Consider the following 72,089-nt stretch of genomic DNA (forward strand, 5'->3'; position numbering starts at 1 on the left):
GAGGGCTAGATTGGGAAAGGAAGAGGTAGAATGGTGGTTTTATGTCCTAGAAGACATATTCAAACAATTCTAAAAGTTTTAGGAGGCTTTGACCACTTGTTGTCTGCTTGAATCTCTTCTTAGGAGGGGTTTTGGTCCTTTCAAGTCTTGTAGACTTCCTAGATGCAAGCACTTCCTCAATCTTTACTGGATTCCTTGGTGGTTCCTACTGTGCAATTGTTGGATATGGTATAGTAGGTTCTTGTTCACTTATCTAGACAACTGGGCCCTCTTTAGTAGGTCCTACCACTATAATTGGTGTAGGGGTCAATAGCTCAGATTGACCACTAGACTTCATTTCCATGGCTATCCCTTTCACCTCATCAAATTTATTTCTTGTCATTCCTGTTTCTTTCAAAATAGAATCAATCACCTTTTCCACCTTCTTCTTGGAGTCCTTTAATATCTAACTTATTTTGACTTCTCTCATTTTCTTAGAATATGTCCCCCATCTAGGACATTCAGAATCAACTTCTGAGTGAAAGATTATCTATGCATACCCTTCAATCAATTCCTCACTCATTTCATAGCCCATAGGTTCAATAATCTTGACTCAAGGAACTATAGATTCCATACAAGTGAAATTCATTTCAACCATAAAGCACAATTCATCATTGTATTTTTCTACTAGAACCAGAGATATCCTATACCTTTTCTTCATTTTTTCTTGGAAAGACTTCATTACTCTTTCAATATCACTGTCTCTGATTGCTTTAGGTCTTGTTCTACATGTGTGAGTGATTGTCTGCATTGTGCACTCACTTTTATCCCAATTCATAATTCCAAGGAACTTCTTAGATGTGTAGAAGAATGTGTGTGTCAATAGGGACTCAAACCTAAATACTGCACTCCTAGACTTCTTGATTCTTGATATATTATCCAACAACTATGTTTGGATAATGTCACATAAATTAACATCTTCTACTTTTACTACTAGGTAGGCTACATTAAGAAATCCTATAGGGATTGAATCTATCCTAGATCCATGATTGAATTTGTATCCCAAAATTTTGTAAATCAATCTTACTCCATCATCTTGTTGTTGACCTTCATGTTTTTTCCATCAAAACATTTGTTGAGATTTGTCTCAAATATCTTGCGCACATTCTTAATGTTCACCGGACTACTTCCTTCATTCCTCAAACCTATGACCTTGTGAATTAGGTCATTATCAATACATATGATAGAATATCCTAGCCATAAAAGACCATCATGTACTCTTCTTAGAATTATTTGTGTCCATTCATGATTGTCAAAGTCCATGTAGAACATATGCTTAACTAGGTTAAGTTGCTCTAGATATCCATATTCAAATTTCAGTAACAAATCATTTTTACACATTTTCTCCACTTCCTTATAAATATTTTTATCACCTATGCTTTTAATTTTGTAATGGATATAACCTCTTATATCCTCCACATGAAGAACATTTTTTGAAACTTGCAAAAATGCTCTAATAGGTTCATTAAGCAAAGAAAGATATGGGTGTTTCTTGAAATTCTATCTAGGTCTATTGCTCACATTAAAAACTTCTTGTCTTGGAATTTATGAAAAATTACACTTAAATTTTTTTAGAAAATACCTTAACTTCATGTATTAGGGTTTCGGGTGACTTCACATGTTTGTAGACTTCTTTAAGTCTTCAAATCTTGCTTCGATCTTGCACTTAGATTTTGCACAAACAAATGATGTATGCAAATTAATTTGTGTACTTTAAATCTTTCACAATATATACTTTGCATTAAATGCATATATGCCACTAGTTCAATATATCATCTCTTTATAATACAAAGTTTATTCTCATTATATATCATTATCCTAATCATATTAAGCAATGCCCACTTAGCTATAGACTCCTTTCAATGTCTAGATCATACTATTAATTGTGCAACCTATGATATTCTCTCTAACATCAGTTATCAATGACTGATGCTCTATTCCACTTAGAATGCTTAATTTTGGTAGGATGAGTCATAGACAATAAGTGACTTTACTATCTTGTTAGGTACATTAGGATGAGCTTCTTCCTGAATTATGTGAGAACTTTCTAGTTCTTTTGCCTTTACAAATGATTCCTTTAATTCTTCTATCATTTCTTCCTTTAGACTATCATTATTCCTTCTATTGTTCCTTTTGTAATTTAGATTCTTGTTTAGGTTTCTTCTATCCATTCTATAGAAATTTTTTGTGTGTCTAAAGTTATTACACAATTGGCATACTAGTGTATTCCTTCTTTGGTCATTCTACTGGTCATTAAGTGATCTGCAATTCCTTGCAATGTGTCCAAGATTGTTGCATTTGTAACAAACAATTTTTCTTCTTTCTCCACTTTCAATGTTGTGAGATCTTCTTTTATTTCCTTCATGGCTAGTGTTTCTAAACATTCTACTATTTGTATTATTATTACTATCAAATTTAGGTTTCTTACATTCTACTATATAATGTCCATATCCATGACAATTATGACAATACAAATTTGAAATAGGTTTGAAAGACTTACCTTTGCAATTGTCTTTAGTGTGTTCAAGTTCATCACACAAGGCATGAGATTCCTTTCTTTTATTGACATCATCTTGATTAGATTCTTTAGCTTTCTTAAAGTAAGTAATATTCTCTTTGTCTTTAGATGTATCATCTATCTTGCTTAGATCCTTATTGACTTCAGGAGTATCAGGTTCTTTTCTCTCAATAGATTTCTTGGTGGATTGTCCAAGAAAGAATCCAAGTCTATTCTTGTCATAACTGGATCTTTGTGCACATATTTGTTCTTCAATATTTTCACTATTGGTATATAATTTCTCAAGTTGTTGTTTGGTTTGTACCAACTCACCTTTCACAATAGTTTTGTATCTCTCTAATTCTACATTCTCTAAGTTGATAGATTCCAATTCAGATATTACCATGCTTAACTGGGATCTTAATCTGCATTTTCAACTTTAATTTCAGATTCATTCTTTCCTTTATTTTTCTCAAGACTTAGCTTAAGTTCAACTATCTTTAACTCATATTTTAGGATCTCATTTTCTTTCTTCAAATCTTCAATATCATTATCACTAGTTTTCTTACTAGGTCCTTTTTGCTTCAGGTCATCTATCTTATCCTTTAATTCACCAATGTAAGCTTTTGCATCTGTGTATCTATCTTTAAGGCCATCTCTTTCATCAGTAAGGAGATCAATTTGTTCAAGAGCTTCTTCAAGATTCTTCTTCAAGTGTTCCATATCATAGGGATCTTATTCAATCTATTAAGCCTCTTCTAAATAACTAGGCTCTGATACCAATTGTTAGAAATAGATAATACTGAGAGGGGGAGGGCGGAGGGGTGAATCAATATTTTCAACCTTTTTGCACACAACTAACTTTTATTAATTACTTTTTCACATTCATAAAAGTGAGAACCAATAGTGCATAAAAAAATAAACAACCATACAAGAGGAGATCTCATAACACCATATTTTGTTAACTATGGAAACCCTAGCCAAGGAAAAACCCTAGTGGGGATGAAACCCACAAGATGATTCACTATATAAAGTATCCAATTAAGGATATTGACTGTGTTAGGAGTCTATGAAACATGTATAGTGTCTTGAGTCCCTGTTAGGAGACTAGGTCTTGTTAGAAGCCTCAACCCTATTAGGAGTTTCTTGAACTTTGTTAGGAGTTGGTAGATCATATACAAATGTGTGAAAGAATAGCCCACTGCCCTAACATGCAACTATAAAATAAGTTCTTCAAGAAATGATTATACATACAATACTAAAATGCTTGTTGTACTTCACAAATCTTCTAATTGTCAATTCTTCATGCAAAGAATGACTACACACATATTAATTCGCATCATATCTTGCATAGTATTTCTTTTCATCACAACTCATAATATCACATTCACTTGTTACTCACATTTCACAAGATCATATCAACTTTGCAATTACAGGTTACACATCATCATTAGATTACTACTCACTAACTTTGAAAATAAAATTATTTACTTATACAAAACATATTGGTAAAATCTTCCTTTATTTGGCTCACATAACATCCTTAGACTCAACTCACCAAGAAATAATAATTAAATTAATTATTCAGGTCATTTAACACATTCTGCTGATATGCTATGTTCTACGGTGTAAAATCACTGCATCACTATTTCCTTCATGACTTGAACTTGATTGATCATATGGACATGCACATTGGTATGCATCATTAGTATGAAATCATGCAGCTCTGGTTAATTGTGCAAGAGAATATTTCAATAGAATATTCCACTTTCAATAAATCTGTCATGCTACTATAATGTTGTCTAACACTTAGATAAAAATTTCACAAATAAACATGACTAAACTGCAAAACAAATATGTTACCATAAATGGCAACCATATAACTTACCTTATCTAATTGATTGGTCATATGGCCAACATTAATTACTACAAAAATTGGGCCCACACCTTATAGCCCTTTCTTGGTGGTAATAAAAGTTAGATTTGAAAATTGAGCCCCCACACTTCACAAACATTTCTTGACAGTAACTAAATTGAAAATTGAAAATTGACATCTGACAGCTAAAAACAGTTGTTGGATAGATTTGAAAATTGAACTTGTGCTACCAATTTGAAAATAAATATAGAGAAGAAGGATTATATGAGACTCAATCTGTGGAATGTGCATTTTCTCTCATGTTTTAAACTAGTTGCTTTCTATTTCTCTTTATCAAATTAAAGAACATCCTTTTGTACTTTCCCATGTTGAATGTGGTGATTATAGTCATGAGGAATCTAGAGAGCTCATTATGAACCAATACCTATGACAAATCCCTTTCTTAAGACCAAATATTAGCATTAAATTCAAATACACCAAAAAAAAGATATAAGGTCATTTTTCAAAGTCATTTAGGATTGAAACTCACAACTATTAGTGGTGATAAATGTATATGCTTATTTAAATAATGTAACTATTTGAATTAACTATGGGCCAAGTCCAAGAGCACCCAAAATAGACAAAATGAAAGGTCATTCATTATAGTCATTGAAATAATACTAATTTAGGACTAAAGGGCTTTATTGGTCTTTAGATGTCATCCAAACATATCACTTCAAGAGCCTTTGCCTTGCTACCCAATCCAACATATTCTTTCAAGAGGGACCCTCCCAAAATCATATCCTTGAAGAGTATTTTGCTCTATCCATTAACATGAATTATCAAAATTATAAATGTGTAAAAATATTAACATGAATTTATAGGTTTATCAAAAGACATACCTTGTAAATAACCTTGGGTTTGTTTATTTAGTGGGGTTATTGTTACTAGATGATAGAGCTTTAATGCCCACACAAACTGGTGGATCAAGGTTAATTGAGACCATTATAAAACTAAAAGGACTCTCATAATTACTATAGTGTAATGCAAGATAATGACAATGATAGATAGTATGGGGAGAGAACACAAAACTATACCATTAAAATTATTCTATTATATTCCTTTTTATAGATATAACCAATAATTGTTCATTCAATCTTACATGGATGATTAATTTAATTGTTTGGTAAAGTATTGTTGCAATAAATTTAAGAAATAACATGGATATTTAAAAGTAGTGGTTCATCCAAAGAATAATATTTTCTATTTTTTCCTAAATAGAAATTTTGAACCTAAGTAAAGGAATGAATGTCAATGTTGAACTTGAATTATGGAATGGAATGCAATACAAGGAAATACTCGGTGTCTCATGTGTGATCATGTGTATGTAAAAATGAAGTAATTGACTAAGTAATGTAAATCTAGGCGTCAAAGGTAGACAATCAGCCCAATTAAGATATAGAATTGTGTGAAAATTATGTATTGAAAAAAAAAATATGACTCACCTTGAATGTAGAGGAAAGTGTAATTTTTATTTGAAAAGTGTGGATTTGGACCACTGACTAAAAAACTAAATCTAGATCTCTAAACAAAAAACCCTAAATAACCATGAAATTATTTTCCTGGCTGAGGATTAGAGAATAGATCAAATTGGTTTAAATCCTTCTAGATTATTTTCCATGAAGTCACCATCTTCTATGGCACTCTAACTAGGTTGACCTATATTTTCCAGAAAGCTCTCAACTTGTTATTTCCAGATTTGCAACCACAAATTCGTTATCATGTTCCTACACATAGTAAAATTGGATTTTATTTTTGAGTGGGGGAGGTCTTTCCTTGGCAAGCCCTAGAATGATGAATCAACCTTGAAATTTAAATGCAAATTTTTAAAAAGGAAACAAGATAAATGTAAGTATTCACCTTTTGTAAAAACCCTTGTCAATAAGGATTTTTTCATGTGACATGTTGCAAATTTTGAATTTGATATGTAAAACATAGGGTATCTCCATAATTGTAATTGATCCACCAAGACCACATCATGGAACCATGGATGTAAATATTCATCAATGAAGAGTAATATGAATGAGTCAACATAGATCTCCTCCCTTGATGGCTAACAAAATGCTAGATCTTGGAGAGGAAAGTAAGCAAAAAAATCTCATCATATCAAGAAAGTAAGAAAAAAAAAAGATGAAAAGAAAAAGGTGATCTCATCATGACTAAGGAGATGAAGAAACCATCAAGCCCCTAAGAGACTTTAGTCTTCATGACATCCAAAATTAAGATAAGAGAAATGGCATTGATGAGAAAGGGAGAGAGAGAAAGGGGGAATGATCAAATAACCCAATAAAGTTTATGTTCCTTAGTATGGACTACAAATAAGGGATAGGATTGAATAGTCTAGAAATTTTGTATGTTTGATAGTCACTACCATGACAAAGGGGGGTAGGATTAAATGGTCTAAATATATTTTTCCACCTGATAGTCAATCCCACAAAATTTTCACCTTGCAGAAGATTTGCATCCTGATGATATAGTACTCCTATATCATAAGAATGCTTTGTGAATGTGCTAGGATAGGTCAAATGGTCTAGAAAGTGTGTATGGAATTATAGTGAACCAATCAAAGACATGTAAAAAAGAGAGAGCAGCTATCCTAGTTGAATAGGGTAAAAATGGATCTTTAACAATGCTTATAGCATTCACCACTATTAATTTATTATTTTGAAGTTAATATGAAATAAGTAATAGAAATGCTTGAAATTAGACAAGATAAGATGCATACATCAAAATAGCACCAATCTGGAAATACCTATTTTCTAATGCTTATGCATAGTTTATGGAAATGTTGCAACCTATTCTAGACTAGAAATGTCGAGATAGAGAAAACACAAAAAACCTTTATCCTTCTAAGGGTAGGTCGACCTTGACCCAAATAGCAGGGCACAATCTTACCCTAGGGCACATTTGTAACGCAAAAATTTGACCTTGACTTGCACTGCTCTGATGAAAATTTTGTTTGTGGATCTGAAAAGTTTTCTGAAATGGGCATCCAAATTTGTACTCTAATCTTCTAAATAACACGTGCATATATCTAAAGATGGGGTTTTGGAGTGGCTATATAGGGTTTTTCCTTAGTCAAACCCCCATTTTTTGTGATTTCCACCTCCACAAATACCCAAATATAATAGAATGTGTGTGTATTGAATGTGTAATGCCAAGATCTAATCCACTAGATTGAGACCCTAGCATGAATATGTATGAGAAAGAAATGCATGGATTTGAATAAGATAGGAAAACATACCAAGCTCCCAAGGCTAAAGTACTCCTATCAAACTCATAATCCATAATTGCTACCCCATGATTGTATCTTTGAATGCTTGAATATTTATAATGGTGGATCAAGGAAGATAGTCTCTCTCTTGTTCCAAATAGATGTTCACAATGGTGTGTTCATAAAAATGCTTAATATCAACAATGAATTGATCTTCTATATCATTCTCTTGCAATATTGTATCTTCATTTAACCATCACTTGTGTGCTTCTTATGGCCTCTTGTTATTTCTTGATTCTAGTTTTAAATAGATGAAAATGAGAGTATTTATATAGAGGCTTCAAGGTGAGGCTCCTAGAATAATGTGAGGACCCATAATTCAAATTTCACTACAAATTATGTTCCAAACACAACAACCAAGGAGGGAAAAGAAATACATTAATCTCAAATTAAAACCCTTTCACATTTAGACCTGAAAGCCCGATATTGATTTTGGAGTCCTCCAAGACCAAAATTTGAAAAGGGGGATCAAATCCTACAGAAGGTCAAGGAAGACCTTTGTTAGAGTAATTATTTGTTTGCACTTATTAATTAAATCACTTTGATTTAATTAATTAAGTTGCCTATTACTCTAGTTTGCTTAAGTTATCTTGTAGGTGCATATAATTAATATTTTATTAATTATATTGTGCAACCTAGCTTTTTAAGGCTTTAGGTTACCCTTTTTGGGTTTTGATCTCCTTTTATAAGGATTGATCTCTTTGTATTTTTTTATTATGAAGATCCATTGAAAAATATTTTCTTCGTCTGAGTTTTTTAGATCAAATGCTTGACTCTTCTTGTCTTTTTCTCGTCCATGACAAGTTTTTTGCATTCAATTTTTCTTGGGCTTCATGGATTTGTTGTGTGCTTTTGCTCAAATCCTACATGGTAACAGAGCCAAATCTACTGTAGCTTGTTCAGTGTTTCAAGAAAAAGGGAGAACAAGGGTTTGGCAGATCAAATCTGGTGTTTTTTTTTTAGTTTTTCTGAGAAAATAGGAGGGTCACTAATTTTTGAAGTAGTTTGAGGCCAAACAGACATCATGGATCGATTCAGAAGGTGTTAAAACCCCCATTTTGATATAAAAATTTTCCAATTTGGACAATGTTGATCTGGGAGGCAAAAAAAAATTGCTCGCTGGGCCATACGGCCCCCTACACGTGTTACGAGGCAAAAATTTCATAAAATTTGTAAATAAAAATAAAAAGTGGCCTTGTTTTGCTGTAGCGGTTTAAGAAAACCACTAGATGTCACTGAGACTGCTAGCGATTGGCAGTAATCACCTGCGGTAAATCGTTAGCAATCCCACTGACTGCAACGGCTCCCGGTGACCCTCCGTGGTGCTTCCCAATCGTCGTCCACCATGGCTGCACCATTGTGGTCGTGCCACCTGTGAGTTTTGCCCACCCACTGCCCACCCTTCGCCCATCCGCTACTCTGCCAATGGTGCAGGGGTGGCACAACTTTTTTGTTTTTTTTTGTTTTTTTAATTTTTTTAAAAAAAATTCATGCATTTTCAGAGGCCTTGTTAGTTTTTCTCTCATAACTTGAGCATATAGACATATTTTTTTGATCTAGAAAATGTGTCAAAAAGCTAGTTCTGAGATGGAGATGATGGTATAGATTTTTTTTGGTTTTGATGTAGTTTGGTTGCCTATTTTGGTAGTCAAAACTGGATGTTCTGTTTTGCACTCCAAGAGGTGTATCTTGAGCATCCAATCTCCATTTTTGGACTTCTTTATATCACTAGAAAGCTCTTTCTATGCTATTTCTAGTGATGCTAGTGGTTTTTCTAGATTCTATTCCAAGCAATCTTTTGCATTTTAGCATTCTGGTGGATATCATGTTTGTTTCAGGTCTGGGGATCAATTTTGTTGCTTCAAATACTTCTTTTTGGGCTCTTCCTTCTATTGTATCAGCCTTATGCTTTTTCTGATCATTTTTTATATTCATTGTAAGCATATTTATGCAATGCACTGAGATAAAGTGTCACTCTTGCATTTCAAGATCCTTTTCATCATTGTGATTCATTGTACTCACACTATTTTATAAAGTGCCATGGGGGGGGGGGTTAGTTGTTTGCCACTTATAGGCCCTCTTTCTCTTTTGCCTCATGCAGTGTCGATGACACATGCCTTTATTGGTGTCTGTACCTCACTCTTGATGTGTTTGGTTCTTGTGTTGTAGGAGATTCTTTGGCCCACCTTTTCAATTGCCTATCCTCTCACTTGCATTGCGGGGGGGGGGGGTTTATATTGTTGTTCTATGCTTCTTTGGTTGATGGTTTGTTGGTGTGAGCTATGTATTTAGTACTTGATCCTACATACTAGGTAATTGTAGTGGATGGCTACCTATGCATTTTAGTGAGATGGATCATCTACCATATAGACACACTTGATTTGTGCCTTCTATTTCCATGGAGGTTCTACAGATCAGCATTTTGACAGAGTTTTGTAGTTCTTCATGCTTCAGTGATTCTCTTCTGATCTCTTTGTTCCTTCCTCTGGAACATTCTTTGCTATCTCTTTTTAGAGTAGGGTTTTCCCCATGTGGTTTTCTCTATTTCTCCTCTTTATAGAGATTTTTTTTGTGATTGGGTACCTGATCAGACCTTGTTGCTGGGACCCAATTTTCCTGCTTTCATAGTTGTGCTAGGTTAGCTTACCTCCTGAGCTTCACTTAAGGGAGGGAGTTAGAGTAATTATTTGTTTTCACTTATTAATTAAGTCACTTTGATTTAATTAATTAAGTTTTCTATTACTCTAGGTTTCTTAAGCTATCTTGTAGGTGCATATTATTAATATTTTATTAATTATATTGTGCAACCTAGCTTTTTTAGGCTTTAGGTTACCCTTTTCAGGTTTCGATCTCCTTTTATAAGGATTGATCTCTTTGTATTGTTTTTATTATGAAGATCCATTGAATAATATTTTCTTCATCTGAGTTTTTCAAATCAAACCCTTCCCTCTTCTTGTCTTTTTCTTCACCGTGAGAAGTTTTTTGCATGCAGGTTTTCTTGGGCTTCATGGATTTTTTGTGTGCTTTTTCTCAAATCCTACAACCTTGACTCTGACCTAGGTCTCAAAATTCTATAATGAATATGATGAAGGCTAGGAGGACCTATTCCTAAGTCCTACCTAGAAAATAAATCCATAAAGAAGGGAAATTAAGGAGAATCTTCAATATCCTAACTCTAATTTCACTTGGAACAAAGGAATCAATTACAGAATGTATCCTAAATGAAAATCTATCATGATAAATGTACTAAAAGAGGGTGCTAAACCTATCAAGATGGAAGTGTTTCCATTTTAAGATAATACACAAGGTAACAAGTTGTTTAATGTTGGTGTACTCTATATCTCGTGTTTGAAAAATATAAACATATGAAAAATAAGGGTACCATGGATGCCCCCCTTAAGATGGAAAAATAATTACCTATTTATCATCTTATGGAAGTGATGAGGAAGGATAAATTAATTTTAGCATCAAGATAGTATCCACAAACAACACCCAATCCAAACCAAAGAGATCACAACTCCTATGAGGCCATGGAAGGGTAGAATGTTGAAAGACACCGTACAAGAAGTGAAACATTGAATCGTTAAAAAAGAGAATACACTATTAAATGGATCCAAGGTTAGAAATATATGTACATTGAAAACCCAATTGTAAATGATATAAAATTGGACGTCACATGATAAACAAATAACACATAACCAAAATAAGCACTGGATCCATGAGAGAATGAGAAAGATGGATAAGTTTCCCTTGCCCCCTAGTTGTAGGAATAAGTAAACAAAGGGCCTATTACAATACTTAAAAGGAAACCCTGTATGTTAATGAACCCTCAAGAGTAAATCTAATAATGTTACATGGAGTGGAGAAACATAATAGGGACTTAGATGTTATTTTAATATGTGACGATTAAAATAGAGCTCATCATAAGGAGATATATGAATAACTCCATTAGTAATGAGTTGTTATATCTTGTAATGTAAATCTTGACATCATTATTGAGTGATCATGATAATGGTGATACATGCAAAATGGAAGATTCATATGTTTTTAACTATGTTTCTTTCTACTTTTAGGCCTAGCAATCACCTTAGTACGAAGAAGTTTAGGCAAAAAAATCTTCATGAACAAGAGAGGATATGTTAGGGAGTACATGAACAATGAAATTTAACTCATTCTTTTGCACATACTCGATTATGATCAACAATGGTATGGAAAGAGTACTCATGCCCCCCATTTCCTAAGGGCATATGATTTTTATTGATAGGTTTATGATGAGTGGAAGTGAGAACAAAGTTATTATAGGTTGTCTTAGATTTCATTAATTAAATATCATTAGCCTTATATTCTCCAATAAAGGTTGGATTAAAATCTAATGTACCCCAATCATCTTTCTGAAAGGACACTTATAGAAGGGAGATCATCATTAGATTTTTTATTTTGTTTGTCCTCAACATTTAGACAACTATTTGTGTTAGTATCCACATGATGAGTGTACATCATATTATTGCTTGACTCTTTGATGAAGAGATGAAGGGATACAATGCATAAAATGTAACCATGATCTACCCAAAATAAGGTTGTAGTTAAGAGGTTTAAGCATGACATGAATGTGATTATTTAAAATAACTAGATCTACTTTAATAGGTAAAGGAATGGTGCCTAAATTTTTCTTAAAAATATTATCAAATCCACATATAGGAACATTGTTAGATTCGATGTTTGAAAGATTGGTTTTAATTTCTTTGAGAATAATCCTTGTACTATAGTTATGCAAGTGTTTGGTCCTTGGAAACAAAGTTTTGCTAAGTTTCAACAATGCCCTAGGCAAGCCAAGTGAGCATGGTTAGGGATCATAGAGTTTGCAATAGTAAATGAGAGGATTGAATGCAATGATGGCTTCAGTCCAAGTGGATAGGGAGAAGGAAATGAGAGTGGAGAAGCCCTATGCCAAAGGATACCTCTTGGTGACATGTTATAATGGGGATTTGAACAAATCCTAGGAATTAATGTTAGCAAATTAGCAAGCCATTATTTTTAAGCTTAAAATCAACATTTCAATATACAGACATGATGGGGAATTGAGACCAAGTGAATATTAAAGGTCTCCCAAAATGGTATCTAGAAATTAAGTTATTTTTCCACCTCTAAAAGACTTTTTCTAAGTTAAGTGGGAAAAAATGAGTTTGGAGGCCAAATTCCTTGAAGCCTTTTTAGGCCTAAATTGGAGCAGTTTCTTGAAATCGATATAGATTTCAATGGAATTTTTATGGGTGAGTGTTATAATAGCCTCAAAAACCTAGGTAAAATCCTTCCCCTTCATGTTAAGTATATTGTGGCCATATGTGGGTATTTGGTATAGATGTGCCACTAGAGCATCTAAGGAGCAGTGCTAGAATGAAGTTAGGTCCTACATTGGTGTGGAAAAGTTGAAAGGGGAAAGGAATGGAATTGGGATCCTTCCATGTTAGGGTTAGTACAAGAACTCAACTAGGCTAGAGAAGAGGCCTAGAGAGAACCCTAGGAGAAGTTAGGGTTAAGGAGCAAGACTTGTTCTTACATCACTAGGGCTAAGCATTATCTTTTGGTGTCCAAAGTTTTCAAACATACACCCATCCTTCCAAATTTATTTTTCCTTGGTCAGATTGTTTTTGACATACCTTTCATTTGTAAGAATTACAAAAAAAACCTTTTCAAACATTCAAACTTATAAAAATTGAAATATTAAGTGTCCTAAAGTAGAAAACTAGTCCAAAAATATCATGTAGAATCACTTCTAGGTGTTTCAAAGTTTCTCATGGTCAACTTATTCCTGAGATTTAAGTTTCATATCCTATTACTCTTTTGAGATTTTTTTTATCCATTTGGAAATTGGATCCAAAGTTGAAAAATCAAATCAAGTATACCATATTTCAAAGTGGTTTAACCTTGTCAAGTTGTGTGGAGCCTTGGCTCTCTCCTAAACTCTTATCCAAATTTGAAAGTCAAATAAAGGGTATTATGGTTCAAAGTTGTCCAATCCTATGAAGTTTTGTAAGGTGAGACACCAAGTGTGTCATATATCAAAGTGGTCTAACCTTGTCAAGTGGTGTAAATTCTTGGCTTCCACTTAAACATTTTTCCAAAGTTTAAGTTCTTATCAAGTCAAACATCAAATGTAGCCTAACTCAATTTGTATAAACTTATCAGGTTGTGTAAGTATTTTCTATCAATCCAATATTTGGTTCTCAACTCATAAGTATGATGACCAATCCTTTTGACATTAAAGCTTGTCAGATCTTGTGTCACATATACATACTTTGTGTCATAACTACCAGTCCTTAAGAAAAACACTTTTGGACACTAATCAAACCCTAGGTAAAACTTTGAGGATGTTAAAAAATAGATCTAATCACTTTTAAAACAAAAATCCTTAATGGAACTTACAAGATCCAAAAGGAACAACTTCAAGATAAACAATCCTTTTGAAAAAGAAGGACCAAGACTTATATCATTTAAACAATGTGAAACTTCACAAAGACATTCCCTATTTGGATCAAGAATTCCTATCTACAAAGTATACCAAGTACAACCCAAAACATGGAAATAATGAGACCTATAACTACTTCCAACATGTCTCAACTCAAGCATGGCTTAGATAACTATCAAGATATTCATAAAAAGAATGATTAAGCTATCTTCAACCTTATCAAACAATATCAAGCTTTGCTATCCAAAATTCAAGAAATAAAGAAAGAAAAGGATACCCCGTCTGATAATAATTCCTTAATATCAATACATCCTTTCCTATTAGGGCATGATTCAAAAATTTCTATATCCCCTTCAAATATGGAATTACTAAGTCATGATGATCCAATCTTTTATGAGGAGGGTATTCCACAACATTATAATGAACCTATCTTTGATCAAGAAAATAAATAAATGAATATGTTGTATTCACATGAAAATTTCCATATCTACAAGAATATGAAGAATAACATAATCGACCCTTAGAGAGAGTCTTTACTCCTTTGGAACAAACTTATGAATTTTTTTTCAGAAAACTTCTTGAAAACAATCTTATTAGATTATCTCAAACCACCTTATATAAAATTTCATACTTGAGCAACTATTGTGAGTATCATCAACATAAGGAACATAAAACTTCATATTTCATGGAATTTAAACATAAGATCCAAGATATTATAGATTATAAATAAATTGAAATTGAAAATCCTAATGATTCACCTATTGAAGATACTATTGTCAAGAAAGGTCAACTTAATGGACCTATGTCTTGTAGTGGTTCTCTTAAAGCTTTTAATTCCCCCAAAATTCATACATATCCTAAAGATTTAAAGCTATCTAAAATTACAACATTGAGAAAAGAACCTAATGCTTTTCACATTTACTATGTGTACCCTCAAGGGCTATCTCTAAAAGAAATCCAAGCTAATCTCCATTTGACTCCAAATCTTTTTAACTATCCTAAAATCAAAGATCCCAATGCTTCATGGGATACTATTCTTATCATGCAAGCACAAGATAATCCCCTGTCCTTAGAAGTGACTCTATGTCAAGAGGAATATTCAAAATATGAAGAAAAAATTATGAATAATGATCAAGTTCAAGATCCTTCCATCCCCTTTCTTGTCTTTCAAGATGTTTCCCTTTTTTCTCAATAACAACATATACCTTCATATCCTATATCTTGTCCATATACTAAGAAAGATCACAATAAAATTTCAAGCTGGATTATTTAAAATAAGAGAAAGGTATTGTTCATATACTATCCAAAGATCCTTATCAAGATCAAAGTACTCATCCATTCCATTTTGATACTCCTCCATATACCTCTTAAATTCTTGCATTCTTCGTAATCCGTAGAATCAGAATAAATGCCTCCAAGATCAATTTAATCCTATAAAATATATCCATGAGCCTATTGATGTAAAGATGTATCCTAAAGACGATAACCTTAGTCATGTTTCTCAATTAAATATGTTGATATCCCCATGCATTATCCATTTGCATCTCCCAAATCCATCCTTGGTCCTTATAACTCAAAGCTTAAACCTTTAAACCTTCCATGCATATTGGGACCTATATTCCTTCATTTCCTATACCTCAAGATTAACTAAGATATTCATCCTTGATAATTTTTCAACGACTGATCCATTTAAACCCACCATATCCACCATATCCACCTTAATCATCTACAAATCCCAAGTTCTTTAGAAGGAATTTGGATGTACAACATTAAAATAAGAAATACAAGAATCAATTTACAAATGAAGATCACCATGTCTTATCTAATCAACATCTGAATACGAGGAGAAAAGAAATATTTAAAACACCACAGAGGTCCATAAAGAAAATAATAAAATCAAAGAAAATATGAATTACTAAATATATAATTAAATAAATGATTCCTAAAGCATCCAAAAGAAAAGAAAAATCAAAAGATATATGGATTCTCAAGTCTCTCCTAAAGGACTTAAATGTTAAAGAAAAATCAATATTGGTATCCAAGATTCCAAAGGATTTCACTCCATTTTCTTCCAAACATATTCCATCATCTCATACACTAAAACCTCAATCTATTCCATTTACATTTCCTCCATAATTTCACCACCCGTCAAGGTATGTGTCAATGTTGATCTTGCCTACTTTTCCATCTAGACTTGAGATTCCTTTCGATGTTCTATCTACAATCCTATGATGATCAATTATCCTTCTACTCTCCATCCTTTCATTTTATTGATCACATCCAATGCTTAAAACCCTATGCTCTTTATTCCTTTATTTTCTTTATCATCTCCTTTTTATAAACCTATAAACTTATTTGAGCATACCTTTCAATGTTCTTGGCTCATCATAAAATGTGATTTCAAGAGGATATTTATAAAAAGAGAAAAAAGGCTTTAAGTCCTTCAAAAGATCAGATTATTTTTTTAAAGAAATAAAAAAGAAAACAAAAGAGAAAAAGTGCCTTGGTGAAACCTTGGTGAACAAACACCTTGATAGGAAAAGTAAAGAGAAATGAATTCTTCCTATCATGAAAATCACTTCTTGTGGCACCTTGGACAAGTATCTTAATGAAAATTTGGAAAATAGGTGTCATGCATATTTATTCCATCATCCATCTATCTTCTCTTTCACCTTTAATTTTGAGAAAGTTGAGCTATTTGTGATCATTGGCTATCTTATCTATCATCTACCTTATCATGATCTTTCTTATCATAATTCATTAACTCATTCCCTCCATAGTTAGCCTCATCATGATCATTCTATAACTATCCTATTTTATTGACCCCTTGGTCTTGATCACAATGAACAAGAGAAGAAGAAGCAAAATTTGGTTCTCAAAAACCTCCTGACATGTCCACTCCTTTTGAACCATGTGATTTCATGACATCAGGTCATTATCTTATATGATAGCTAACTTGTTGAGCTCCACTAATTATCTAAAACATGCTCTATCTAGCTATATTATCTTTTCCTATCTTGGAAAATAATGAATAGATGGTCCTTGAGGACTCTATTTTACCTTCTTCATGAACCATTACCTATCCATCTGGGATATCAACTTGCTAATCCATCATGTCCTATGCCTTTATATACATTGGGGACACAATAACGCAATCCTTCTTGAGAAATAATTATCTTTAAAAATCTAAAACTTGGAAAATGTTGTGAAGAAACATTTAAAAATCTTTACAAAAAATTAAAAACATCCAACTGTCTTAAAAATTCAAAAACATCCAAATATCTTAAAAATTTCAAAAACATCTAAACATCTTAATAATCCAAAAATATTAAAAACTTCTAAAAATCCAACCAAATCAGAAAATCTAAAATCTCAAAAAATACAAATCTCTAGCCTAGCCCTGAATCTATCAACTATGTGAGATCTTGTATCAACTTGTATCTCATCCTTTGGACAATAATTTCTTGCTATCAACAAGTTTTTATTCATCCCAAAGAGGTTGACTCTGATCGAAACCAATCATTACTATGTGGTGACTCAATCAAGTCTCACATGTTAGCCTAGCTCTTTATATTTTGCCAACCTAGCTATCGACATCATTGAGACACCATTGAGATTCTTTATCTTTTTCCAACCCAGCTACCAAAAAAATTGAGACACTACTAAATCTCAATCCTAGGATGATCCATCTCATTGTAGATCTCTCTCCTAGTCAATTTGGTCATCAATACTAGTTTGTCACTTGGGTCTAATCCACCAAATTTGGTCATGCCTAGGTTGTGGTCTAGGGGAGTTTTCAACTAACAATAGGAAAAACATTTCTTAACACTAAAAAATTAACAAAACTATTACAAACACTACCAAGAAAAAACACACAAAGGTGTTTCTCAACACCACAATCTTATAATAGACATTAAAACTAGTGTTTCTCAACATGTTAACCTATAATATTTCTTAACACTTCAATCAAATCACATAAAAATAAAATAATTCTTAAAAAAAGATGAAAATGATTAGCAAAAACTTAAAGAGTGATTTCTTTACATCTATGTACTTGTCTCTATGATGTCTCGATGAGTAGAGAAATATTTTTGAATTTTAATTTTTTTGCATCATTGATGATTTCTTACTTATCATAAACCCTAAGTGACTCAAGGATGTCTAAAATGCTAGAGTTGCAAGGACGAGGGGCATGATGTTTCCTTTGTTTTCTTGTAGTGGTGATTGCTCTAATGGTCCATAGGATCTATATAATATGTGTTTCCAGTATAAGTTCCTCCATTACAGTTGGACACCTTCATGTACCTTGACCCATTTTATATAGAAACTTCAGTGAGGTTGGATAATTAAATGTGTACATGAGTCATGTACCCAAGGATATGAACAAAAATAAGGGTCATTATGGGTTATAAATCATATTTTGCACATGAATAGAGGAATATTATAAAATCAAAAGGAAGTAACTAACAAGGTATCCCAACATACATGTCTTGATTCTTAGGTTCACTTTTGACATTACATTTGATTAAGGTAGTATTCATATCGTCATGGTTGCTAAAACTACTAGTTAAGGGTGTACTAACCTACGGTGTCCATTATAACACAATTCCAAGTGATGAAAAATTTCCCACTTTGAATAATTAGTGACAAATCTAGTTGCATTCATTTTAATCTAGGTGCATTCAATGATTAATGTAGGTTGCATGGACTATTTAAGGTTTAGATCATTTTTATCACATATAAATGGTTAAAATAATATGATATCACAAATAAAAATCAAACTTTGAATATATTCTCAAATCATAATCAAATGATTCTATCACATCTATGTTGGACATTATCGGGATTAAAATCAAAATCAAAGGGTCCATATTATCCAAAGAACTTGGTCAAACAATGTTTTATCAACACTTTATCAACTCAAATGATATTCTAAAAGATTCAAACCATCAATAAAGGATTAAAAACATATTCTAATGATTCAAAAAAACTTCTAGGTGATTCTTATCATCTCTCAATCTATCGTAATAACATTTCTACCAATCACATGTCATCACACAATGCTAGAAATCAATATTTCATTGAGATTCATTTCAATTTTGTTCTTAATGGGGAATGATCATACCTAAATAAATCTATCAGTCAATAAAGTAAAGTCTTCCAAGTCTAGGGGTCTGATACCTCTCTTTGATCAACTTAATACTATTGAGTAATTCACTTCATCACATCATATCAATTTTATTATTTATGGCCAAATCAAATCAATCTTATAGTTGATAAGTTTCATCACATCATACGAAACAAGTTGGTCTCTTAATCAAACATTAATTCTTCTAATATCTTTTGACTTGGATCAATTCTAACACTAACTTGAATTGGTTATTTGTCAAAAAATCATGATCTCATATATTCATTTTTAATGATGTGACATAAACAGGAAATTCTTCTTAAGCTCTTATTGGTCTTTGTTCCATTAAGTTTAGAGTTAATATGGTAAGTTCTCCTTCTATCGGGTTTAGAATCAATGGCTTTAAATCTTTTCATCAAGTGAATTTCATTTAAGTAGATTTGGAATTTTAAATCTATGAATTAGGAATAGTTTCATCGCTTCATATCAAAAAGTTATCCGATTCAACATCATCATATTTTTGAATCATCGTGTTTCTCATACATCGATTCAAAGAGGGGAAATCCAATAACCCTAAAATGATCCTATAGACCAAATAATCTATTTTCTTCTAATAAAGGATACACTCCTAATTATACTGACCTATTACAAGTATAATTCATCAAAAATCAAATTCAATTATGTCAACTAAAATACTAAGATAGTTCATCAAATCTTCAAATCAAATGATCAACTTCAATCAATTAATTCCTAAATCAAGAATTAAATAACCTAGTCTATTTAATAAGATCAAAATATTGAATACATGTGATAAATTAATAAAAAAGGAATTAATAAATCTCACTAAAAAACATGTCATATTAAAGGGGACAAATGAACAAGAAGTGGTTACATGAACCAATGAGAGAACATCACATGGATCACTCCACCTTGAACCCTAAGCCTCCCTCAAGTTTAAATTTGAACCCTCCATTCAAGCCTTAATTCCTTTAAATAAGATGGATTTGAAGCTCAAATTTCCCTCCTCTCATTTTCATTCTCATTTTGCCAATATGGCCATCTCTCATCTAGATGCATTGCTATAATGATGAATTCATAGGCCCTCATTATTAGTTGCATTATCATTATAGTGAATTGCTAGCTTATTTTCATTGTATTTATTTCAATTTCTAGGAGTAGGAGCTAATGATGGGGGGGGGGGGGGGGGTTTGGTTGGGGGGTGGGGGTGAGTTGGGTGGGTGGGCGGGGTGAGTCAGTATTCCACAAAATTTTGCCCAACTATGGATATCATTCATACAATAATTAATTAAGTTGAATAGTAAACAGAACCATAAATAAAAGTAACACATAAAAACATATTTTGTTAACTAGAGAAATTCTACCCAAGGGAAATTCCCAGTGGGGATGGTACCCACAAAATGATCCACTAGTCAAAAGTATCTTGTGAAAGATATTGACCTTGTTAGGAGTCCATCACTCCTATATAGTGTCTCAGTCCTTGTTAGAGGAATAGGCCTTATTAGAAGCCTCAACCCTATTACAAGTTGTTATTACAATTACAAATGCATGCAAGAAGATCTCACTACCCAAACATGCAATATACAGTGATAATCAATATACAAAAGTATAGATACAATAATCTCTTTCTCAATGTTGATATCTTCAATATCTAATATGATATTTGTAGTTTATTGTATCAACTTCACATACTTTTCCTTTATACTACTTTTATCATCAATTTCACTTCACAATAAAAATAGTATAGATATCATAATAACCACACTTAACTTCACATTTCAAATCTCTCCTTTATACCATAATATTCTATATTTTTGGCCTTCATGCTTTCACAAGTCCTAAAATATAAAAATAAACTTTTACTACTTAGGGTTAACATCTAGGATGCTATCCCTAATCAATCAAGTAATTATTTTGGTAAACAAAATAATACCTTAACATAAAATATCTGATTCCTTAACTTTTTCTTGTTATGTATGTTCATAACTATAACTGGAAAATTTTTCATAACCTTGTCCATACTAATCATACTAACTTGCACACTTAGGTACAATATCCTTACATACTATACTATCACTAGGTAACTATGCATGTCCCAATAATGTCTCTATGAAGCTCTCTAATCAAAATTGTACAATTTTCTAAGTCCTTCAACAAAAATTGTATATTCATGATCTAGTCACTTCATACTGAGTATAGGTTTCCACAAATGATAACCTCATACTATCTACCCTAGCAAAATTTCCAACAATCCCCCCTTTTCCGTTGATGACAACTTATGGGAAAATTGGCCAAGTGCTAAAAATACAAAATCTCAAAACTCGTGAATCTTTTCATGGCCATTACAATATTCCAAAATGTTGATTGTTCTCTATTTAAATCATATTATATTATATTTTTCATTTCTCTCCCTTTTGACTATAATTTAATTTATATCTCCCTTTATATATTACATACTATATTCCCCCTTACATATACATACAAATTTCCTTACTTTGCCACCCCCTTTGACATCAATGACAAAGGTGAGTCAAAAACTATATACAAATAAAAAATTTACCTTCTTTTCTTCATGCTAACTAGTTCAATATGCATGAGATGCAATCAACAAGGCTTTTTTTCAAATTCTTGAATTATTTGTCCCATGTGTCTTGGACTACTTCTAATGTATTGATAAGAGTGCATAGTCCATAAGATGCAACTTCAACAATATTCAACTCTGAATGTACTAAATTAGATGTCAAAGATTCTGACCGTTTCCTCTACCTTCTTTTCTAGATCTAATTATGTGACCTTTAATTGAATGATACTCCTACAAATTACTTGTCACTTTGTCAAGAAATAATTGTATCCTCTTTATTATTTGTCTTTTCCATTATTCTATTGGTTGCTAGCATTGTGACCTGACTAAAAATATCAATCTCTGGATCACAAGTGGGGGTTAAAGATGACCTTCATGTCACATTTTCCATCTCTAACTCTATTGGGGTCTTTGGAGTGCTGGTGCTTTGAATTATAGAGATGGATGTCCTTACTTATGCCACCACTTACATGCTCTAAGTGTCTTCTCTTTATTTTTCAATCTCCTTTTTCACTAATTTTGTAGATTCCTTTTTTGTTTATTTTTCCTCTACCTCTAGATGTGTAGGAGATTCTTCTCTTTCAATTTCAACACCTCTTTATTGTAGCTTGAAGTTGAAAGTTTCCTGTGTAACTGCCTTCCATTATTTTTGCAACCTCTCATCAATTTTCTTAACTTCATCTACTAAAGTAGCCAAATCATCATTCTTCTTCTTTTCTTCTTCCACTTCATCATTTTTCTTTTCTTTTCCTTAATCCTTCATTTCCTCTTCATTTTCAAAATTGGTATACATTACCAAATTGTCAACATTAAAGTCATGATCCTTAAAAGAATCTTCTACTATATCTATAGTTATACTAGTGCTATCAACATCCATGGTGTTTGTACCAATTGCCATATGAGGGGTTTTTGATGTTGGTGCTTCTATTGCTCTATTATCCTCTACCTTTTTTACCTTTGTATATATTTTTACAAGTGTAGGAACTGTTGGCACTGCTACTATGGGAATATGGATGACTCCCCCCATTACTTATCTTTCTAACTCTTTTCTAGGAATGGTTGAAGACATTAATTTGTCTTCTAAAGTCTTCTGCACTTTAGTGGGCCTAAACTCTATCATTACCTTAACTATATCTTGCTTAGTTTCTTTGTTTACTTCTTCATAATTTCCTCCCATTATCAATATTTCTCTTGTCTTGTTCCATAATCATGGATTAATTCTGTTCATTATCATCTCAAGTTATTAATAATATTTCTACTTCAAATAATTTGTTTCTTAACCTCTCTCTTATAGCCTTGTCTTCTTCAACTACTCTTTTCTATCTATTCACTAACTTGTCATACAAATCATTGGGTATCTATCTTTCAATATCTACAAACTTATTTTTAGACAAGATCAAGTGTCTAATAACTGCATTCTCCTAAAAAAATTCAATTTTATTATGAAAATCATAATATTTATTCAATTGTTCAAATTTTTCATCATTAATGATCACACAATTCAACTTCTCAATTTTTAGCATCCACTACTTCCTACCTTTTCTTGTAGCCTTATATATATATATATATATATATATATATATATATATATATATATATATATATATATATATATATATAGGGGCTACTTTTCCTCTCATTTTATTCTTTCCGTCATAGGGCACTATCACTTTCTACCTTTTACTAGGTCCTACTACTATCTCCTTCACTCTCTTTTGTTTGGGTTCTCTTGCAAGATCTTCGTTAGCTTCTGCTAAACTCACAGACTTCCTCTTTACTTCAAATTTACCTCTTCTTCTTCTTCTTTGTTTCTATGCTAAGCTGGTGGAGGTGGAAAAATTGTAGTTGCACTAATGCAACTATTACATATGGGGTGGATGATGTCGTAGCTGCAGGTTCTGCCACTATAACTCCCATAACCAATGGTGTTGATTATGATGGTGTTGCTACCAATAGTGGTACATACAATATTTTATCTTGTCCTATTTTCTTCATTCCAAAAATGGTTTTCTTGATAGCTACAAATTCCTATGGTATCATTTGTGATGATTCCATAGCATTTTTCATTGTGTTATTATCTCTCTTAACAAACTTCTTAAGCTTGACTTGATAGTGTAGGACTAGAAAATGGGTTAGAATCTAGCATACTTTGAGAAAACATAAAACTCAATCAAAATACACTAAACCCTTCTAATCTACCATGAAAACCAATTGAAGCATAAAGGAAATAAAACAAATGAAACTCCCTCTTCAATTGTAGCTCCCATGTCCTTCTTTCTTCTCCATTTGATGTAGCTTCAATTGCATTTAGTGCCTATACAATTGAAAGCAAATGACTAGGATATGATAATGCTATTGAGAGTACTAGAAGTGTGGTTTGGGTGTGATGTGAGAATAGAGACTTTAAGGATTCTAAGGATAAAAAATTAGAGCAAGATGGCTCAATTTATAGCCAAAGTGCAAGAAGAGAGAATTGAATGAAATGATGGACACTTGTCACTTCAAATTTGCAACTTGGCATGATCTTCCTTAGAATATCTATGACAACATGACACAATATGCCAAATGTAAGATTCTATGATGCATGAAATTCAATATGGCTAAAAGTGGAGGAGAACCTATGGCATTCATATAACACCTCAAAGCCACTTGTAGCCAAGAATGTATGATGATGGAGGCTTATTACGAACATTTGTAAGGAATAAAATATATCAAATATGATATATTTTAGCCAAGTGTAGAGAGAATATCTATGGCGTGTCATGTCCATGTGTCAAGAATAGGTGTAATATTTGAATTAAAAATGCATATATCCACACACATAGAAATTAATAAAATGGATATTAGAAGTGGAAAATTAGACTTAGGAAATTTGAGAATTCCCATAGTTTGTGAAGATGAATCAATTAATTAATAAATACCAATTAATTGAGAATGTTGGTTAGTAGGGAGAATTAGTAAATGTGAGATGAAAATAATTGAAATGACATAGGATTAGATTATGGGTTATCTAATCTTATAGGATAAATTACTAAATGATTGGGCAATTTGATGAAAGAAATGTGATAATATCCTTTGATGAAATGTGACGATTATGAAAATCAAAAAGGATGATGATGGGTAGATCTAAGCCATGATCAAATTGATTGACTAATTAGGATTGGTAACATTCCAAAGACACATGACATGGATTAAGAACATGTGACATTTAACAGACATTGTAAATGCCACATGATTGAATTTGTTTGAGGAGGTTGATCCTAATAGCATTGAAAAACATTGTTAATGTTATTAAATTGATTAGATAATGTCACAATCTGACACTAAGGGACTTGAAAATGTTAATGATAAAATGATAAGAATGATAATTTGACCTAGGGCTAAGGGACATGACAGTACTAAAGTCAGATTTGATAGGTTTCCAAGGCACTGAGGGACATGATAATGCCTAGGGTTTGGAAGATGATCATTGATTTGGGATATTTGACACATTTTGGGTTGATTAGGGCTGATTTGGGATGATTTTAGGTTGATGATTCTAGGTTGATTTGGGATATTTTGCATTGATTTGAAAGGGTTCCAATGATGTTGAAATGGTTTTTGATTGATTCTGGAAAGTTTGGATAAAATGGGAATTGATTATGAAATGATCTCCAATTGATTTGGAAGGGGATACGAGTGAAATGAGAAAATGGGATGAGTTAGTATGAAAAATTGATTAAACTATAGACGTGAACCATTTTTGAGCATTTACATTTTTCCCCTTTTTGATACAATGTGATTTAGAGTGTTGTGTTAAAGAATAATGATGAAAAGGCCATAAAAGCATGCCCCTTAGGGGTGGTATATATGGGTGCCCCCTTGAGAAATTGATCAAAAAAGGAAAATGATAGGTCAACTTTTTGACAAAAAGAAGACCAAGCCATAGCAACTAATAGATCAAAAATCAGAGCTCAAATATGAAAGTTATGAGGTCCGAGGTGCAAAAAGCATCACAACCAACATAGAACATGCTTCTTGCATGTCCATCTAGAAAGAAATAGGGATATAAAAGGGCTTGGAGAGGGTTTGGAGGTCATTCTCACAGTCTTAGTTTGAAGAAAGAACTCTAGAGCAAGAAGAATGGATCGATTACCCAAGGAACAACATCACAGAGAATGAGTGTGTACCTACTAATAATGGGTAGATACAGGACCACTAGTGAGTACATCGAGGCCTCCTTTGTGTATTTTATGATTTTGATGTATTTTGGTATTAGTTAGGGGTCAAATGGGGCCCAGTCAGGGTCCTAGGGACCGACTAAGGCATCAAAATGCCCAAAGTGCACTAAAAATGCACCCAAGTGTACACTAAGCATAGTTGGGGGCCCCAACTACGCTCTAGGATGCTCCCAACCCCAAAAATGGTCAAGATGGCCTTGAAATGGCCTAAAACTTAGAACACAAGCCCAAAACCCTAGGACAAGGTTAGAACATAGGTGAACTTGGTAAAACATTGTCAAAAATGGTTCAAGTTAGTCAAAATCAAGTCAAATTTAGGACAATCTAGTAGAATGTTGATAGGCAACGATGCAAAGGGTCAGAAAGAGTGCAAGTGAACTCAAAATGACCCAAAACTTGGTCTACATGCTCAAAACCCTATAAAGAGTTTAAAACATAGGTCAACCTAGTCAAACATGTTTATAAAATGTCAAACTTAGTCAAACCTATGTCAAATTTGGGTCAAAGTTGATAGAAAGGTAGGTAGAGAATCAAAACCAATGTAGATGAACTCAAAATGACCTGAAACTTTGTAGACATGTTCAAAACCATAAAAAGAGTTCAAAATTTAGGTCACCCTAGTAAAAAATGTTCAAAAAAATCAAACTTAGTCAGACTTAGGTCACACTAGGTCAAACTAAGTCAAACTTGTGTAAAACTTACATTAGACTTGGTAGAAAGCCAAAGAAGGTTGATAGACAACATATGGATATGTAGGAGGACCTACCCCTATTTTAGATGAGGGGCAATAGACCATAGAGCTTGGATTTACATCATTATATGACCATCAACAAGCCAGAGATCTTGGCAAGGCTTAGGTTGTACCATATTACATTCATGCCTAAGGTGAGAGGGAATAGTGGTTTGTTGATGATGCTGACAAAGAGATGAAACTAAAAAACTAGTTCATTCCATGTACCCATGCGAGAGGCTATTGTGACCCTAGAAGATATATGGTGCATCTTTTAGATTTTGATCCATGGGGAGTTGGTAGTATATTATCCTACTACAGGATGAGAAGAACTGCACAAGATGTTTGGTTGCAGAGATGTAGAGTTAGGGATTTAGGATTATGAGATTGGAAGGGAGCTACTGGTGGCATTAGATGAACATATTATTCTTGTGAATTTTTGGGTTGTGGGTGGGCTACTAATACTGGATAGGTGAGGGCATGGATTCCCAATTGGATGGGATTGAGTGTTGGAGAGGATGGTTATGGATGGGACCATGTTTGCATGGGGGCCCTATATGCTCAGGATGCTACACTACTATCTGCACTAGAATGCATATAGAGGTAGGTTGACGTTTAGCATTGGAAGTACATTACTACAAATTTGGGCTTACGAGTATATTTTTTTATTTAGGCTACTTCTAGAGAGGGAGTTGGTTGAGGACATTCCCTACACATACATCTATAGAGGGATACTAGGATGAGGACCACTAGGATACACCTAGTTCTTTAGGCATTATTTGGACATGATGACATAGTTCATATGGAGACCTTATAGAGATTTCCTAGGGTGGGATGATGATGAGGTCCATCTTTCATACTATAGAAATGAGTGTTATCTAATATGGCACATAGTGATTGGACACTTAGTGATTGAGATGTAGCTACCACAACGAGTACACCAATAGTTTGGTGAGAGGTAGGATGTGCCTATAGGTCTTGCATTGTTCGCTCAATCAAGGGTAGAGATCAAAGAGTGGGGAGCACTGATAAAGACATAGGTAGCTATGCATAGTTGGAGGAGTTGTAGTGAAGCTTATGGGGAGTGGAAAAAGATGTGATAGATGTGGGTATGATGACAATGTATAATAGGTGGTTTGTTTAGCATCGACAAAGGCCATTAACAAATCCAATAGTGGTAGTACAACAAGAAAGACAATAGGAAAAGTAGGGTGGAGGAGGATGACAAGGAGAATGTGGATAGTGAGGATGAGGAGGATAGAGATGAGGAGATGAGGGATGATGATGATGGGGAGAATGTTGAGGAGGATGGTGAGGATGTTGAGGAAGGAGAGGATGATGTGAGGGATGGGGATGATTATGAGAGGGATGGGAATGATGATGAGAGGGATGGGGATGATGATTATGGGGATGGGGATGATGATGAGGAGGAGGAGGATGATGAGGGAAATGATGAGGAGGGAAGGGGCAATGCGAGTGATGATGATGATCAGGGAGAGAATGATGATGGGGGAGTTGATGCGGAGGATAGAGGTGTCGTTGCTACAATGATGAACATAAAGGAGGATCCAATGGGTGTCACTAGTGGTATTCTAGTACCACTACAAATAGGGCCTAGCCAGTTAGAGTTAGAGTTGATGAAGGTGATTAGAGGTCTTCAAGGTTAGTTAGACTGGGCTATAGCAAAGAAGGATGGAGTGATAGTGGCATGGTACCAGGCTATGATAGAGAGGGACACAATGGTGTAGAGGGAAAAGAGGGAAATCAAAGAGTCATAGGAATTTTCTAGTAGTGTTAGGGATCCATCATTTTGAGATTTGGCCATGATGATGGTGGCATGCATATAGAGACACACTATTGGAGGGATCACTATGAGATGGTAGTGCTACTAGGGCAGAGGGTAGAGATTTATCATTCAACAAGGTCTCACTCTTGATGGACACACAAGACATAGAGTAGTAGAGTGATGGGGCTACCACAAATAGGGGAGGGAGTACCCTCGAGGCTGGACAAGGGCCGTGAGGCTAGGGACAGTACTAGTTGACTTAGACATGCTCATGCATAGAGGGACTTCCTTTTTTTTCTTATGCTCTTTCCAAGTTCATGCCTATGAGAAATTAGTATTGATGTAAACCATGATCATGTACTCTAATACTTTTTGAGACATTTATGAGATGTACCTATGTTATGATGACTATATGAGATAGATTATGCACATGTTTTATATGCATTATATGAATGTCGTTATGTTTTTCTATGTGGACTTTATATGATGACACCACGCGTTGGTTTATCACATTTTATGCTTAGGAAATGGTATCTTTATTTTTGACACATGTTTTTCTCATGAAATGAATGCCAATGAAATGTAAAATGATATGAATGTCTTGTTTATATATATATATATATATATATATATATCTTTGGGTTGTTTAAACTTTTGACATATGCAAGAATGCAAGATGACAATACTTTTGGTGGATCAGAGTATGAGACCATGGAGGTGGAGGAAATAGCTATTAGAAGATAGAGGAGATGAGATGAGGACCAATTAGAATGAGGCAAGGACTTTTGCTTTCATAAAGTGCACTATATGTCAAAAGAACTTTATTTGATGTACCAAATGGAATGCAATGCATCATGGAATAAAGGGCTAGAGTGCAAATGTAAACCTTTTGTATAAACAAGCATGATGTAGATAGAAAATGACCTTGTCCTTCTTGAGGCATATTTACATGCCCTAGACTCTCAAAGGTACATTTAGCAAATAGAAAACAAAAGATGACCATGAACCATCTTGACCACTCTCATAGATCAGTTGATATCATCAAGTGGCATAGGAATATGATTGAAGAAATACAAAGAAAAAATAAATCACTCACTAAACAATGTGAGTCCACAACTATTATCATCCATTATTACTTTCTTTTTACTATTTTTGGTTTTATGTCAGATTTGTGATGTGATAGGTTTGATTGTTGGTTTAGTTTATAGTGACAAGTTGGATTGATTGTTGGTTCATATTGCTCAAATAGTGTGATTGTCATTGAAGTGCAATGCTTGGAGTTTTAGTCTAAAAAAGTCATAAGTTTAAGAAAAAGGGGTGATTATACATGGTGACTATTTACAAGGTTTATTGCAAGGTTTGTGGTGGGTTTTGTGATTTTTTAGGGTTTTTGAGGATATTTGATGTTTTTGTGTTACTCATTCCTTCAAGATATTTTATGATTTTTAGGGTTTATTTCAAGACATTTTATGATGTTTAGTGGTTTTCTTTTCCAAAAAATTTTATGGTTTCTATCAATTTGTTCAAGATATTTTATAAATTTTTTTAGGATCATTGATAAAGTTTTAGGGTTTTTTTAGGATCATAAAGGATTAAAAATTGTTAACTCCAATCCAATATGCAATAAGTCCAATGAATAATGTGTGCTTAGGGACATGCTCCCAGTTCATGAGCTATGATCAAGGACTAGGTATGTCTTGCAATATGAAAGATGTGATTAGGGAATGAAAAAAGAGGGAAAAACTAGATGGAATCTTGATAGATGGAGGAGCTACAACTAATTACACATGGCGCCTATTTGCCAAGTTTTCACTTTTGGATAGAATTTTTCTCTTGATTGAAATTTTTGTGCCAAGATGCCTATTTTCTAGGTTTTCATCAAAGCATCCATTTATTAATGTCTTTTTCTAATTTACTTTATTTTAATTTTTTTCAAGATTTTTTTTTTAAATATTTTTTCAGGACTTTTACATGGAATCAAGTATAGTACTTATGGAGATGCATGTTGTTGATGGAGATGGGTAGTGGTTTGCCCTCTAAAGTTGCAAGCTAGCATACTTTGGACCCAAATGTTGTAGTAACTACATAGGGTCCTTCCCAATTTAGTTCAAATTTTCTTGGTTTTCTCTATATTGCTAATTCGTGTAGTTCATCTTTAGGACCAGATCACCGACCTCAAAATGATGACCTTAGAATTTCTTGTTATAGCTCCTTTTGATTTGGTTTTGATAAGCTTCCAAATGTGTCAAGGTAGATCATCTTTGCTCATTGATCATTTCAAGTTCATGGAGTCTACAAATCTAGATACTCTATAGTTTTCATCATCAACAACATCTTGTAGGGATACTCTCAATGATGAAATTTGAATTTCAATAGGAAGTATGACCTTAGTGCCATAAACAAGAGAGTATGGTGTTGTGCCAGTGGGAGCACACCCACTTGTTTTTATAGGCCCAAAGAGCTAGATTTAGTTGTAAGTTCTAGTCTCAACTAGAATCATTGATAGACTTTTAGAGAATCTTGACAATGGTCTTATTAGATGCTTCTCCTTGGCCATTGCCTTGTGGATGATAAATACTAGAATATCCACGGTAGATGTTGTACTTCTCATAGAGCTTATGAACATCTTTATTTTTGAAATGAACTACCATGATCCAAAAAATAGCCAAGGGGACTCCACAATGACATATGATATAGTTCAAGATGAACCTTGAAATCTGCTTTCCAATGATGAAAGTCAAAGGGATGACTTCAACCCACTTTGTAAAGTATTTAGTTGTTGGGATGATGAACTTATGGTCATCAGATGAAAGAGGAGAAATAGCTCCAACAAGATCAAATGCTCATTGTGAAAAGGGCCATGGAGAGATAACTAATTGAAGTTTTTGTGCTGGTGCATGGATCATATTACTATGTATTTGGCACTTATGACATGTTTTAAAAAAATCATAAGCATCTTGTTCCATGGTGGGCCAACAATATCCATCTCTTACCAGTTTCTTTGCTAGGCTCAAACCATTGAAATGGCCTCCACATATATGTGTGTGTACCTTGTGTAAGGAAATTTTAACTTCTTTCAAGTCAAGGCATTTGAGAAGGGTTTGGTTAAAGGATCTTTTGTAAAGGGTGTCATCGATGATGATGTATCTAGTGGCTTGGAAAATAAAGGCTCATTGTTCATTCTTGGAGAAGTCAAGGGGTAAGATTTGGGCATGTAGGTAATCATACATTTCTTGATACTATGGGAAATTGGTACCAAAAAGTTCACACACAAACTCAGATTGAGAGATTTCAAATGCTGGAATCAAGAGCTGTTCGACAAGAAATTCACAATGATCCATTTTTTGAGGCATATCAATCATAGAAGTGATAGTGGCCATAGTGTCAACTTGCTTGTTGTGTATTCTTGAAAGCTGATGAAAAGAGATAGTGACAATTTTGGATTTGAGAAAATTTGTCATCTATTTGTAAGGAATTAATTTATTATCTTTGGTTTTATAGTCATCATTGACTTGTTGGATGACTAACTGGGAATCACCAAATACTTTAAAATGTTGTATGTTCCATTGGATGTCTAACTTTAGTCATGTGATCATTGCCTTGTATTCTGTTATGTTGTTTCTACAACTAAATGCTATCTACTATGACTTGGGGATTATGTCTCCATGCGGTGTGATAAAAATAATGCTAGTTCCCCGACCATTTCTTGTATGTGATCCATTAAAGTAAAGCTTCCATTCTGTTGGTCTAAATTTTCATAGTATAGAAAAAATCTAAAATTTTGGTGAAAAATTAGTTTAGGTCTTTGCATTTTGTAGACTAGGGTTTTCATTCTTCATAATTTTCATAATTTTAGGATACCTTAGTTGTGCCTCGATTCATGTATTGATTGAAATCTATTAAATTCTCAAGGTTTTTCTCTCAACACAACTAGTATAATACCTTAAGTGAACCCTAGGTATCTTGTGTTAAAAAAAAAAAAAAAAAAACTCGGGCATGAACTTTTTAAAAGTTTTTGAATATTCCCTTATGTTCTTTAGATTTTGTGCCCTACATCTCTTTTCCTTTTCAGGAGTACTGCCTGATCATGGCAAGATCAAGAGCTATCACTTTGTCATTATGATAAGATGTGAGTTAAGTGACCATCGCGACATAGTGACCGTCATCAAACTAAGTTGCGATACCCAGATAAATGGAGGCAGTGACTGGAAAAGTTTCACATTGGTTTTTAATCACATGAAATTTTTTTTCCTCCCTGAGCTAGAAAAGTAACCGAGGATCCCAGGAATATTTCAAGCTTCGATACTTGTGTCTTCATCATCGAGAAGTTCAAGTTTCTTATTGATAGTGAGGTAGCGATCAACATGGAAACCCATGTCATGGCAGTCATCAAACTTCTTAGTGGTCATTAAGAGTCCCAAGTGGCCTAATAAATGATGATATCATTGCCGTGTCAGAACTACTAAGTGGGTAATTATGATGTAAAATGCTTTTGTTTTTTGGCATCGAGTTTTGTTAAGTCACCGGAGCTCACTACCTTGCTAATCAAAAAATCTAGGCCTCTCGCCGTTAGCGATATAGCGAGTTGTCATGAAATGAGCATACGGTGATGTAGACACCTAAAAAACCTTTAGAAAATAAAGTATTTTTATTTTCTGAAAAATTCCTCATGACATCATCATTTATTAATTAATTAATTATTTTATTTATTTATTTATTTTTATGCCATTAAATCCCTTTATCTTAATTAAAAATATTTAATTAAGGAATCCCTCCCAAAAATGTTTAAATCTTATTTAAACATTATTTCCTTATTTATTAATTATTTAATTAATAAATTGACCAAAAAACCCAAAATAAATAAAAATTTTATTTTTTGCCCAAAACTTGGCCAATTTCCTTAAGACCACTAAACTCTTCCAAAATCTTCTAATCCTTCTTTAATTTTTATTAAAGGCTAATCCCATCATTTCCTGCCCCTAATCCCAACTCAAAATATTTAATTAAGATTAAATATTAATCCTCATGTTTATTAATTTTTTTTTAATAAATATCTCCTCAACCCAAACCCTTGAAATAAATTAAACTTTATTTATTTCCTAAAAATCTAATTTATCCTCATCCTAAGAAGTTCTAGACTCTTCTAGAAAGTCGTCATCCTCATCCTAGGAAGTTCTAGACTATTCTAGAAAGTCTTTATCCTCATCCAAAGTCTAGACTCTTCTAGAAAATGTCTTTAAACCTAATCCTAATCCCCTCCTAACCTTGTCACATTCCCTAAAAATGGGTTAAGACTTACTAACCCAAGCCAAAGTTAACAAATATCTCCTCCTTCACCCACCCTCATTAAATGCCATCCACTTGCCTATCCCTAAGCTAATCCTAAACCATCCTAATCCATCCTCTAATCATTTGCACAATCCTAAGCAAGCTTAAAACCTTCCTAATCAAGCCCAAGTCAAAATTCTTCTCATCTCCCTCAAAATATCCCAACCATAAAATTTTATGAAGCCCACTAGGCCATAAATGACTCTTCCAAGCCCTTTTATTGCTCTTATAAGCCATTATGAGGGTCTTTATGAAGATTTTATCCCTTGAGCCTCCTTTGTTGACTCATCCTTCCCCTTTCCTCCATCCTCTCACCCTGTGACATGTGTCACTCCTTGATTGGCTGTAAGGAAGCACAATCCATGTGCTCTCCTCTCATGCAATCTGAGCCTTCCATAAGCTTTTCCCCATCCTTGCATCCTAGCCCTTGATCCCTCAAGCCCTTTGCCTATTTAAGGAATCCTCTCCCAAGCCATTTTAACACAATCCATGAAGTAAAGTCATAATGCCATTTTAAGAAGCCATTTTACATCAAAACCATACACTCACACCCAAATTCCAACTCCATTTGAAGCCCTTTTTGAAGCATAAGTTTGAGCATACATCCTATCTATTTAGACAAAGCTACTCTACAAGAGAGCTTCTCATTGAGAGAGCCCATTAATGGCTCATATTCTCAATTGAGAGCTCATCTTAGTCTATCTTGAAGTTTATGAATTTTTTTTAGTTTGTAGAAGCTTTATTTAAATTTGGTTTCTATTAGCGTACTAACATTGCTCATATACATGTGGAACCTAAGAAACATGGAAAGATGACTAGAATTAGAATATTGTTTTTTCTTTCACCAGTTGTGCAAAATTGATCACGTCATCAGTCTTCTAGACTCACTCCCCATTCATAAAATGCAGGAGGGATTTTGATTGTCAGATCAAGCTAAGATCAATGATTCTCGCTATCTCACCATGAAAAAGAACTGCATGGTTTACTCCATGAGAGATAGCAAATATGGGACCCACCTCATCTTAAGAAGTTTGTGTAGTTTCTTTACACTTGGATTGATCTTAGATCAATGACCATCGCTATCTTGCTATGGAAAGTTTCTCAAAGGATATGTACAATGAGATAGTGAATATGGGGTCCACCAATATTCTTTTTAGCAACGCAATTGCATGTCATCCACATGATCAAGATCAAATCAATGGTTGTCATTACTTTTCTATAGCAAGGTGCTCATTCTATTATGTATAGCGAGGTAGCAACTTGTCGACACGTGTCCTCAGTTCCTAGTGGGTCCAAATAGAGATGCCACCAGGAAGGGAGCTATACACGTGGTCCATCCACATTGGATTGACTAACCAACTTGTCAAGTGGAATACTTGTCACCTTTTTCTGCATCCCTTGATCACAAGATTTGTTAAGATTGATGAGGCAAATTTTAAAAACAAAAGGTGGTGCTTCTCTATGTATTTATTTGATATGAAAGCTTTGTATGTATAAACAAAAAAAAATAGAGTATAACATAGAAGATTTTTGCAGTCCCATCTTATGCGAATAAATATTTCAAGCCTTTTATGAGCAGAAGCAATTAATGAGAAGATTGTATTTGGCAAGTGTGTGAAGTAATTTGTTCATGAAAAGGTTGTAGAATTGTAGAGAGGAATAAGAAAGAACTTCAATTAAGTAGTCATACCATAATTTCTATTGTGATCCAATCTTGCAAGTATAGTCAACGAATGCCTCCAATGGACTCATCAAATCTTAGGTTGTGGATAGCAGGGGGATTTCTTAATAAAGGCAATATGGTCTGAGATGCTGACACCTCGCAAACTAATTTAAATTTGCTCAAAAGATGGTTTGTAGAGAGGAAGTTGTTTACTCCATTGGCCAGTATATGGAATTTTGATCGAGGAAGACTAGTAATCCTGGGTGTTTTTGTGGATTATGATCTCCTTAAGACTGTGGTAAAGAGTTGTGATCGAGCCACTAAGGTAGTGAAAAGAGAAAAGGGTGAACTTGGCAAGATTAGAATCTTGCCAGCAATAACATCATTCTCTAAAGAATTTTTCAAGAAAGTATACTTCAATACCAGGGTAGTAGAGATATATAGAGCCCTGTGCAGAGTTTTTGGAGAGGGTGAAGAAGATTTTATACTCATGGGTTTCATGCATATAATTACTCTTACTTTTTGTTAACGCACATCTTTCTTTTCAAAAGAGGGACATATTTTGGTAGAGGAATGATTTTGAATGCAGATAAGGCTATGAAAGAAGAAAATGCTCATTTTGTTATATTTGACAGCCACATTGCCTCTAAAGCTCTGATGCTTCATATTAAGTGACAATACCATTACCCTAGGATATTGGTATAACCAAGGAATAGTAATAGGTAAGAGTGACTCTCATAGTATAGAATAATGATGATGAAACCCATGGATTGAGATTAGTTTCCAATCTTCAAAATAGATTTCATCATTGGTGGGCTTAGCAGTTTCATACATGAAGAAATTAGAGTTGCAACCAAATCAAAATAATGAAATGTAACAGAAAGAGACCCACAAAGGAATATTTGATCTGCATGTATTTTTGTTGTTTGTAGTTTTATCTTTTCTAATAGGTGTTTCAAGTCTCTTGTGTAAAGGACACCTATAAATCACATTTGCATGTTGCTTGTTGCAACTCATGCCTATATAAGTGAGTTTTCAGGGGATTGTGATGGTCCAAAAAATTTGGTATGTCTTGAGTTATTCTAAGAAAGTACATTTGGTCCACTCATATGTAGTTGTTTTGAGTTTATTTTTAGATATATTTTTTTGATAACGAATAGAAATGCAAAGTCAGTATGATTCTCTGGGTTCCTTACTGAATTCCTATTGGTTATTGTATTATTCAGCAAGAAGGATAATACAAAGGGATATTTACACCAATAATTATGAAGAGGATATCATGTAAGAATGGAAATAGGTGATTATAGATGATAGATTCAATTACAAGCTAATTGAATAAGGTCTTCTACCAAAATCGACTACATTGCCCAATGGATAAGGTACTGGTCTTATAAATCAGAAATGATCAAGAGTAAATTCTACTTCTACATGTTAAAACTATTATAAATTCAAAATCATTCATATATTTTTTTGTTCAAGGTTGTAATTTTGGTCACCACACATTTACATCTAGTTTTTTGAGTCATAGGTAGCTACTATTCCCAAAAATACTTGTAAATTCTAGGAAATTTAGGACTAGATCTACTTACAGGGGATGCATATAGATTTGAGAGTTTCAAAGAAATTGATAAACTATGTATGTGCCTAAGGATAGAAGATGAAAATTAGAATGAAACTAAGATAATTTCATACAATAGTTTTCTTTAGAATCATCCCTAGGTATACCCACCCTGGTTTAGCAGAGCCTAAACAGTAGGAAACCATCCTCAGTTTCATTGAAGTTGGTTCTAAATGGTCTACTTGTGCAATTGATTATGAGAATTAGCTAATCTTTAGATTATTTGAGCACTTTCATTCTGGTATTAAGAATTTTGTTGCTAAGTAGTTTTGCAACTCCAAAAAAATGGCGACTCTACTGGGGAACAATGCTTTATGTGTCATAAGCTAGTGTATCATTTAAAATCTATATTTCCCTTGGGTAGAGTCTGAGGTAGATGTTTTATTGAGATATTTTATGTGATCTTGAGGGTTATTTGTATTTTTCCTGTGGAATTTAGTGGAAGAAAAAATTGGGCTGTGAAGAGATCTCAGATGGATAGAGAAGACTATCCCCAAGGGCAAGAAATAAATGGAGAGAATGTTCATTTTTTTTCTATGGAAAGGGAATCATCTTGCCAAAATTCTAGATCCCATCCTGGGCTATCTGGTGATGACTTTTTTAGCACACCCAAAGTAATATGCTAGGAAACTACAAAGCTACATAATACACTTAGTTTAGACAAAAGGAATAGCAATAATCTTTTTCAAAGAAGTACGAACCCTTTCTTGTCTAACTATTCTCAAGGAGAAGTAGCACCAAAAAATTTAGATCCTGAGAGTTTCAATGATGAAAAAATTGCTAGTTCTAAGTTTACTATCCCAGATCCTGATGAGATCAATGTTTTGAGAATGCAATTGGCTGAGCAAGAAGCTATAAAGAAAAAATTACAAAATGAAAGGGAGGAAAAGATTAAAAAAGCCTTTGAAGAAAAATAAACATTACTTAGGAAAATTGCTACCCTAAAGAAGAAAAATGAAATAGCAGCTAAGGTATGGCAACCAAAGATTATAGGTCAAGTTGAATAGCTTAAAATACAAGAACAAAAGTTGTTGGAAACTTAGAACCTAAACCTAGAAGGACCTGTAATACAATAGATTAAAAACTACAATGATCTAGAAGCTAACAATGGCAAAGCAAAGGATATAGGGCATACTGTCAAAGTTAAAGATAAGGGAAAACAAAAGGAGATTGGTGTTAAGATTAATGAACCAATAAAATTTGTTCAGATCCATGATTCCATGTCACTTTCAGATATTGAGCTGGAAAAGAAAAGAGAAGAGAAGGATGCCTTGGTTAAGAAATTGGAGATTGTAGAAAATGAAACAGCCATAGCTGAGATAAACAATAAGATCAAATTCTTGTAGAATGGTAAAAGGCAATCTACAGCTATGCCTAAAGATGATGTTGGATCTAATGATGCAAATCAAAATACTACTAAGTTACCTACTCCTTTCTTATCCTCATTTTCACATAAAATGGATCTTAACAAATCTGTTGGTGATGTTTAGCACTAGTAATACTGTGGGTAACATTAGAAAAGATATTGACCATTATCCTAAGCTTGATTTACACAGAAGACCTATCCAGTTAGAAGGCTATAGGCAAATATGTTTTGATGGAATCCCTAGTTACCCTAATCCTATTCCACAAGAAATGAGAAAAAGGTTGCCTAAATTTGCTGGGAACAATGCTATAACTTCTGAAGATCATTTAAGGAGTTTTCTTGATATGATGAGTGATTATGAGGTTGAGGCTGAGGATGTTATTATCAAGTTGTTTGTTCAGTCCTTAACTAAAGATGCTAGAGAATAGTTCAAAAGACTTCCTAAATTATCTATTGTTGATTGGAAGGATATTGAATACTATTTCAAGGAACAATATGGTGACAAGCAAAATTAGAGCTACATTTTGAGTGAATTCAATAATATTAAGAGGTTACTTAATTAATTTGTCATTGAATTTAACATTAGATTCTAGAAGAGAATGTACAAGCTAATGCAAGCCATGTGATTAGATGATAAGGTATGCTTGATTACTTATTTGAATGCTTTTGATGGTAAAATGGCATACCAAATTAGGGATAAAGAGCCTAGGACTTTAAGAGATGCTTTCAGGATTTCCATAAATGCGAAAAATAATTTGAGAATTTTAGGAAGGCTTGAAAGTAAGAGATATGACCCTAGATTGTTTGGAAATAAGGGAAATATAAAGGAGGATAACAAAGGTGTAGGTGGGAAAAAGCAAGAGCCTAGTGAGATAAGTTAAGTTTTAAATTCTATAAAGAATTTAAATATCCCTTAGGTGAAAAATGATAGGAATCTTACTTAAAATAGGGTCCCTTACCAATTAAATTTCAATAGAAAAAATAGGTTGCAAATTTTCCCTTATACTACCACCTGGAAAGATGGTCAGCCAAATGCCCCTTCCCCCAAGAATGCAAAAAATATGGTCACCCCTAATTCCTTATCTGTAGTAGATGAACCTGAATTCACTGTTGAACCCATATGGTGTTTTGTGTGTCAATTACCCCATGCTCCTGAATCTTGTGCAGTAGCCTTGTCTTTCCCTGGAAATCAAAATGTAGTAGAAAAATGTCAAGAACATCAAGAAGACCAAGAGGATGTAGGGTGTAACATGTTTGAATCACATTATGATCATTCTAATTGTGAGGATTATGACAGAGATGTAAATGAGCAAAGGCAGTTTTAGAATAAAGTGCAACAACAATTGTTCTCTAATGAGAGCGATGTTGAAGACATTGTATGTAACATGGTAAGTGCCAAAGGAGAAATCACTATAAGGAAGCCTTCTAAGGAAGAGATTGACCAAATTACTGCAAACATGATAGCTCAAGTACAGGATAGAAACATGGCTAAGAGGGAAGGAAATGATAAGGTGGCTGGCATGTTTATAAAGGGAGTTAATCCTTAAAAAGGGGAAGCTATGAAGCCTAAAGAGATCTCTACTAAGAAGATTAAGATTACAAATAAAAAGTGGGAACCAAAGAAGGAAAATAATCCTAAATTTTGTGAATTCCCAAATAGTGTTTCGCAGAAGTTAGATGAGAAGATACCAAAAGAAATCATTACAAGTGATAAGAATCACCAAGGTGAGGTAAGTATTTTTGATAAGTATCATGATAAGAGGAGTACAACCATTCATAGCTCATTTGATTCTTTTATAGATATGACTAAAATGTTATGACAAATCATTGTCAAAGTCCCTTTATTTGAATTATTAAGGATCCCTGAACATAGAGATAAAGCTTTAGCATGGTTGGGAAATACTAGTACAAATGTGAGACATGAGTGCAATGAAAACCACAGTCCCAAAGAGAGTAGTAAAGAAAATGTAAAGTCCAGTGAAGCTAAAGTAGTTGTGTCTCAAATTCCTTAAATGTTTTTGGATAATTCTGTAAATCAGTGTTTGGGAAATGTTGAACCATTTTTCTTAAGTATTTTAGTAAACAGTAAGACATTAAAAAATTGCATGATTGACTCTGGTGCCTCCAACACTATGATGCCTTTTGAAATAATGAAGGAATCAAGTTTAAAGGTGGATACTACTCAAGGAAGATGTTGTGCTATGGACAAAAGAGAAGTTACAGTTATAAGCACTATAAATTATTTGCCATATAGATTAACAGCCTGTCCTAACAAAGAACTTACTATGAGTGTGTTGGTTGTTGACATTCCACCTCAGTATGGCATGTTGTTATCAAGAAAGTGGACTATTGCCGTGGGTGGGAGTCTACAATGTGATTTTTCATTTGCCACTTTTAATATTGAGGGGAATTTGATAAAATTCAATAGGAAGCCTAAAAGTATATACATGATAGAGGAAGATATAGAACACAACATGACAAATTTTGTGGATACAGACATCAATGCATTTAGAGTTGAAGTTTTGACTTTGAAGAAATCCAAACATAAGTCTCAGATGGAAATGGAAGCTATCACAAAAATAGATAAGGATGATGTATGGACTATGTTTTTTGATGGTGCATGCTGCAAAGATGGATCTGGTGCAAGCATTTTCCCAATATCTCCAGCAGGGGTAACATACAAGTTCTCCTTTACTTTAAGTTTCCCTTGTACTAACAATATAGCAGAATATGAGGCTTTATTGTTAGGTCTTAGATTAGCTCATAAGCATGGGATAAAGTGTTTACATGTTGTAGGAGATTCTAAATTGGTGGTATCCCAAGTAAGAAATGCTTATGTGTCAAAGAAAAAAAGGTTAAAATAGTAGTATGGGATATGATTGAATGTTTTGATGCATTTGGGATAATTTGGAAAGATAGGACAAATAATAAGATGGCAGACTTATTAGCAAACATAGTAATAAAACTTGATGATATTACATTTGTCAATGTGTCCAAGATTAAGATTCATGTTCAGAATTGGCAAGTGTTTAAAGATGATAAGGATATCTTGAGATTTTTGAACTGTGATAGTGCATTGTCAGGACAAGAAATTGATTGTGCAGCTTATGTAGAGAATATAGATGGAAAAGATACTATTTTTGGGTAGGAAGTTGTGCAATTAAAGACCAATAAAATCCATAAGGATCTAGTTGTTTTGGAAACAATTTTTGACAACCAGGATAGGTCACAAATGAATATTAATGAATACAATGTCAAAGATTTGGAGGAGGTGAACTTGGGAACTCAAGAAACACCTAAAGGGTTATATATTGGTAAGAAATTGTCTCCTTAAATTAGGAAAAATTTGATAGACCTGTTAAGAAAGTATAGACATGTGTTTGCATGGTCATATGATGACCTGAAGACCTATAGGGAGGATCTTTTTTAGCATGAAATCCCTTTGAAACCACATGCCAAACCTTTTACGCAAAAACAATGACTAATAAATCTGACTCTGGGTCCCAAAATGCAAGAGGAATTAATCAAATTGAGAGATGTAGGAATCATGAATCCTATTAGACATTCTTCTTGGGTATCCAATTTAGTTCCTGTCAGGAAGAAAAATGGAGATATAAGGTTATGTGTCGACTTTAGGAATCTTAATATATCTTCACTAAAAGATAATTATGGTCTTCCAAACATGGAAGCTATGTTGCAAAGGGTTACTGGTTCAAAGCTTATGTCAATGATGGATGGATTTTCAGGTTACAATCAAGTGGTTGTTAAAGAATCAGAACAGTTTAAGACTACTTTTACTACTCCATGGGGTACTTATGTTTATGTTAGGATGCCTTTTGGGCTTACTAATGCTGGAGCTACTTTTCAAAGGGCTATGGATGTCGCTTTTGCTGATATTATTGACAAGTTTTTGGTTATATATTAGGATGACCTCACTGCCTATTCCAAGAATGAAAATGATCATTGCCTACATTTGAAAAGGTATTTATCAAAGCCCTTAAGTATGGTATTTCTTTGAATCCAAGGAAGTGTAATTTTGGTCTTATAGAAGGAAGGTTGCTAGGACATTTAGTTGGTAAGCATGGGGTGAGGATTGACCCTGAAAGGGTAGAAGCAATAGACAAGATTCAATAACCCAAAAGTGTTAAAGGCATTCAATCATTCTTTGGACAAATCAACTTTTTTAGGATATTTGTGATAAATTGTTTAGAAATTAGTAGGCCTATATCAAGGATGCTAAAGAAAGGATCTGAGATAAAATGGGATGGTGAACCTAGTATTGCATTCTAGAAAATTAAGCAAGCTATTAAAGATGCCACTGTCCTCAAAGCTCCAAATTATGATAAACCAATGCATATATTTTCTTTTGCCTCGTTTCACACTGTTGCTGCAGTATTGTTACAAAAAAATGAGGAAGGTTATGAGTAGCCCATTGCATTCTTCAACAAGTCTTTGCAAGAAACATAACGTAAGTATAACATTAATGAAAAATAGGCATATGCACTGGTAAAGGGAGTCAAGGCTTTTAGATGTTACTTAGTAGGAGCTACTGTCATTGCTTTTGTTCCTACTACTATTGTGAAGGACATTTTTTCACAACAAGAGGTATCTGGCAGGAGGTGTAGATGGATTAATAGGATAGAAGAGTTTAATATTGATATTTAGATTACCAAACTAGTCAGGGGTCAAGGTTTTTCCAAATTGATGACAGAAGCCAATCTAGAGGCAAACCAAATCAATCAACTTGATGATAGTTGCAGGGATAATTTTTGTGATATGAATACCTTTGATTGGTACAAAGATGTAATTTATTGTTTGCAAAATATGAAATCTCCATCAGAGTTAACAGACAATTAGAAAAGATCCCTCAAGCTGTAGGCCATAAGGTATGTTATAGTGCATGGTTAATTGTGGTGGAGAAATATGGAAGGAGTACTTTTAAAGTGTGTGGATGAGATTGAGTCTAAAATAATTTTGAAAGATATGAATGAAGGTATATGTGGTGGTCATTATATGGCTAAAACCACTACTCATAAAATTCTTAGGGCTGGTTTTTGGTGGCCAACACTTTTCAGAGATACTTATGAGTTTGTAAAGGTTTGTGATGCTTGTCAAAGGTTTAGTGGAAAGTTAAAATTCTCTAGGAATTTTCCATTGAGACCAGTTGAAGTGCAGGTACCATTTCAACAGTAGGGAATTGATTTTATAGGTGAGATCACAAATAAATCCAGTAGTGGACATTCATGGATCTTAATAGCCATTGATTATTTCACCAAGTGGGTTGAGGTAGTCCCTACTAAGAATGCAACAAGTAAGGTAGTGATTAATTTTATTCTAAATAATATTGTGACCAGATTTAGGTGCCCACAGAAGATTGTAACAGATAATGCTATGTGTTTCAGATCAAAGGAATATAAAAAAAATTGTAAGAGATATGGCATTACAGAGTACACATCATCACCCTATCATCCCCAAGGAAATAGTCATCTAGAATCAAGTCATAAGAGTATATTAAAAATTGTCAAGAGGATTTTAGGAGAAAATAAGAAAGCCTGGGATTCAAAATTGCCATTAGCCCTATGAGCTGATAGGGTTACTATGAAAAAGGCTATTAGATGTGCTCCATTTGACCTTGTTTATGGTATATAGGCTAGATTTCCATAGAATAACCTAAAAGAGATGTATAAATTTGTTCAATTGTATGAAGATGATGTCAATGATGAAATGCAACTCAGAATCGATGACATATTGTAACTAGAGGAAGCAAGAAAAGAGTCTTCTGTTCGAAATTCCAAGTTGCAATCACAAATGAAGCATTTATATGACAAAAGAGCCATTGAGAGAAAATTTTAAATAGGTGACATGGTTCTAATTTGGAATGCTAGAGTGGAAGATAAAGGAAAGCGTGGTAAATTTGACCCAATCTGGCTTGGCCCATATAGATTCATATTTTTTGAGAGATCTAATTGGAGATATTCTTGAATTGCTAGTTCATGGACAATTCTTGAAGAGATACTTTTCTTAAGGTATCTTCTTTTCCATGAATAATAGTTTAAGGTTTCCTTGTGCTTGTACATTGTGTATATTTTGTAGATCCTTGTGTTGTTCTTTGTACAACTTGGTTTCTTGTTTCTATGTGTTGCTCTATGCTCTCTAAAGAAGTTGTCATTTAAAAGGTCAAGTATATGGTCTACTCTTCCATAGATTATGAATTCTTGCATAGACACAAGTAGTCTATCATCCCCAGACAGAGCCACTGTTGGTCTGATTTTTGACAGTATAGAAAAAGTCTAAAATTTTGGTGAAAAATCAATTTAGGTCTTTGCATGTTGAAAATTAGGGTTTTTATTCTTCATAATTTTCATAATTTTAGGATACCTTAGTCGTGCCCTAATTCATGTGTTGGTTGAAATCTATTAAATTCTCAAGGTTTGTCTCTCAACATAGCTAGTATAATACCTTGAGTGAACCCTAGGTATCCTATTTTTTTTATTAAAAAAAAAATTGAGCGCAAAATTTTTAAAAGTTTTTGAATATTCCCTTATGTTCTTTAGATTTTGCACCTTGCATCTCTTTTCCTTTTAAGGAGCAACGCCTGATCATGGAAAGATCGAGGGCTATCACTTTTCGTTATGATAAGATGTGAGTTAAGTGACCATCATGACATAGCGATTGTCGTCAAACTAAGCTACGGTACCTAGATAAATGGAGGTAGTGACTGAAAAAGTTTCGCGTTGGTTTTTAATCATGTGAGTTTTGTTTTTCTCCTTGAGATGGAATAGTAATTGAGGATACCAGGAATATTTTAGGCTCTGGTACTCATTTTTTCACCATTGGGAAGTTCAAGTTTCTTGCCGATAGCGAGGTAGTGATCAACCTGGAAACCCATGTCACGGCAATTGTCAAACTTCTTGGTGGTCATTAAGAGTCCCAAGTGGCATAATAAATGATGATATCTTTGTCATGTTAGAACTGCTATGTGGATAATTATGATGTGACGTGCTTTTTTTTTCTAGTGCTGAGTTTTGTTAAGTCACTAGAGCTCGCTACCTTGCTAATCAAAAAATCTAGGCCTCTCGTCGTTAGCGATATAGCGAGTTGCCATGAAATGAGCATACAGTGGAACCCAAGAAATTTGGAAAGATGATTAGAATTAGAATGTTATTTTTCTTTTGCTAGCTGTGCAGAATTTATCACGTCACCAGTCTTTTGGACTCACTCCCCATTCATAAAATGTAGGAGGGATTTTGATTGTTAGATCAAGCTAAGATCAATGATTCTTGCTATCTCACCATGAAAAAGAAGTGTGTGGTTTACTCCATGTGAGATAGTGAATATGGGACCCACTTCATCTTAAGAAGTTCATGCAGTTTCTTTACCCTTGGATTGATCTCAGATCAATGGCCGTTGCTATCTTGCTATGAAAAGTTGCCCAGAGGATACGTACAATGAGATAGCAAATATGGGGCCCACCATTGTTCTTTTGAGCAATGTAGTTGAGTGTCATCCACATGATCAAGATCAAATCAATGGTTGTCACTACTTCGCTATGGCAAGGTGCTCGTTCTATTATGTATAGCAAGGTATGGACTTTTTAACATGTGTCTTCAGTTACCAGTGGGTCCAAACAGAGATGGCACCAAGAAGGGAGCCATATACATGGTTCATCTGAATTGAATTGACTGACCAACTTGTCAAGTGGAATACTTGTCACCTTTTTCCGCATCCCTTGATCACAAGATTTGTTAAGATCGAGAGCATAGATTTTAAAAACAAAAGGTGGTGCTTCTCTGTGTATTTATTTGATATGAAATCCTCGCATGTGTAAAAAAAAAATTAGAGTATAACACAGAAGATTTTTGCAGTCCCACCTTATGCGAATAAAGATTTCAAGCCTTTTATGAGGAGAAGCAATTAATGAGAAGATTGTATTTGGCAAGTGTGTGAAGTAATTTGTTCATGAAAAGGTTGTAGAATTGCAAAGAGGAATAAGAAAGAACTTCAATTAAGTAGTCATACCATAATTTCTATTGTGCTCCAATCTTGCAAGTATAGTCAACGAATGCCTCCAATGGACTAATCAAATCTTAGGCTATGGATAGCAGGGGGATTTCTTAATGAAGGCAATTGGGCCCGGGATGCTGATACCTCGATAACTAATTTAAATTTTCTCAAAAGATGGTTTGTGGAGAGGAAGTTGTTTACTCCACTGGCCAGTATATGGAATTTTGATCGAGGAAGACTAGTAATCTTGGGTGTTTTTGTGGATTATGATCTCCTTGAGACTGTGGTAAAGAGCTGTGATCGAGCTACTAAGGTAGTGAAAAGAGCAAAGGGTGAACTTGGCAAGATTAGAATCTTGTCAGCAATAACATCATTCTCTAAAGAATTTTTCAAGAAAGTATACTTCAATACTAGGGTAGTAGAGATATATAGAGCCCTGTGCAGAGTTTTTGGAGAGGGTGAAGAATATTTTATACTCATGGGTTTCATGCATATAATTACTCTTACTTTTTGTTAACACACGTCTTTCTATTCAAAAGAGGGACATATTTTGGTAGAGGAATGGTTTTGAATGCAGATAAGGCTAAGGAAGCAGAAAATGCTCATTTTGTTATATTTGATAGCCACATTGCCTCTAAAGCTCTGATGCTTCATATTAAGTGACAATCCCATTACCCTAGGATACTGGTATAACTAAGGAATAGTGATGGGTAAGAGTGACTCTCACAGTACAGAATAATGATGATGAAACCCATGGGTTGAGATTAGTTTCCAATCTTCATAATAGATTTCATCATTGGTGGGCTTAGTAGTTGTATACACAAAGGAATCAGAGTTGCAGCCAAATCAAAATAATGAAATATAACAGAAAGGGACCCACAAAGGAATATTTGATCTGCATGTATTTATGTTGTTTGTAGTTTTATCTTTTCTAATAGGTGTTTCAAGTCTCTTGTGTAAAGGACACCTGTAAATCGCATTTTCTTATTGCTTGTTGCAACTCATGCCTATATAAGTGAGTTTTTAGGGCATTGTGATGGTCCAAAAAATTTGGTATGTCTTTAGTTATTCTAAGAAAGTACATTTGGTCCAGTCATATGTAGTTGTTCTAAGTTTATTTTCAGAGATATTTTTTCTGATAATGAATAGAAATGCAGAGTCAATATGATTCTTTGGGTTTCTTACTGAGTTCCTATTTGTTATTTTATTAGTCAACAAGAAGGATAATACAAAGGGATATTTACACCAAAATCTATGTTACTATTTTTCTTTCTCCTTTTCATGAGTTTATCTGTTTTGAGATCATTTGGATAATGTTCATCTAATTGAATGTATTCTGGATGGGGTGTGTATTGATTATATTGTTTCTTTTAATTCAATGAGTTATGTAAATGCTTCAATAAATCGGTAGAATTCATAAGTTTATGAAGAGGATATCATGTAAGAATAGAAATAGGTGATTATAGTTGACAAATTCAATTACAAGCTAATTGAATAAGATCTCCTACCAATAATCAACTCTGTTGCCCACTGGATAAGGTGCTAGTCTTATAAATAAGAAATGGTCAAGAGTAAATTCTGCTTCTACATGTTAAAACTATTATAAATTCAAAATTATTCATATATTATTTTGTTCAAGGTTGTATAGCTGGTCACCACTCATTTACATCTAGTTTTCTGAGTCATAAGTAGCTACTATTCCCAAAAATACTTGTAAATTTTAGGAGAATTAGGACCAGATCTACTTATAAGGGATGCATATAGATTTTAGAGTTTCAAAGAAATTGATAAACTGTGTATGTGCCTAAGGATAGAAGATGAAAATCAGAATGAAACTAAGATAATTTCATACAACATTTTTCTTTAGAATCATCCCTAGGTATACCCACCTTGGTTTAGCAGAGCCTAAATAGTAGGAAACCATCCTTGGTTTTGTTGACGTTGGGTCCAGACGATCTACTTGTGTAATTGATTATGAGAATAAGCTAATCTTTAGATTATTTGAGCACATTCATTTTGGTATTGAGCATTTTGTTGCTCAGTAGCTTTACAACTCCAACACATTCCTTAGCTATATCCATGTTAAATATGGCTTCATATGTAAAATCTATCAACATGGGATGCTCAACTATCATAGATACTTCTGCTAACTAATTTGCTATTAGTTGTCCTTCGATTTCCTTTCTGTCCATATATTCTATGTCAAATTCACTAAGGATCATAACCCATTTGGCTAAGCAACATGTGAGAGAAACTTTAATTAGGAGATATTTTACTGGGTCAATCTTAGAGACAACCATTATTTCCTAACAAAGCATGTAATGCCACAGCTTCTAGGTTGCAAAGACAACAAGGCTAGCTCATTCAATGAGTGAATAGTTCAATTCATATCCCACAAGTGTTTTTCTAATGTAGTAAATGGCTCACTCTCTTCCTTGTTCATTAGTTTGTGCTAAGTAAGCTCATAATGTTGTTTCTATAGCTAAGATGTACAAAATGAATGGTTTTCCTTGAATAAGAGCCATTAACCCTGGTGGATGTAGAAGATGGTCATTAAGTTGTTGAAAAGACTCATCACACTGGTTTTTCCATTGAAAGGATACTCCCTTACATAATAGATGTTGGAATGAGTGACATTTATCTGCTAGTTGTGTAATGAATCTATGGATAGACTATGATCTCCCTTGTAGACTTCTTATTGTTCTTAGATTTGTTGGAGGAGGCATTTCAAGTATTGCTTTCACTTTTTCAAGATCAACCTTGATGCCTTGTTGAAAAATGATATACCCTAGGAGATTTATAGAAAAAACTCCAAATACACACTTTTTAGGATTCAATCAGAGCATATAGCTTTCCATTTTATTGAATATTTTGTCTAAGATGTGCAAATGATCACTTCTTCTAGTGGATTTGCAAAGTAAGTCATCTACATAGTCTTCCATTAGGATGTGCATGAAATCATGGAAGATGTTAGTCATTTCTATTTGATATGTTGCCCCAACATTTTTAAAGTCAAAAGGCATGACATTCTAGCAATATGTTGCCCAATGACATGTGAAATTTGTTTTGTGTTGATCCTCAAAAGCTATTCTTATTTGGTTGTATTAGGAGAAGTCATTCATTAGTGACAACATCTCATATCTAGTTGCCATGTCTACAATGATGTCTATGTCTAGTAATGGAAAATCATCTTTGGGAAATGCTTTGTTGAGATCATGAAATTCTGTCATATTCATATGCCTCCAAACTATTTTCTTACTAGCACCAGATTGGATATCCACTCTGCATATTCAATGGGTATTATGAAGCCTGCATCCAATAGTTTTTTTAATTCGGATTTGACAAGGAGAAAAACTTGAGGATGCATCTTTCTCAACTTTTTCTTTACTAGTTTTACTCTTTGCTTTAATGGAAAGTGATGAAGGAATAGCTCAGGATCTAATCCTAGCATGTTTTCATAAGACTAGGTGAAGTTGATCTGCCTTTTTAGAAATAATCTGAAAAAAAATCATCTCTTTCTTCTTGTGATAATGAAGTTGCAAAATGTATGATCTTAGGGTTGTTAGGTGCTCCCAAATTTATCTCTTTTATCATTTCCACAAGCAATTTTGATCTTTCCTTTAATGGGGGTATGTCCAATCTTCCATCCTTGGGTACCTTAGAGAGGTTTTCACCCTTAGATATGTCCTTTGTTTTTACTTTTTCATGGTCTAATGGCACCTTTCAATTTTCACCAAGAGACCTAATTTTGTCATTTTTTACTATTTTTCCAATTTTGTGACTGGGAGATGGAGTTGACTCCCCAAAGTATGCCATAATTTTTAGGTCAATGGAGAAACCTAACTTGTGATCTCCTCATGGAGCTCAAAGAATTCTATGATGGCATTGTCATTTTCAAACTGATCAAAGGTTGGTAGTTCTTGTTTGTCCGAATCAATGACTTTGGGATGAACTAGGGAAATGATATCATTAGAATTAAATAAACTATGGTTAAAGGCAAAGATATGGGTGTTACCATCATATGGATCATAAACTCCATGTTCAAAGGTAGGAGGACTTGGGTCCCACCATTTTTCATCACAGGATGCTAGATAGGTTGTGGGACTAGGTGGGGTGCCAATGATGTATTTATCCTTTATTGGAAGTTCATCAAGATCAAAGATGTGGTCAAGACCATAAGATCTATCAGAATCATCAATGTTGGGTTTAGATTCTATGATTTCAGGATGGGTGTTCTCAGATGCCTTTTCATTGGTCAAAGTGTTCACATTCTTAGATGAGGATGACTCAGTATTAGGGAGGCCCAATAAAAATTGATTGAATCCAAGTCCTAGGCTATTAGGTCACCCTACTATAGTAATAGGCTTAGTAATGCCTTGTTTTTGAGGTCCCATGCCACTATATATATCATATCCATTTTTTTACATGATGGTAAATCCAGGCCCATACTTTTATGAGGATATAGGAGTAGGCTCTTGCTCTTTTTTAGTCTTTTCAATCCATGTAGATATGGTTTTGTAAACATGCTCTTCATCCAGGCCACCTCCACTAATGAAAGTCGTAAAAGGTTTCTTATATAATGTGAATTTAGGTCTCATCTACATAAGTTGTGGTTTTCCATATGATTTGGGAGAAAGAGGTAATTTCCCAACATGAATGGCCTGTGACATGGAATACTCACCGCAACCTTGATCTTCAATTTTGAGCTTTCCTTTGAATGTGGTTGTGAGTTTGACAGGATCAACATATTTGGAGGAATCAAGTGGGTCTACTTCATTGTTTTTCAGAACTTGGTATGTAGTAGTTCTGCTAAGATTGGAATAGAATTGAAATGGGTCTCATTCACTAGGGATGGTAACCTCTACATTGTTATAGGAAAATTTTAACCACTAGTAGTAGGTAGAAGGCACCTCTTTCATAACATGAATCCAAGGGCATCCTAATATCATGTTGCAATTCATTTCGATATCTAGGACCTAGAATAATGTATTCTTGATAGTTGGACCAACTCATATGGGTAATATGATAATGCCCTTGGAGAAGCACTCACCATCATAGGCCTTTGTTGTGATTTTGTGAGAGGGATCCACATCTTCTTCAAAGTAACCTAGACCCTTGACATCTTTAAGGGTACAGATGTTCAGTCTCATTCCTCCATCTATCAAGACATGTTTGACCTTGGTTTTATGGATAAAGAATTCAAGATGAAGGGGTTCATTATGGTTGGGTATTTCTTTAGGAATATCTTAGGGTTAAAAGGTGATATGTCATGATTTAGATAGGTTCCCAACCATGGCATGGAACTGGGCAACATTAATGTTATCTAGTACTATGAACTCTTTTAAAGCTTGGTCAAGGATCTTTTGATGCTGGGGTGATGCACGCAATAAATCTAGGATGGATATTTCCACAAGGGTTTTGCTAAGCTAGTCTACAAGGCTATAATCTAAAGAAGTAGGATCAGTAGGTCTATCAAGGGCCATGGGTCTAGCAGAGGTTGTGGGTCTAACTGGGGCCATAGGTCTAGCTGGGGCTCTAGGTAAGGTAATTCAAGTATGGTAGGTGGTGACAACACAATGAGGGTCTTCATCTTTTAAGGTGAATGTGGATATGTGGGAGTCAAACTCATTGAAACAATTGATGGTGTAGTCACATCCAATGAGTGTGTAATTTACATTAGCTTGGGAGCTTGAGTTTGGACTAGAGGTTTTCCCTTTGTCATGATTACCCAAAGGATCTTTAAAAATAGTATAATTAGAATTGGATGCTAGTAGTGACAAATCAACTGTGATCACATTGTCATTAATAAGGTCTTGGATTTCATGTTTAAGTTGGAAACATGGTCTTGTGTCCTTTGGTGCAGTGGTAATCATAAAATTTTCATCCCAATAAGAGGATCTTGTTGATGGTTCATCTTCAACTAGAGGTAACTACAAGAATTTATTACTAAGTAATTGTTGAAGTGTCATCTTGAGTGGTATCCCCAATGGTGTAAATTTTCTATCTTTGTTTCTGCAACATCTTCACAATCTATCTTGTGTTAAGGCCTCAATCTTCTATTGTTGAGGTGGTGTTTTTATAGGAGTTTGTGTGTTTGTAGGGTTATCACCTTCAAGAGTCATTTGAGGTTGTGGTATGCTTATCATTCATGCATCCATAATACCATCATTAGATACATTCTTATTTTTGGAGAAAAATTTTGCCTTGTCATTGGATGAATTTTTATTTGTGTTTTCCTTGTTTATTTAGAGGTGCCTTTGCGGATGAGGGAATCTTAAATGCTAGCTCTTTTTTTCATTAACTTAGCAATGGTGCTCAAAATTTTGATCTTGAGTTTGTACATTAAATTAGGGACTAGATTTTCAATGCACAGATTAAATTGTTGCTCTTTAGGAATATTTAGTGAGCATTGACTGACAAGGTTTCTCTAACATAATAGGAATGCTATGAATCGTTCTCCCATCTTTTATTTTGTTGAGAATAGATCAGACAATGTAACTTCATTTGTTATGTTGAAGGAAAAGTGGGATATGAGTTTGCTTGCTAATTTTGACCAAGATTTGATATTACCAGGTAGTTTGGAGTACCATTCAAGTGTGGGCCCACCAAGATAATGAGGGAATAGTCTGATGAGAAATGTGGGCTTGCTACTGAGTTCGGTACAAGAAGCATAAAATTTCCTGATGTGGTCAATTGGATTTCCTTTTCCTCGATACTTTTCAAATCATAGTGCCTCAAAATGTTTTGGGAATGGAGGCATATATAGATTTTTTTCAAAGGGATTAGGACGTAGATCCCTTTATGTGTATTGGAATTATTTCTTCTGGACTCCCAATGCCTCAACTTGTTTGGCTAATTGTTTGAACTATTGTAGAAAATCCACATTAGGGTGTTGAGTGTTAAGCTTTTCTTCGAGTCTTTTATGTCTATGAGTAGATCATTTTCTATGGCAAGAACTATGTCTACTCAATTCTGACATTTCTACATTTGAAGACTTAGGTGATGTGTCACTAGGAGGTGGAGGTGCATTGGTACCTCGAAGATGGAAATATTCTTGTTGTGGTTCTTTTTATGTTATTGATTGTGATTTGTGTACCATGAGTTGTTGTTTCATTACTTGTTGTGGTTTTTGTTGTGCCATTTGTTGTGGTTGTTGTTAAGATACCTCTATTGGTTGAATATGAGGGTACATATGAAATTATTGTTGTAGAGGTATCTATTGAGTTTTTTGGGGCACATGTTATTATTGTAACAATTGTTGTTGATGGGAATTTTGTTTCTCTAGGAATATTTGGTATTCCAAATATTATTTTAGTTTCTCTTGTTGTTTAGAAAACATGGCTTCTTGTTGTTGGAATTGTTGTTGGTACATCGCATGTAAGTCAAGTGGATTTAGACTAGTTTGTGCATTAGGGACGTTAGGTCCTTGCACTACTTGAGGTTGTTGTTGTTGTTGTGGATGTTCATATGCTATTTACACATTAGGTGGATTTTGAATTGGCTATGCATTAGTGATGTTGAATCCTTGATCCACTTGATGTTGGTGTTGTCTCGAAAGTTGATTATGTCCTTTAGAGGTGAGCATCATGTTAGGGTCTTTGTTTTGATAGTTTTGGGTGTTTTATGTTTCACCTTGAGACATCATATTGATATGGAAATGGGCTAGATTCCTTTGGGGAATGGGAGAAATTTTGATAAGACTCTTCCTTTGTGTGTCAATAGGGGTTTTTTCCAATAAGTGTTGATGTTTTACACAATGCACTCATAGGGGGCTCCATTGTATTTGATGCCATAATAGTTGGTGGAGTTAGGAGAAAGGGTGTAGTTTGTTGATTTTCCTCCAAAGGAGGTATATTTGGCATCCCTATGGTGCAAGTCCCCTTAGGTGCCTCTTGTTGTTCCATTATTTGATTGAGGTCAATTCTCAACGTCCTCTTGGGGTACTTTGGAGGAGTCTTGTTTCCATTGATTGATGGAGGTTCATCAAAAAATGGGTTGATAGTAATGTGTTTGAAAGTAATTTGGAGAATCTCAATAATTGATTCTTGATGAGATCTTATAGGTTTTATATTTATATCTAAAAACTCTAAAGGTTGTTTCCCCTTGTCCAAGTCTAAATTAATTATAGGTTATATATTTTCAAACATTGGATTGTCTTGATATTTAGACTTGGGTCCTTCCAAATTTGGATTAAATTTGACAATTTCTTGGGCTGCCAAGAGTTTAAAGTTCTTTTGGAAAGTCTTGTCTTGGCAAGCCCTAGCCATTTCTTCAGCAATGATGCCATAGTCTATGTCAGAATCATCACTTAGGTGTAAAGTACCTTGTTGTATGTTTGAAGGGTTGAAGGTACATGTTTTAGGTTTTTTGAATTGGAATGAGTGGGTTTATTCGTCCTCTAGTGTTATAGGTACACTTCCACATTTGTGTGGTATAGGTATGAATATGGGTTAAAAATTAGGGCTCCATTGAACCATTCTATGTTCAGGGGAAGTGTTTAGAGGAAACTTCATTATAGATGTGTTGTTGAGGGTTGGTTTTGTCATTTCTTAATGGTTAGGCTTTGGAGGACACATGCTTAATGGTTCCATGAGAAAAGGTTGTGAATTTGATCTATGTCAAGTGTTTGTTAGGGTTTCTTAGTCTTCTTATGCCTTGGATGAGCTTTAGGTTGTGTTTGCACTTCAGAAAACAAGGGTTGCTACAAGTCTCCTAGTATATGAGTTGATTGTGTCCTTAAGAGTGTTGGCATGATATAGAAGGATGCAAATACAATGGGGAAACCCTAAATGGACTATGTCTCCCAAGTGTGCATCTAAACTAGCAACTGCACTCTAATAGTACCAAGTGCACCCCTAGTACTCTTGGGGCCTAAAAGGTATGTAGTTGGTAAGAAAAGGTGTTCAGGTGGAAAATATGCAAAGAATGAATGATCTAATTTTTTTCTAGGGTTTGGGGATATAGTGCAAGCTATGAGAATGCAATTAAGGGCTCTAGAACCTAAGATGAACTTCCCAGTTACCAAGTGTACTCTAAAACTACCAATTGCATATTGAAACTACTAATTGTGCACTTGAAGTGTGCAATTGAAAATACAAGGGTGTAGTTGGTAAAATAGGTTAAATCTTGATAATTTGGAAGTGGTTATGTAAGATATCAATGTTTATTTTTATTTCTAATCAATTAGGTGTGTTATGCAACCTAAGGAAGTACAAAATTACCTAGGGTTATGATATAAAAGATGTTAATGACCTAAGGGAATGATATTTTGGATTTTGACTAAGGGGTATGAAGATAATTCTAAGGTATGCAAAATACAGATTAGGGTTGGACCTTAGACTTGGGAATAATGTTAAAGGTTGATGTATGTAACATGGATAATGCAAATGGAAGTATGTTAAGGTTGATAATGATGTTTGGAATATGCAAGATAGGGATAGGGGGTCAAGAAAATTGGTGATTTTGACAAATGATTTGGATAATTTGATTGTTGGACAAGTTGATTGGATTTGATGTTTGGAAGAGATACTAGGGTTTTGGACAACACAAGGTGGATCAATTATGCAACTAGGGTTAATCAAAATAATGTTTAGGGAGACTTAAGATATGATAATGATATGACAAGGGTGTATGCAAGGTTTTGTAATTACAAGAAATCTTTGGAAAGTATTAGAGTTTAACCTTGTGAAGATGGACTTTGGATCTTGACCAAAATAGATAAAAATTTAAAAAGATCAAGTTGAAAAAAATGACAAAGTCAAATGCATCAAGACATAGATAGATTTTGACCCAAGAAAATGATAAAAAGACTATGGTCAAGATCCATCATCCATCGATATTAGGAGATACTCTAGGACTCATACTTTGTTTTGCTTTTTGACAAAGTTCAAATGGGTTTTGGGTTCAAAATGAGGTTTAGGGGAGATCAAAATAAGGATTATGTAGATTGAATATGCAAGATGCAAGGATCCTAGGATACAAAATGATGTTTAGGGTGAAAAATAATGTTCTAGTTATGATCAACATGAGGGCCTATATAGGCTTCTAGAGGCAGTTCTAAGGTCCTAAAATGCAGTCTAGAGGTCCAAAATAGTCATTCTAGACACCAAGTGTGCTATGATAGCACTAAGTGTTCTTTGATAGTACTAACTATGCTTAGGGTGAAATTGGTGCTAGTTTGAGCGCAATGGTAGTTTCATAGCACAGTTGGGAAGCTAGGTTGAAAGTTTGTTGATCCTAGACTTGGTGACTATCAGATTGTTATACCAGAGAGGTAATTTATTAGGGATGATGTTATTATCAGATTGGAGATTAAAAATGAGGTTTATGACTTGAGGAATGAATCCTAAGGTGTGAAAACTAGGATTAAGGTATGCAAAATTAAGTTCAGGACATTATCAGCATGGGGGACCTATCCAGGAACCTAGTGGAAACTCTAGAGTCCCATAATGATATATGGAAGTCCAAAATGGATTTTATGGTAACCAAGAGTGCTCAAATAGAGCCAACTACACTCATGGTTTAGTTAGGGCCAGTTAGAGTGTAGTTGGTTATTTCAGAGTGTAGTTGATAAAGTGGTCTAAAACTAGAGTGATTTTGGACTTAGTGGCTTCCAGATTGTTGTTCCAGAGAGCTAGATAATAGAGGCTAGTTTTATGATCAGAAAGAGGATGAAAAATAAAGGTTAGGACATGAGTAATGATTATGAATATGTGAAAAATAAGAGATATGGCATGAAATAATGCAAGTTGGGGGATGTAAGATGAAGATTGAGGGTAGAAATGTAAAGACTAAGAGATGAAAGATGAACCTAAGGGATGAAATATGAATGATAAGGGATGAAAAGTAAGGACTAAATGATGCAAAATGAGGCCATCAATTTCAAAGTCAATATGGTTGGTTCTCCTTCTATCAAGTTTAGAGTCAATGGCTTTAAATATTTTCATCAAGTGAATTTCATTTAATTAGGTTTGGAACTTTAAATCTGTGAATCAAGAATAGTTTCATTGCTTCATATCAAAATGTTCTTTGAGTTAGCATCATCATATTTTTGAATCGTCATGCTTCTCATAAATTGATTCAAAGAGGGGAAAATGTAATAACCCTAAAATGGTCCTATAGACCATATACTCTATTTTCTTCTAATTAAAGATACACTCTTAATTATACTGACCTATTACTGGTATAATTCATCAAAAATCAAATTCAATTATGTCAACTAAAATACTAAGATAATTCATCAAATCTTCAAATCAAATGATCAACTTCAATCAATTAATTCCTAAATCAAGCATTAAATAACCCAGTCTATTTAATAAGATCAAAAGATTAAATGCACATGATAAGTTAATTAATCAAAAGGAATTAATAAATCTCACTAAAAAAAAATGTCATATTAAAGGACACAAGTGGACAAGAAGTGGTTACATGAACCAATGAGAGAACATCACATGGATCACTCCACTTTGTACCCTAAGCCTCCCTCAAGTTTAAATTTGAACCCTCCATTCAAGGCTTAATTCCTTTGAATAAGATGGATTTGAAGCTCAAATGGCCCTCCTCTCATTTTCATTCTCATGTTGCCAATATGGCCCTCTCTCATCTAGATGAATTGTTATAATGCTGAATTCATAGGCCCTCATTGTTAGTTTCATTATCATTATAGTGAATTTGTAAGAATTTTCCTTAGGGAAAAATTAACCCAAGATCAAAGAACTCAAACACAAGCACAACAATAGACTAGAAAGAGTATGATCAGAATATCGATATGTATTTGATTCCATGTAATGAAAGTACACTAGGAGTGCCTGTATATAAAGGCCTCTAGAATGCATAGGAATCAACAACATGATAAGTCATACAACTAGGCACATGTCCACTAGATATGGGTTATCCTCCATTAATCATAGGAGTAAGTGCGATGATGAGAGGATAAGCCTACAAAGGTGTAGCATGCAAATTTGTGTTGTAGACACCATGTGCTAAATAAGGAGTGTGAATAACTATGTTGTCTACATGACTACTCAGTTAATGATGCAAACTCTTGTATTGTAGACACCATATGTTGAATTAGAGTTACTTACTTCTATGTTGTCAACATGACAACTCATAAAAGTACGAAAACTCCTAAGTGTCTCACAAAATAAATAATTAAATAATACAATATAATAAAATAATGCATTAGCCTAAGTAAACTTAAGTAAGTGTAAATAGTAAATACATATTTACACCAACACCCCCCCTTAAGTGCAACTTAGGGGAATTCCCTTAAGCTTATGAAAACTAGGATGAAATGCATGATGGGTCTCGGTGACTAGGCCATGTTAGGTACCCATGTACATAATGAAATGCAATCTCTCATAAAGTGAAGAAAGAGGGAAAAACATCATGGGAAAAACCCTCCCCCAAAAAGAGAGATGAAGAAAAAGATGTATGGGTGGATGGAGGAACCAAGATCCTCCCATTATGACATACATCAAGTATATACAATAGTGAAGAATGAGAAGAAAAAAATCCCATAAGAAGAAAGAGTCCCCACCATAAGAAAGAAGAGGAAGAGAGACAAGGTAGTCCCCCCTCCCCAATAAAGAGTGTCGACCAGTGATTGTTGCTCCAAGGAAGAAGTTGGTCCATGAATGTTGAATGATGCTCCTCCCTTTTGGAAGAAACAATGTCAAAGGTACAATCTTGAAGATGTATGGTGGTCCTAAAACTGGCTCAAGTGTCCCTACGTTGATATTGATGGTTGCCCCTTCCAACATTGCTAAAAAGAATAAATTTAGATCTGGCAAGGATGTATGTAGAACCTATTCCAAAGAACCAACAGTCTCCTCAAATGATACAGAGACCTCCAACAACTACTGTTCATAAGGATCCACAAACATGTCAACTTGTAAAGATTGATCATGTAGAGAATGGACATGAGGGTTAGAGTGAGCCCTCGAAACAACCGTAGAAGAATCATCTTCATCAAAGAAAAGATGTAAATCATCAAGGATGTCTCCCAAGTCTGCTCTGACTCCATGAACAAACCTGCAATGTCTACCATGTAGTCATCCCCTATTGTTGAAGCTGGAAGATGAGGTATACCCTATTGTGCTAGACCTATTACTATGGCAATATATGCATGTGGACTATACTGATGTTATGACCTCTTTCTACAACTATTGATAGAACCCCACGTATCTGAATCTATTGAAACACTATTGTTGGTGTCACTATCAGTTTCTACAGTATATGAAGTATGGAGAGGATTAGAGGATAAGTTGGGTAAACTTTCCTCAAAGTTTACATCCTTCTCTACAAAGATCTCACAAGTCTCAAGATCCATAAGTCTATATTCCTTAACACCATCTTCATATTTGATGAAAGTACAAGGACTAGGTGTTGGTGCCTTGTATCCCCTGGAAAATAGGTTTGCCTAGTCTGGACAACCAAAGACTCTGAAGTGACTCAAAACTAGTTTTCTGCCACACCATGCATGAAAAGGTGTCTTTCCATCTAAGGCATTATGAGGAGACCTATTAAGTATGTGAGGGGCACTGCTAATGGCTTCAACTTCAAGTTTTGGATCAAGAGACTTGGCTTTAATCATGCAACTTTCCATGGACTTAAGAGTTTGTATCCTCAGTGTTGCAACATCTGTCTTGTGCGGATTGAATGCTGGTGGATTCTAAAGATCAATTCCCTCAAGTTTGCAAAAGTCTTTAAGTCTTTTTTCCACATATCTATTTTCATTGTCTATCCGTAGAACCTTGATGGCTTTCCTTGATTTCTGTTCAACATGACTCTTAAAGGCTTGAAGCTTGTCCAACACTTCATTCTTATGATAAAGAAAATAGACCCATGTGTAATGTGAAAAGTCAGCAATGAAAGTTAGGATGTAGCGACCCTGGCTGACTGAAGTCACTACAAAAGGACCTACTAAATCCATGTGAACCAACTGAAGAACAACTGGTGCTCTTGAAGACTTCCCTTTATCAAACTTCTCCTCGAGATGCATATCCATTAAACATGATGACCACTCACCCCTATAAAATTTGATGTTAGGTAGACCTTTGACCATGTTTTTTGAGCAAAGTTGTTGAAGATAGAGGAAGGCAAGATGATCAAACCGCTCATGCCATAGTTTGATTTGTGAATTAGATTGAGTTAACAAGGCTTGAGAAGGAGACTTAGGCACAAAGTGGGAAAAGTAATAAAGCCTCTTGTCATGATTGACTTTCCCTACTACAACCAATGAATCATCTTTTAGACTTCGCACCATTACTGAATCTGGAAGGAACTCAACTTTATTGTGATCTCCAAGGTGAGTGATTTGGAAAATTGAGAGGAGATTAGAGCTTAGGTTTGGAACATAGAGAATGTCTTTGAATTCCCCATTTTCCATCTCCACATGTCCTTTCGCTTCAACATCCATTTTAATATCATCTCCCACAAAGATGTGCAGTACCTGTGACTACTTCAATGAAGAAAAGTCTCCCTTTGGAGAACCCATACAATAGGAGGCACCTAAGTCAAGAATCCATTTTGAAGAAGAACTTCTATTGCCATAAGTGCTTGCCCTTTTCCTTTTGAAGTGGGTGGAGTTGAATTCTTGGAAGTACCTTGCACTTGAATTTTTTTCTTCTTGAGTAGGTTTTCCAACTCATCGATTCTCTTAATCTTGCAATGATGCTCATCATGATTTGGCTTTTTGCAATATGCACAAAAACATGTGTCCTTCTTTTCATTACTTCCCTTCTTGTTAGAAGAAGAATTGTCGTGCTATGAGGAGGATTTTTGTGTCTCAAATTGTGATTTCTTCTTCCACTACTTCTTGTTGTTGTTGTTATAAATTCTTCCTCCTTGACTTGATTGGTTCTCATCACTAGCCACTAATGCTTTCATCTTTGATGACATGAGAAGTCCCAAATCTATCAAGTGAGATTGTTCAACAATCAACATCTTTGCAAATGCATCAAATGTAGGCTTTTGGAAAGCACTTCCCATGGTCAACCTGTGAGTATTATAACTTGAGACAAAGGAAGCATACTCTGAAGGTAACCTCTTTAGGATGTGATGAATCAACTTTTTATCCTTCATGGGATTTCCACAATCTTTAAGTAGTGCCCTAAACTCATTGCCTTTGCTGATGTAATCCTGAATTGTGTCAAAGTTGTTTGGGTCCAATAGAAGTAGATCGTCCTCAATCTGAAAACCCTTTTCCTCATCCACCTTGCCATACAATGATTCAAATTTATCCCATGCAAGTTTGGATTCCTTGAAATTGGAAATGTGGAAGAAGAGATCTCTATGTACACAATTCCTGATAATTCCTAAAGCCTATTGATCTTGTTTTTTCTAATCAACAAGCGTTGTAGCATCAGTGGGTTTGGGAATTGAACCATCAACATAAAGACTTAAATATTTTTCCATTAATCTACTCTATGCAATATCTTTCCATGTAGAATAATTACATGAAGTTAGAAGTGGACATTTAGGTGGACCCATGATGCAGAAAAGTAAAAGAGCACAAAAGACAGACACAAGAACACAATACACACACCCCCTTTTCACTCAATCAAAGGACCCCCCCAAAAAAGATGCTTGTGGTACTTTATATGGAGTGTGTGTACAATAGGCCACTTGTCAAAATGAACAAAGTGGATTTCTAATTTTAATTTTTACAACTACCTTTTGAGGCCCAAATTTGTCACTAAGCACTGTAGCTCAGATGTACATCAATTTTGAAAAGTAATGAAAGCATTACAATGTAGAAAAGTCCCTAATGTTGAAAGTGAGATTTTTTTCGACACAACCCTAAAATTTGAATGTAGATCTTGAAAGTAGACAAAAAATACACAATTTAAAAAAAAAAACCTAAAAATGTGACCAGATGAGCCGTACGAAGTGTTTCAAGTTGCAAAATGCAAGATTGAATAAGTATAGTTCCTAAAAATTGCAATTTCTAAAAATCCTTGCACCAAAACTAGAAAAGAACACCACCATCGAAAAGTTTAGGAAATTCTACCCAAAATCAAAAAAATCACACCTAATTTGGAGTTTGGATGACTGAGTTATGGGCTCTAAAATTTAGGTTGTCAAATCAAAAAGAAATCTAAACAGGGGTCTGGGCAAAAAACTACGAGATTAAGTTTGACAGTCAAATAGTCGTCATAGCAGTTATAAAATGCTTGGGAATGATGGTCAGATTGCTCTCAATTTTAACTTCATGAAATAGTGACGTTAGCAAAAAATAGCCACCCAAGATGATATGGCAATTGACTAGACCATATAGATGTACACATGTGACACATGACAAATATATGGTTGTGTTGGCATGGAGTATGATCTACTATCTTGGTAGTTGATGTGGCATTGAGTCACTTGGTGACTATACAATCGATAGTGGTGGGTGTCAACCTAGCTGTCTATGCAGGTGCCTACGTAGAGGTCTAATGACTGCATGTCACACTGCATGGCAAGATAACGAATGCCATATGGGTGCAATCCACTAAAGGCCACATGGATAGGTGTAGTAGCTGCCATGTGGCTGTGTTGCTTGGCACTAAGTGTGCAAGCATTCTCTACATGGAAAATGTTGAGTTTGAAGTCAGAGTAGAGTTCGAAGCCAAAATATATTGTGTGGTGCTAGAATCCTTCAATGTTGCCAAGAATGGTGGGATTATAATCCTACATGCATTGAGGGAGAGTGTGGTGGGTGTTATAAAAGACAATGCCCACCACATGTAAAACAAATGCGATGGTTGTTTTGTTTGGGGTTAGGCCAGACCCTCAAGTTTCGATCGTATATGCACACCGGTTGTACTGGGCTGTCAGAGATAGGATGTTGAATTTATGATGAATGCTCATCAAATATAGATAGAATATTCCTATGGAATATTTTGCATAGGGCTGCGGTGTCACTGGTCAGTGCTTGTACAAAAAAAAATTTCTGCAGGGTCGCTTGGCCATTTTTTTTTTCAAAAATTCTATCCCAAAAACCAAAGAAAAAACCAGATCTAAAAATTAATTAAATTTTAGATCTAAAAAATCATACCCAAACATGCAAATTGGGCCTTCAAGTGCCGAATTGCAAAATATTTTTGCCTCATGATCGACTTTGGCCTAGGGTAGCCAAATTTATAATCGATTTTCACCGAATCGATGTTCTTGACAAATGATGTTCATTTTGGCTCTAGATGCTCCCAATGATAACAATACTCTAGATTTGGGTTGAGGTGCTGAAGCAAAAATGGTCTCAAATGACTATGTGAAGAGATATTCTCCAAGAGCTCTGATACCATGTAAGAATTTTCCTTAGGGAAAAATTCACCCAAGATCAAAGAACTCAAGCACAAGTAGAATAGTAGACCAGAAAGAGTATGATCAGAATATTGATATGTGTTTGATTCCATGTGATGAAAGTACAATAAGAATGCCTATATATAAATGCCTCTAGAATGCATAGGAATCAACAACATGATAAGTCATATAACTAGGCACATGTCCACCAGATCTAGGTTATCCTTCATTAAGCACAGGAGTAAGTGCAATGATGAGAGGATTAGCCTACAAAGGTGTAGCACACAAATTTGTGTTGTAGACACCATGTGCTAAATGAGGAGTGTGAATAACTATGTTGTCTACATGAAAACTCAGTTAATGATGCAAAATCTAGTGTTGTAGACACCATTTGCTAAATTAGAGTTGCTTAATTATGTGTTGTCAACATGACAACTCATGAAAGTACGCAAACTCCTAATAAATAATAAAATAATGCAATATAATAAAATAATGCATTAAACTAAGTAAATTTAAGTGTAAATATTAAATACGTATTTACACCAAAAGAATTGATAGCTTATTTTTATTGTATTTATTTAAATTTTTAGGAAAAGTAGCTAATGATGGGGGGAGGGTGGGGGGTGAATCATTATTCCATAAACTTTTTCCCAACTATGGATATCATTCATAATCTTATAACTTGCATAAATAATTAAATTTATTAAGTTGAATAGTAAATACAACCATAAATGAAAGCAATACATAACACCATATTTTGTTAACTAGGAAAACCTTACCCAAAGGAAATTCCTAGTGGGGATGGTACCCACAAAATGATCCACTAGTCAAAATTAACTTGTGAAAGATATTGACCTTGTTAGGATTCCATTACACCTATATAGTGTCTCGATCCTTGTTAGAGGACTTGGCTTTATTAAAAGCCTCAACCCTATTAAAAATTGTTATTACAATTACAAAATGTATGCAAGACAAATCTCATTGCCCAAACATGCAATATACAGTGATAATCAATATAAAAAAGTATAGATACCATAACCTCTTTCTCAATGTTGATATCTTCAATATCTAAAATGATATTTGTTGTTCCTTGTATCAACTTCACATACTCTACTTTTATACTATTTTGATTATCATGTTCACTTCACAATAAAATAGTATAGATATCACAATAACCACACTTAATTTCACATTTCAAATCTTTCCTTTATACCATAGTATTCCATAGTATTTTATATTTTTAGCCTTCATGCTTTCACACATATCTTCAAATATAAAAATATACTTTTCCCACTTAGAGTTAACATCTAGGATGTCATCCCTAATTAGTCAAGTAATTATTTTGGTAAACAAAATAATACATTAACATAAAATATATGATTCCTTAACTTTTTCTTGTTATATATGTTCATAACTATAACTATAAAAATTGTCATAACCTTGTCCACACTAATCGTACTAACTTGCACACTTAGGTATAATATCCTTACACACTATACTATCACCAAGTAACTACGCATTTGCCAATAATGTCTCTATGAAGCTCTATAATCAAAATTGTGCAATTTTCTAAGTCCTTTAACAAAAATTGTATCTTCATGATCTGGTCACTTCATACTGAGTTTATGTTTCCTTAAATGATAACCTCATACTATCTACCCTAGTGAAATTTTCAATAATCTCCCCCTTTGGCATTGATGACAACTAATGGGAAAACTGGCTAAGTCCCAAAAATGCAAAATCTCAAAACTTGTGAATCTTATCATGGCCATTACAAAATTGGAAAATGTGGATTGCTCTCTATTTAAACCATCTTATATTATATTATTCATTTCTCTCCCTTTTGAATATAATCTAATTTATATCTCCTTTATATATTACATATTATACTCCCCCTTACATATACATACATTTTTTCTTACCTTGGCCTACCTTTGACATCAATGACAAAGGTGAGTCAAGAACTATATACAAATCAAAATTTTACCTTATTGTCTTCGTGCTAACTAGTGCAATATGCATTAGATTCAATCAACAAGGCTTGTTTTCAAATTCTTGAATTATTTGTCCCATGTGTCTTTGACTACTTCTAATGTACTGATAAGAGTGCACAGCCCATAAGATGGAACTTCAACAATATTCAAGTCTGAATGTACTAAATTGGATGTCAAAGATTTTGATCACTTCCTCTACCATCTTTTCTAGATCTAATTCTATGGCCTTTAATTGAATGATGTCCTACAAATTGCTTGTCACTTTCTCAAGAATTAATTGTGTCCTCTTTATTATCTTAGTCTTTTCCATTATTCTGTTAGTTGCTAGTATTGCGATCTAACTGAAAATATCAATCTTTGGATCACCAGAAAGGGTTAAAGATGAACTTCATGTCACATTTTCCAAATCTAACTCTATTGGGGGTCTTTGGAGTGCTCATACTTGGATTTCTAGATATGGATGTCCTTACTTGTGTCACCACTTGCATGCTTTGATTGTCTTCTCTGCCTTTTTTAGTCTCCTTTGTGACCAATTTTTTAGATTCATTTTCTATTTATTTGTCCTCTACCTCTAGATGTGTAGGAGATTCTTCTCTTTTAGTTTCAACATGTCTTAATTGTAGCTTGAAGTTATAAGTTTCTTGTGTAACTACCTTCCATTCTTTTTGCAACCTCTCATCAACTTTCTTAAGTTCATCTACTAAAGTAGCCAAATCATCATTCTTCTTATTTTCTTTTCCCTCTTCCTTCCTTTCCTCTTTATTTTTAGAACTGGTATACACTACCAAATTGTCAACATTGAGGCCATAATCCCAGATCTTCTACTATATCTAAATTTATACTAGTGTTATCAACATCCATAGTGTTTGTACCAATTGTGATATGAGGGGCTTGTGATCAAGGTGCTTCTGTTGGTATATAATCCTCTACCTCTTTTACCTTTGTATATACTGCTACAAGTGTAGGAACTCTTGGTGTTTCTACTATGGGAATATGGATGACTCCCCCCATTACTTTTCTTTCTACCTCTTTTCTAGGAATAGCTAAAGACGTTAATTTGTCTTCTAAAGTATTCTAAACTTTAGTGGACCTAAACTCTATCATTACCTTAACTATTGTCCTTTAGGGATTCCTGGTTCAAATTCCATAAATCTATGCAGATTCATATTTTTCTTCCTTACTAGAACTATGTTTGCAATCTAGGTGGAATGGTTGATTAGATATATGATTTGATCCTTCAACATTTTATCTACCTCCCTGAAGATAATGTTTGCCACCATAGGATTTTAATTTCTCTGTTGCTAGTAGAAAGGCATGGCATCTGGCTTTAGGGAGATCTTGTACTTGAATTTATCACCCATGAATTTCTTCATGTCTTCATAACCCCAAGCGAATACATCTTGGTATTTTTTGAGAAGATCCTTTACCTCTTCTCTTTCTCCCACAATACAACATTTTCCAATATTGATCATTTTTAGGTTGAGCTCATCCTTAATGTTTCAGCCTTCATGTTCTCTAGAAAAAATTTCACTCTCCTTTCTCTTTCTTTGAATATATGCATCATGATGAGTAAAAATCTTTTCAAGAGAAACCAACTGAGAGGGGATCTTGTTGTTGACTTATCAATCAATTTATTTATTAGTGACACACACTTATTTAGATTGTAAATAATTACTGAGCTAATTTTATAGTTAACAATGTTTGCCAAGCATTTCATTTGTTGTCAAGTTCTACAATTGCTATTAAGTCCTTTGGAAAAATCCCAGTGGTTACCAAGTAGTTAGAGTTACAGTGAAGATTAGCAGTGTAAACTGTGCATCTTAGTGTATGCCAAGTTTACCAGTGCAAACCAAATTGTGCAGTGTTCACTAAGTTTTCAGTTTATGTGATGTGAGTCCAGTGTTAACAAAGCTACTCAATGTTAACCAAGTGACTCAGTTTATATTGAGCTCAAGGTGATAGTATTTATCGAGCTATGCAATGGTAAACAAGTGATTCCATTTATATGATGAGTTTCATAGTATCTACCAAGTCACCAGTGCAAATTGAGTTGAAGACTACTTGGAAGTAATCAATATGGATTGAGCTTCTATGTCTACTAAGTGCATGACAATGTCGAGCATTGATAGTGGATGCCAAGTATCAAAACCTCACTGAGTCAGTCTTCAAAACTTCAATGTCTTCATTTGGGTTGAATTTGTAACATATGTGTAAGCTTGTATTGTGGCTGATTTTGTAATTGTATAATTAGAATGGTAGATATGTAATGTATTGTATCATATCCAAGTGTGAGAAAGTGTGTGTGAATGCAATATAATCGAATATAATCAAAGAAGAATAGAAAGAGTGAATTACAAAGGCTATAGTAGTATAAGGAGTAGAAAAGACATCTATCATAGCAAGGTGATTAGTACATAAAGGAAACTCATTTAGCAAACCAAGTTGCAGATCAGAGATCAACTACTGTTGCATCCTAACAGGTGGATCAGTCAAAGCTTTTAACAAGATAGACCTAATAGTCTTTTATAAATCTCTTTACCAAGTGCATACTTCATTGTATGTTTGTAAATCCTTTCATAAGGTGGACTTAGCAGTCCTTATTGCTCCTAAGAGGATAATCATAAGAGGTGATCAATGTAAGCCTTAACAAGCCAACTTTATACTATAGTACTAAAGCTTGTGGGTATCATCCTCACCCTAGTTTTATTTTCTATTTGAAAGGTTTTTGGGTCACCAAATCTTTGTGTCACAGTGTTATGAATGCTCTCAGATTTTTAGTTTCTTATGCATGTAATTAGATCAGATTATATGAGAAGGATTAAATGCTAATTGGATTGTTAAATTAAGAGTTGAAATCATAAAAGTTTTAGAAGTTATTGATTCACCCCTCCCCTCTCAATAACTTAGCATACTCTAGAATATTACAAACAATTAGTATCAAAGCTTTGTGGTTCTTAGGAGAAAGTTTAACAACTTGAAAAAAGATCAAGGCCATGGAGATAATGAAACTTGACAAAGCTATTGATAATGAGAAGTTGGATTTGGAAATGGCTATTGCCCAACTCAAGAAAGCAAAGGAGCAACTCTCTCAATCCCTGAAAAGAAGAAAAGAACTTGCATTCAAATGAATGATCATCTCTACATTGAAGAAAGAATTGAAGACCTTCATTCAAGAAATTTAGATGAAGCCAATGAAGCAATCAAAGAACTCCAACAAAAGAATGGTTCCCTGCAAGAAGTAAGAAAACTAAGAAGAGAAAAATTAATTCAGTCAGTAAAGGAGGATATAGAGTTCTCAAGCCATTGTCGGATGATAGGATGGTGAAGTCATGGAGCACAAGAACAAGATAAAAGAAGAGATATATGGAAGGAACAATGAAATCTAGAACCAATCCCTTCAGCAAGTAGACCTTATTGATCAGTTCTCCAATGCAAATGAAGAAATCATGAGCCTAAGATTTGAAAATGAAAGATTACAAAATGATCTAAACTCTGAAAGGCAAACCAATGAAAGATTATGAAATGATCTAAACTCTGAAAGGCAAATCAATGAAAGATTACAAAATGATCTAAACTCTAAAAGGAAAATCAATGAAAGAATGATGAAATCCCAAGCAGACATGAATTAATTAAAGGAGTAAAATCTCTATAGACAAAAAGGAAAAGTAGGAATTGGATATATAGAAGAAGGAGAATCATCCAAGCAAGGAGCTCAAAAGAATCAAAAACCTACTTGAAATCATTGTGGTGAGATAGATGATACATCAAACAAATGTTGGAGCAATGGAAAAGAAAAATTCAATGAAAAATGCTACAATTGCAGTCAACATGGTCATAAGGCTAATGAATGCAAAGAGAAACCAAGATTTGAAGGCAAATTTCACAAATGTAAGAAACATGGACACAAATTATCAGAATGCAAAACCAAGATATTGAATCCAGCAGAGCAGATTGTGAAAGCCATATTTGGTTGGGACTACAACACCTGGTGCAGATGTCATTATTGTGGAGAATTTGGACACATTGGAATGAATTGTGTAAAGCATCATTTCAGGAAAATAGGTACTACTAAAAGATGTTTCATTTTTAATGAACTTGGTCATATTGCCAAGAACTACATGAATATTGGTAGAATTAAAGATGAGAAGAAGCCAAAAGCTGATAACATCTAAAAATAGATGAGACAACAATGGGTTCCAAATTCTACCAAGGATACAATTTAAGCAATGATGATCAAGTCACTCAAGAATTGGGTGACTCTAACATTTTTAATTAAGTTCTCAAAGGAGAACTGGAATTAGGCTATCAAAGAAGACATCCAAAATAGTTCCAGATTGAAAGAAAAAAATTGATCCAAATCTGTATTCAAGATACAAAGGGATCACTGAGTACAAGTGTTTACCAGGTTACCTTCTCTATCGAGCAAGATTAGGTCATAGACTTTACTGAGTGAGGTTAGGAGTAATGAAGATGCATGTGGTTACCAAGTCAAAAAGACTTCACCGAGTGTTCAATGCAAACATAGTGGATGATAGTCTGTCAACATGATGTTAATCAATCTACCTTTTGTACTAAGCATTTATGGAAAATTTTTAATAAAAGGCATGGAATGAAAGTCATTCTTATCATGGAATTTTTGAGAGCTATTGCAAAGTGTGATCTTCTAAGCATTGAAGAAATTTGAGTGAATTGTTAGTGAAAATTTTTGAATTCTCTCAAACCCTACTGAGTGAAGATGACATCCAATACCAGCAAAGAAAATCGAGGATCTGACATGTTGGTTCATGGAGTGGAATGGAAGGCATCAGATTTCAAGTTCACTCCTACAATCGTCAAAACCCTAGATCTGAGTGGAGCATAGTCTCAAATCCCTCCAAAGGTACTATTGATCAATGATATTTGCACTTATTTTAAATGTGTTATTCAAGAGATTGGCATTTTCAAAATGGATGATGTCTTAAACTTTGTGTAAATGGAGTTTTGAAGCCTAAGCACCAACACCTAGAAACTAAAGGGTTAACTCACATCCCTCACATGCGCTATGAATTTCAAGTAAAATAGATTAGGTTTATCCTTGGTCAGGTGCATAATGGATAGTTGTGGTTGGAGCAACCAGTATTGATCACAAAGAAGATGATTCATCAAATCATTGGTCTCCCAATGTTAGCCAAAGCCAAAATGAAAAAAACCCTAGGTTAGGATAAACTTGAAAAGAAAACCCTAGTAGAATGGGATGATAGAGGAATGAAGATTAGCAGTGTCTCAGACATGGAGTTGAAGTTTGGCATTCACATTATTGCACACAAGATGTATAGCTCTAGTAGGTTGAACAGTGTATCATGTGAAGCTGAGGACTTGGCCTACAAGGTAGTAAAGAACAATTTATCTTTCTACCTTGCCGAGCTACTATTCAGACAGTTCAACAAGAATATTGAAAGCATCAGGACATCAAAGAATAATCCATGTAAGTTTGGTTCCCTGTTGACTTGTCTATTCTTTTATGTTCAAAAAAATTTCCCTTCAAAAGGCACTGTTGTTTGGAGAATAGATGTGCATGTGCTATATCATATAAATGAGTATATTGCTAAAATGGGTGAAAACTACAATAGTATTATGGATAACTATTTTGATGCATTCAAGGAGAAAATGAACAATAGATACTGAATCCCCAAGAAGCTTGTTGAAGATTATAAGGATGATGTGTGTTTCATGGTGGATAGTGACAAAATATACATTCAGGTAGTTAAGCCTAAAATAGCATGGGTGAAACCTCTTGGATATGAGGTTAATATTGATGAAACTAAAGATATCATTGAGGCAATTGTTAATGAACCAGTTGATCTTAAGACTCCATATTTTGGTACATATGATGAAGCAAAAGCAAGGATTAAACTAGAAATAAAGCTCCCTCAGGAGGTTAACAAAGGAAAGAAAAGAATTGCAAAACTAAAAACAAGTTCTATCCTTTTGTTGGCTGAGGAAAAATGTGAGGATGAGGAAGTAGAGGATGAGGAAGAATCTAAGGAAGAGGAAACATTAAGGAAGAAGAGCAAAGAAATTATCACCAAGCCACCAAAGCCATCCACTACAGTATTTACAAGGAGATCCTCTAGCAATAAATCTGACAAGGAAGGAGGAGACATTATATTCAAAAAACCTCAACCCACCTTCCAAGA

Source organism: Cupressus sempervirens, chromosome 11 (assembly GCF_028749045.1).
Source record: "Cupressus sempervirens isolate cs-2001-9-10 chromosome 11, ASM2874904v1, whole genome shotgun sequence".
Lineage (NCBI taxonomy): Eukaryota > Viridiplantae > Streptophyta > Pinopsida > Cupressales > Cupressaceae > Cupressus > Cupressus sempervirens.